Below are 60,948 nucleotides of genomic sequence, written 5' to 3' on the forward strand. Positions count from 1 at the left end.
CTTTGTGCTCTGTGAATGCTTAGTAACTTCTAGGGGCCATAATCTTTAGTGTGATTTATTTCAATATACAGAATAATTCTTTCCCTGTCAAGGGGTTTGTAGTTCTGATAGATAAAGGAGATCAATATCAGGCCCTTCATCTGCAGTCAGCTGCCTTTTTGCCTTCTAACAATATCTGAGAGTCAGAAGAAATATTTTCAGTGTTTTGAATCTGAGTGTGGTTGCAAACATTTCTATTAAATATCATGTGTGTTAGCCTGTAACCCTTGAGGATAGCTGAAGTTTTTCTCAGGAATTGAAATATATTCCAACCACATGTTTGCTTTACTAGAGAGCTAAAAAAAATCAGCTTTATGACATGATTTTATCTTCAATGGTCCAGTGAGTTTGAGAGGTGTGTTAATGCATAGCTATGTCATTAAACATCTTTCTTTTTTTTTTTTAATTTAAAGTTTTGGAAAGAACCAGTTTGTGCTCTTCGGATTTTATATATGGACTCTTGATCTTTTGAGAAGCTGAATCTTTTTTTCTTGAGAGTATTACTCTTCCTATATTCTATTTGGCAGGAAGAGAGGAAGGTGATCTTTTTCAAAGATCCACCCTCATTTCATTACCACTCTTGTTAACTTCTCTCTGTTAAACTTTGAGCTTTAAAATGCAAGTTTGATCTGAGTACCAGCAAAATAATCCCCTTTGCATTAGCCACTTTTATTCTATGGCTGATGGAACACCAATTACTTCTCTAAAGTGGTTTACTTTGGTTTCTTTGCCCTGGTGGAGTGTCCTAGAGTGTTCCTGCTGCAGAAGAGGGCAAATTATATATAGGGGAAGATATTTGTACATAGTCCATAGAAATTGTTCCTGTAGGTGTGAAAATGGTCAACTATAGTTAAGATAAAGGCAATGGATTATGCCTGTGCTGGAGTGGTTATGTGGGATCATGGCTGTGCTGGATTGTGACACTTGAGCAGAACAGCTGTCTGGGTAGTCACTCACAACCCAAATGTAAATGATGCTGCACGGAGCCTGGCCACAGAGGCTCCCACTGCCTCCCAGACAGGCACTGCCACCCTGGCAGAGAGCTCTGGTTCCCCAGTCAGGGTTACCTGATTCCCACGTCCTAAACAGTTTTCTTTAAAGTGACCACTCCATTTATGGGTGTCAGGGCAGCGGTAAATACCATTGAAAACCAGTGTCCTTTTTTGTCATGGTATAATTTTAACTTACTTAAAATGGTAAATATGTTCTATTTTCTTTGTTTCATTTCATTCACAACTTGTTCATAAATTCACTTCTGACTGCAGTGTTTGTCCCCACTTCTCCCTCTCCCAGATATTTGCCTCTTGTCAGATCTGTCAGCTTAGCTGCTCAAATGAGCCCTGACCTGCTCCAGCTAAAAGTGGATCTGAGGGAGCTTTAGCAATGCACCAGCTTTCCAAAGTAGTGATCACTTAGTGTTTATTGGATTAATAATTAACATGACCATGCTCTTGCAACTATGTATTTTTTATTGCCAATTCCATTTTGACAGTAGTTGAAGGTGATTTATATTTTGTCTTGGTAAACAAACAAGACCCTGTTTCCCAGTCTCATTTTGCCAATGCCTGACATTTCCTTTTAAGACTATTCATTCAAAAAAAAAAATAGCTTGAAACACTTATTAATATAGCTTAAAAAAAGGAATTAAAGCTTGCTTTAGTTTATAGCTTCTGTCACTTCTATAATGAAGCCTTAATTAATATCTCTGACTTACTTTGTTCCTAACTCCCAATAAATGAGGCTTTGAGTGGTGATGCTGATGGAATAGGCAATGAAAGGCTTCTACTATTTTTATTTTTTTTTAAACCTGCTTGGGTGTGGGGGCACTTGGGAGCACTTTTAGCTGCATCGCACCATGGCAATTGCATTACAATTATCGGTGTCATTTTTCCCTATTTTTTTATTGCTTGCAAACCACAATGATCCGCTTTTGTTTGCCTCAAATGGTGTTCTGTTTCCCACTGAGCTGCAAAACCAGTTTCCAGCTTTCACTTAACAACTTCTGCTTATGTTATTCATGGCTTAAATCGTAGTAATTACTCAAGTGTAAAATAAGTATGTATCCCTTGTGATAGTTTAATGTTTTTTCCACTGTGCAGTACTGTCTGCTGATTTATAATGGATAATTATAACCTATTTATATAACCATATTTAAGCACATATAACCATGTTTATGTAACCTTTATAACCATGTTCTGCACAGGATGAAATGGAACATACATTGGGGGTATATGCTTTATGATTATGCAGCCAGAGTAACAACAGAGAATGAGCATAAATGTGGGTGACTGGGAGCTTTTCACAGTAAGCAAATATCTATGGAGTGTTTGAAGCTGATTTCACTTAGTGAAACTCCCTAGAAAAAGTGAATGATATCACAAGTGAGTGTTGCCAAATCATGTAGGGTTTTCATGTCTTACACATGAAGGGAATTGTCTCCAGAGTTTTGCTTCCTGTTTCTGCTTGGGCTAAGTAAAGAAAGCAGTGACAGTCTTTCTGTAAGGATCAGGATGCAGAGGGCACAGATGACATGAGTAGGGTGACCCTGTTTAATGAGGGTAGCCCTGGACTGAGAGCTGCTGTTTGATACCTACTTGTAATGTAACAATTGCATCTAGTTTTTCCCTTTTCAAAGCTCAGTGCCTGCAGCCCTGCCCTCCAAAGGGAGCCATTGTGATCCTGAGCCATCAGCACAGTTCCCAACACCTCACCAAGACAGATTAAGAAACATCTTGTGTCATAGTTCATGTGTTCTGCTGATGGGGAGATTGTTGGGGCTAAAATCCTTGTTTTCATAAATTCCATGCTTGAAGACCAGGTAATTTTAAACCACTGTGGAATTCCTATGACTGAACCAGGGGAGTGGAGCCAAGCCATACCACCTGCAGCATCATCTTTAGATATTGGCTACTGTGACAACAAAATCTGTGGAGATGTGGATCTTGTGCTATGCTTCAGCAGCAACAGGCATTTTTACAGCCACTGAATGCTGTGTCTTTTGCTGGGAATCTTGTCTCTGTGGCAACCATCCACAACAAAACCCAGTAGCTTCTATTGGTTTTTCCAAGCCAGGCAGGCTAAAGTTCAGTTTGTTTTCAAACCAAACACAAGAGATGTGCAAGGCAGCACTGAGTAGCTGTAGCTCCAAAAGGAAATCTGCCAGATTCTGTGTGCATGTGGCATAGTACTAGCAATGTTCTATTAGGAAGAATAGGGCAAAATTATGAGGTTTTTCCTGTGTGTACATTAGGAGAGACACTGGTCTTTGCCCAGGTCCATTCTACTAGCTACCAAGGCGCAGAGTTTAGAAAGTGGCTTTCTTGTGCTCAAATGAAAAGATTTGAATATAAACAAAAGGATTGAATTAAAATAAATACGTGGAAACTTTTTCTTCCTGCTTAGTTAATACTAATGCTGCTATTCTTGGTGCTGATGTGTTCAGAGCTGCAAATTATTAACTAGGACAGATGAAGATTCTTTGGTGCATCCTGGGGTTAGCATAAATTTCCAGAATATTGGGATACACTGATAATTTATGTGGTAGGAGAAGAAAATACTGCTTTTGGCTTTTCTTGTGTTCCCCTAATGCACATCTGTAGCATAATGATGAGATGTTCTGTGTGTGCCTGTTTGTGCTGGTTGCTTACAAAGAACAGCAGCTTGAGGGGCTTATCAATATTAATATACCTCTGCAAGTCTGTAGTTTCTTTCATAAAATGAATACTTACAATGAGAGTCTTGGATACAAGCTTCAAGAGAAATATATTTAGATGCAGACAGAGAGAAAAGGACCATTTAAGGTCCAGTGCATGTTTGTGAATATATTATTTTATATATGTGTGTTTATATAGTGTATATATATCTATCTATATGCATGCATACTCACATATAAATGTGGATATACAAATTTGTTCTTTGCTGTCAAAGTGTTAAATTAAAGCTCCAGAATATGTTTCTTAAACAGCTGATGGAATTCTCCTATATAGAAATTCTCCTATATTTTCAGGAGAAATTTATAAATTATTCTCATGCATCACTATCAGCCAAAGATTTAATACACAGACTTCAATGGGAATAGTTGCAAAACACTTTGGTGGTATTGCAAATCTGCCACTCAGCTGGGCTGACTATATCATGGGGTTTCTTTGTGCTTAATTGTTTAGAAGGGATTTGTTTTAGTCTTCATCTCTGTCTTCACAGCTATATGCTCTCAGGAAAAAGTAGTGTGGGGTTTCTGTTTAACTCTGTTACTCACTGAACTTTGGGAAAAGTCTTCACAAATTTTCTTGAGCTCGGAGGTAGCCCAGCTTAGTTGGGAAGTTTCTTGAAAATATTAGCCAAGAATTCTTTCTGACACTTCTTTGGAAAGGATGCAGAGGCAGCACAGCCACTTCTGCAACTGATTGTCCTTGTGTTAGATGCAGCCATTTCAATCAATCATTATACTTTAGTAACCAAGTGCATTATTTGGACAGGTCTCTGCCAACAATTTGAAAGTAGTTTAGGATAAAGAGGTTACTCTACTGTTCAAAATTATAGGAAAAATTGTTTTAACTTGACCAAAGGGGCAAAAAATGTAAGTGTTTGATCCTTATTTGTCTTTTCAGATAGCTGTGAATGAAACAGACATTTTCACATAATGCCTCTGAAGAGATATCATTAGATCAGTTGTTTGATTCCAAAAGCAGAGATAATATTTATAAGAGGGAAGAAAAGAAACAAAGTCCTTGTTTATTACATTTTACAATAGTGGGGGAACAAAACCGTTAAAGTTTCAGCCATGAGCTAGTGACCAATTAAGAGATACTGCAGTTGTGCTAAAATGATGTGGTGCTGCTCATGTTTCTGGTCCATCACTAGGTCACTGCTTTGATGCATTCTTGTTCCCTAAAGAAAGGAGTTAATCTGGGATGAATTATGCCATAGTGTGTGTGCCCTTGTTGTTCATCTCTAAAATTATGGCCTATTAATTTGACTCTTAAAATAGAGAGGGAAGGTTTGGTGTAAGTAGCTTAACGATTGCTAGGAAAAGGATAACATCTGTGTCCCTGGTGTCTGTATGAATACTTGCCTCTGTTTCCAGTCAGATTTATAACCTTAAGGTCTAAATCAATAACTGCATTCACCTGATGGATGGCTCCAGCAGGGCACAGAGCCCTTGTGCTCAGGTGTAAGCAGTTTACAGACAGAGCAATGTGTAAAACCAGGAATAGATTGAGGGTACTTCACTCACTGGAGTTGTGAAGCTGATCCCAGAGCCTCCCAGAGAAACTGGACGGAGAGACTCCTCCACAGGGTATTTCCCAGTAGCTTGATGAGTCTGCCCTCAATATTGAGCTTTCCCTGGTGTTGCAACTGTGAGGAGCTGCACTGGCTGGGGAGCATCAGGTGTGTCTGAGTATGTGCCTATGGACTCATCCATTCCATCCAGAGCAAGATAATCTGCTTTGGTACTTCCAGAGGGAAGGATGTTAGAGTGAGTTCTCTATGGAGAGGAGGTGTATTCTTCATTCATAATGAAGTCAAATCCAGATGGGAGAGAGAATGTCATTCAAAATAGAAATTAATAAAATCATTTGGTGTTAGAAGCCTGAATTTATACAAACATGACCTTTTAGCCTGCTTTAAGTACAGCTTACAAACAGAACACATGTCTGAGAGGCTGCAAACAGTAGGAGTCATCTGGTTTGGTTTAAATGTGCATTCCTCCTGCTGTGATAATTAGGAAAAAGTTGAAAGAGAATTAAGCATGAGGGGTTTGTTTCTTAAACATTAACTTTTGGATGAAGCATAAATAATGAAGCAAAATATGTCCATAATTAATATTATGTCATTCCTACAATTCACTGAGTATTAGATCAAACTACAGGAGCACCAGAATATTAAGTAGTTTGTTCTCCTCTTTAAGGAGCTGATACCAGATTTCTGTTCACACTTCTTGGTTTTGAGGCCATAAAGCAGACCTATTTAAAAATGCACAAACAGTGAAGAATTCATCTTGATGCAGTATTGGGAGTTAATTAAGAATTATCTGCTGTTCACAAACAGCCAATTTTAGCATTATCTGGCAGAAATGCAGATTAGGTACTTGGTTTTCAAAGTAATGGTGAGGAATAGGTCTTCTCTGTTGGCATATTGAAATATTATGTGAGACTGTCCAGGCTTCATCTGGGAGAGGATCAAACTTTATGCTAAATGATAGATAAGTACATGCATTATAGAATGGTGAAAATGGATCTGAACTTTAATTCAGAAATAATAATCTGAATTCGTTATGAATTCATTCATAAATGCACTTTGCATGAGAAGGTTATAGATGCAGACTAAAATTGTATAAATATAACAAGACTGAAAATACTTTTTATGTTGTAGCCATTGCTGAATGCTTCTGTGTTACTCAGAAATTGGTGGTATATAAATGCTCATCACTGGAGAGGAACTTCAATTTACATAATTTAAATCAAATCAGGATCAAAGGGGTTTATTGTCTTATTAATGACACATATTCAACAATCAGTAAATTCAGAATCAAAATGTTTTCTATCAAATCTCTAAACACAGGTATGCTTTAAAAGTTTATTTATTAAAATGAGATATCAAAATTCCTTTGCACCTCATTAAACACCAGAACAATTTTCAGGGTTTGAAATAAAATTATTTAGAGTAAGAGTAGCTGTTAGAGGTAAATGGAGAGTTCTGTCTGCCTTGCCCACCCTCACAGGCAGCAGTGACCCTGCAGTCAGAAGGCAGGCAGCAGCCCTGTGGGTAGGATGTTCCTGCTGTCCTTCTGACCCTGTGCTCTGCTGCTCAGGGTGGAATGGGCCCTTCTGTAGCCTGATCTAACAAGGGGAGAGGGGCCACTGATCCTCAGTGCACAGGGAAAAGGTGATGGAGAGATGTAACAGGCAGTGTAAGCAGCAATGTTAATTATCCTTCTATTTTTAGATACAGAATTTGGGAATTGATAAATTAATTCTATGGGCAGGGGGGGAGATGTGACACTGCAATGTTTCAGTGACAATGCAGCTGAGAAGTTGCATTTTATATTAAGGTAATACAGTAAACAAATTTAAGTTCCTTAATGATTACATGGGACCCCATGCTGAGCAAAATGGAACGGTCTGGTCATTTATTACTGCAGTGGCTTGTGTTGTTCTCTGTAATGTTTAATATTTGGTGGGTTTGGATCATTAAAAGAGCATAATAACCTTGGATCCACATTTCCAGTTTAATTTCTAATAAGCAGGACACTCTCTTGGAGGGCCTCACAGCTTGAAATCTGTTGCAAATGAACAAACTTTAAAATTAGTTTCTCCATTTGCAACTTTGTAGATCATGGCTTGCAGTTCTGATGCCAAATCATACTAATGAATAGAAACTTTCTAACATGATGTCAAATTCTGTTTCATTTTTTATCTCGGGTAGGGTGAGATGGTTGCTTTTTCAATAGCAAACAGAATGTAAGATCAAAGAGAGCTCTATGACTCAAATGTTCCAAGTATTGATATTGTGCATTAACCCATCTATTTCCAAGTATTACTTAAAATAATCTTTGTATCTGTAAGAGTTACCAAACCAAAGGCAGAGTGAATTAAATGTCAGCTCACTCAGGTGGCTTCATGGAATATTAAGGCCTTCACAGCCCTGGTAAACACACACAACTTTCAGTGTGTTGTATTCTTCCTGATTTTAGTTGTATGATGACAGCACCTAGTGATGCTGGTCCTAGAGAAATTGATGCCTGAGGAAGCTCCTATTAAAGCACAACACCTGGAGTGCAGCATGTAAGGTGGAACCATGGAAGACAAAGGCTGGGATCGCCTAGGGCTTGCAGTAACGTGTTGAAACCCCCTTAGCAAGCCACTGGCAGCACTGGAGAATGTTGTAGAGGTGCTTCCTGCTGGAGTGCCATACGGACTTTTTAAATCATGGCTAGTGGTTATGTTGAGCTTCTTTTGGGGTGGGTAGGGTGGAACTGTTTAAAAAGTTGCTTCAGTCTCTCATTGCTAGAGGAAGGTGGAGAGTTTGCACCGTTTCAGCATGAACAGCTCTACACCCACAGAGCCCTGTGAGCTGGTGCTGCAAGGCTGCCCAGCTACACAGCTGAGAGCCAGGACATGTGGAATCAGAATTGACTTGCTTGGATGTTATAACTCTTTCTAGTCTTACTAATTGTCAGTGTAGTTACACTGACCTTGGTCTCAGAATATTTCTGATTAAGGGCAGAAATTGTGATTACATAATTGTAATTTCTTCAAATTCAGCTGCTTATTCTGTATTGTAAGTGTAGGATTGCATTAATCTTTATCCTGTACTTCTGATATTGATAGGTTAAAGATTAAGTAGGAAAACATGAAAATTATGGAGAACTGAATTTTCAGCTAGCTGTGAGGGACTTTGAGTAAAAGGACTTATAATTGATGATATTTAAAAGCCTTTTAATGTAATTCAGATTTGGAGGTCTCCATAAAAACACAGACTTCTGGCATCCTGTAAAGACGGTAACACCCACTTGGTATTTGAAAGCAAAGGAGCTCCCTTCTATCAGTGCTCTCTCTTCTATATGGGATTCCACCCTAGGAGCAAGTACTCTCCTCTTTGGATCTGCTGGGTTTGTATTTTGTGAGATGTAGTTGTTCTGAGCCGGTACTTCCAGCAGTTGTGGGACTCTTGAAGCACCTGCAGTGGCTCTGTCTAAAGCAACACTACATTAGTATTGCACTACTGAAGCCAGCACTGATCTGAATTTCTTCATTGTGTTGCATAATTTAAGTCTGATGTTTATATTCTTCACTGTCAATTTAAAATGTAGCATGTATTTTCTGGTGCTTTGTTATTTATTCTTTATGAAGCTTTTTTTTTTTTTAATTTAGTAGGGTAAATAGGGTAAATTCTCCCCCTACAGTATGAATGCCAAAAAGTCAAAATTTTTGAAGGGCTGAAAATAGAACAAGCAGAGTTGATGTGCTGAAGAGCTCACTGCAACAAATGTCATTGTTTTTCCTCATGAGTACAGTACCTTCCACTGTCCCTTTGGTCTCAATGCTACTTTTCTGTAAACATGATTCCAGCTGCAATGGAATTTCATTCTCTCTTAGAGTTCTTTGATACTTTATTTACAGTTGCCATCTGGCTCAACAGTCTTGTCAGATTAGGATGAGGAGATGCTGTCTGCACCCTGCTGTCTCCTTCTGTCTTCACTGGATCCTGGATCTCCTTAGGCTTTTCTTTCTCCCCTGAACTGACTTACTGCAAATTTGTTCCTTGGGTCCCTGTGTCCTAATCATATTCTTCCTAGCCAAATAGACTGAAGAGAACCTCATGCCATGTTTGCTGTCTTTTCCCACCAATTCAAAGAGAGTTGTTAATCATCTTGATAAGGCCAGCTTCATCTTCAAATCCTGGCAAAAAAAGAAGGATCATCCACCTTGCGTCTGATCCTGTAGCTGTAATGGCTGATAGCAGCCATTTTGAGTCACTGGTTCTTTGATGCCACAGTGAAATTCCCAGGAGTCTAGTGGTGTGCTTATGAGGTGTGAGAACCTCTTGGGGATGTTTTGAGTATGAAAGCATTCATTGTTTGTGGGGCATTACCATCCTGTGGTGCTGAAAACCAAAAATGTTAAACACTGATATTTACAGTTTCATTTTTAGTCTTTTTTCTGACATATTTTCAGAGAATTGGGGATGTATCAGAATAGATATGGTCATGAATCAGACAAGAAAATGTTGAGATTTTGTATTTTATATGTGGTCAAGTTGTTCTTGAAGTTCTGCACTTGCTGGACATTTTGCATTTGATTTTCTTTTAAAGGCAACAGATCAGTGTGAAGCTGAAGTGTAAAGTGTTTTACTTTTCCTCTTTCATCCTATATTGTTTTTTCTTATTTTTATTTTGTATTTTCTTATATTGTTCTTTTCTTTCCTCCATTGGGAAAGATTTAGGATTTTCCTACTAAATTTTACTTTCCCTTGGGAAAGTAACCAAGGGAAGATTTTGCAGTTGCTTGTAGTCAGATCAAGTTCTTTCTGTCTGTAAACAGAAAAGTCCTTGTACTCATGTTGTCTGTATAGTCTCAGTGAGAATCACGTAATATTTAAGTGACCTTGGAAGATGAAATGCCAGACCTTGCTCATGCATCAGATCTGAGCATAATTAAAGGATGAAAATGTATCATACTGTTTTATGAAGATATTTGAATGCTAAGTGAGGAAAGCTTCAGTCTTTTTTCTTTTTAATTACATTGTAGCACAAAGGTTAAGTCAGATGAATTACAAGACTCTGCTTATGCTTAATGCTTTGGTTACATATATCCTGGTTTATATGACTACTAAACAATTACAAGTTTTTATATATTTATATTTAATTTTATTTATGTACACATACACAAATATATCAATAGCATAAGACATTCTGAACATTCAGCCTCATGATTTGTGGAGAATCTGTTGCTTTTCTGTTGGCAGTTTTGTATTAAATGAGTGAATTGTTTATAAGTGACACAACCGAGTGCTGTAAAGAGATACATGATGTTACAGGAACTTGTTGAGCAATTTTCTTTCTGAACTTCTGTCTCAGAAGGAGTCTGGAACATCAGAGATTGCATATGTGAATATATTCCTGCGACCTCTCACCAGCAAATGGAGAACACCTTGCTTTTCTTTTCTGTATTTTCTTTTTAAATAGAGAGAAAAAGTTATTGGAAATCTGTATTACCAGTGAGTAGGAACATTCTACAGTGCCCATGAATGACTTCTGAAAATTTAACATGTACTTGGATATCTGCTTCAGATTGAGGGCCTGAGAAGGGAAAGATACTTAGCTAATTCAGTGTAAGAGTATTTTATTGCAAGTTTTACTTAAATATAAATCTTTAGGAAGTTGTACATTACTTATTAAGAATGAGATTAGTTTGGGTTTGTATGTAATTTTTGACTTTGATACAATCATCACACACAATACAGAGATCATTAAGAGTAAACTGTGAATTCTCCATTATTAGTGTGGGAGGCTGCTGTAGTTGCTTTAGCACTCAACAAGAGAAGGAGAGAGATTTTTGAAGGTACTCCATGACTGATTTAGAAAATGAGGAGAATCTTATGTACCTTCAGACACAGTGAGAGAAGTGCACTTCTTCCTGGTTTTCTTCATCAGACAAGAGTCTGTAAGGACCTGTTGAAGTGTCTTCTGTCACTTCTACATTTGTAGCAACTCTTTTCGATCCTTGCTGCCCAAGTTGTCCTTTATGCTGACCGTAAAAAGTAATTTTGTTGAAGTGCAGACACTTCTGTGGTGGAACCATAATGCAGGAGAGGAAATGAAGAAAAACATCATTTCCAATTAAGGCTACAGAGTGAATTTAGAAAGACTGAATGTAATTATGTAGATTGGAATCTGTCCAGTGTTCCAGGTCTAACAGCTCTATAATAAAATAAAAACCTTCTGTTTACAAATATTTTATTCTCATGAGTGCATCTTACACTCAGTTACAATCAGTTTCAGTATTACCCAAAAGAAATAAATGCAGCCTGATGCTGTGGGTGGGAGTAGCATTGTAAGGGCATTCTTTTCTTGATTTCTTCAGTGATTTTTACCTTCTGAACCATGAGATCTAATTTGTCAAATTTCATTTTTCCTGTGTTATCATAATTACCCCTACAGTAGATGAGACCTTACTCTGCTGATCTAAAACAGGTGTTCATTATAGGTAGGACAGGTCTGGCAGGATATTTTTTTTCTCCCTGTCTCTTGTAAGGGATATTAGGGAGGCAGGAATACCAACAGTTTGGTATTTGCCTTCTGTTGCAATTAATTGGACTTGATTAAAATCCATTTTTCATTCCTTGATGAGTTTCCCAAAAACTAATCCTGAAGGTCAATGTAGTTGTTTTACCTATAGAAATATTTCTGGTTAGTGTATAGGGATCTTTATCTGGAAAAGCAAGTGCAGTGCAGGAAATCAGAAATTAATTGGAGTCATCAGTATTTTCCAATGAGCTCAATCTGTTCTTGAAGGAGATTGTCTCTGGTGTTCTTGTGCACACAGCAGTGGGGCTGAGGGAGGAGTGGTTACTACAGTGAGTGTTGATAGCCATTAAATAAACAGGTAGATAATCCAGCTGGCACTTGTGATGGATGAAAACTCACTCCTAGTGCTTGAATTAACCCAGTCTGCAGTGCTGTGTCCTGACAGACCTTCCTTCCTTCAAGGAAACTTGCTCTCAGACTTGAAGAATATTATCCTAACAAGAGCAGAGTCTTTATTATTCTGCACTGTGAATAGTGTATTCAAGTAAGCAAGACATCAAAAGTTCATAGACCTTCAGTAGCAGAGAAACAACTAATTCTTTTAAGGTGATAGAAAAATTGGTTTACAACACTGCAAAAATGGAGTGCATTTCTAACCTGAGCAGGTAAAACCAAAATTTCTGCCTTAGAAGATCAGTGATGAATCTCCTTCAGGGGAAAAGAGAAAGAAGCAAAAAAAAAAAAAAAAAACCAAAACAAAAACAAAAAAAAAAAACCAAAAAAAAACAAAAAAAAACCAAAAAACCCAAAAAAACACCAAAAAGAGCCCCGCAGTAATGAAAGTGTTAATGGGCTGTTGGGCTGTGACATACAGAGGGTAAGGCTGTGTGGTTGGGTGACATTTATGGCCTTAAACACTATGACTTGGAGCCTTTCACTCTGGTACTGCTGGTATGGTCTTGAGTGGTGTTTTTAGCATACTTGATATGAATAATGTGTATTTTAAAAACCTAAAAAAAGAAAAGCTAAGTCTTCCTATTTCATTCTCTTACCTATCTTGAAAAGGGAAGTGCCAGCAAACTTATTTACAAATCCATACATTTCAGCTATAGCTTTATCTTAATTATGAGAAAATTGCAGCTTACTGAACAACTGCTGGAAAAAGGAGCTAGAGTCTGTTAAATACTTAAGTAACTGAGAAGAGCCCTTTCCTGAAAATTATTCCATAGCTATAAAAGGCAAGTTTTACTTTTCCGTAGTAAGAAGTAGTCATGCAAGAGATTGCTCTGATTTTATATACTGCAGGCACTTCAAAAAAGGTAGCATAGTAGAATAAAAAGTCTCAGTAACAGCTCTGTAGCAGTGGTCTGTGAAAAAGAAAGTCCCGAGTATGGAATGTGCTGTTGGAATGAGGCACTGAGATGCAGAGTTTGATACCCAGTTAACTCTTGAACCACTTGTGATGCTTGCTTTTGTAGTGCTGATACATCAGTCCTTAAAGAAAGCAGCAGTGGGAAAAAAGTGAGTGTGTGGTTTACAGCACATGCACACTTAGGAGTTTGCACCTCAGTGTATCTCCATAAAACAGCTGGCCTTCACCCTGCCCTCAGTGGTCTCAAAACAGACTTAATGATAGGATTCCATCATCCATGGATGAGTAGGAGCTTGATGGCATTGGCTTATCATGCTTCTTGTCTAGATATAGACAGCTGGATCTGAAACTTGGGAGCTGTGAGATGTTTTCCATGGTCAACAGGCAAACAAAGATCTGGGAGCAGAGCCTGCTACTGAGGTGTCTTTTTGATTATCCCTGATTTTGCTTTGTTAATTCAAACAAAAGGATGTTGTAATTTAAAGCATATAATTATTCTTAGTATTTTTTTCTCAGTCTTTTGAATATCTTTAATACATGTACTAAAACATCAGTGTCCCTAATATAGTCTACATTTAGGATCCAAAGAGGTCTTTCCTTCATTTGTGTGGAGTCTGGCTCTTCATGACCTGTCCACATTGCTGGTGTATGAAGGAGAACACCAGAAAACCCAATAGCAAACAGTGTGGTGCCAAGGCTCCAGCTGGCTGTTTTCCCTTGCTCCATTTATGTGTTTAGATCTGCAAGCCAGTAAATACAGCAGAAAGAAACAGCAGGCACAGATAGGCTCCTTATCTAGTTCTGCCCAAGAAAATGTCCTCATGTGAATCTGTCTGACAAAAACAAAAAACCCCACATATTATGAATAAGTATAATAATTTTATAAGTAGTTAACCTTCCAAAGCTTCCAGGGGTCATGGAATAACTATAGAATTAAGGTGGTGTTACATCATCACTAATTTGTGTTTCCCTAATGACAAAAATCAGTATCTGCAGATGGTAATTAGTTTATTATATCTGATAAATACTATATGAGCTTTAGATGAGTTGAGAATGGTGTAAAACCATGTAAATTAGGAGACCAATGTCTTTAGTTTTTCTCATGATTAGTTATAGCTGTGGTGGTTTTGTCTGTTTTTTATATACTATTAAATGTCCTCTTGAACATGGATTCAAAGATTATTTTCCTGAAGGCATGATAGGTACAGATAGGTTGGTGAAGGTACTACTTGGATCCCCCTTTCATTCATTCAGTAGGATATATTCAGCCTAATTAAGATTTCTGTAGGTCTGTGGAATTCAAATCCCACAGTTTCAGTAGGATGTCACTCCCCTGTGTGTTCTTTGCTATTACTCTCTCTTGCTCATGTTTTCTTCTTTAGAAATCAGTTCTAAATATGGTACCTACTCCTTGGTAGGGCCTTCCAGGAATGTGTCAGGACTATGAATTCTGCTTGAAAGAATGGCAGAAAGAGAAGTATTGGGGAAAGGGAAGAGACCACCCGGGATCTGCCACATGCCCAACAGGAGGGTGGCACCACAAGACTTTAGGCCAGTGTTTGGTATTTGCAGGGTCTCCACAGTACATGTGCCAGGAAATTAATGGTTCTTTCTGCCCATCAAACGTAAAAAACTGATCAGGTCACCATGTGCTCTCATGTTCTCCACAGACTGCTGCAGGGACAGACATTATGGGCCAACTTTTACCTTTTTTTTCCAGTGGTTGGAACCTTTGCACTTCCTCAGAATGACATTGTTGAGGAAGTTGCCTTTTTTCAGGAAGAGATGGATTCAACCTCCATTAGACTCAGTGGGAGTTGTCAGCATTAATGGCTTTAGAAAGTATAATCTCAAGCCCATAGTCAATTTAATAAACCTACTGCAGTTTAAATTCTGCCTTGTGCCCTTTAATCCTTTTACCATTCCTCATCTTGGAATTAACTTGCTTCTCCAAAGTGAGGCTGTCAGTTGAAAGTCACTGTACATTTTGTTTAAGCTGCTTGCAAAATTTTTAATTAGAATAGTTTAAGAACTGAATCCCTCCAAAGATTTTTCCTTGCCTTGCTTTTTTCATCTGTTATTTAGGATTATGCAATTTTCCAGGGAAATACCCTTTGGAAGACAGAATGAGGTTAGCAGTACAAGCTTCAGACTGGATTTAGAGAACATTTGCTAAAAAATAAATTTAAAAAAAAGTCTCCAGATAATACTACTTTTATACTTCTTGCAGTACTAATCAGGGAGTTGAAAGACAGTAATTATTTTGTCTTGAAAGTTCCTGTGATGATACTGTGATACTCAAAATATTATAAAATTACACTTTTTAATGGAAAAATGCACATGTATAGAGTTATAGCCAGTCAATATATAAGCTACAAAGTGAATTGGATGCATTTTTACAATTGTATTTACAGATTTACAGAGTAGTGTGTAATATTGGTTCTTCAAAGAAATGAACACACGTTCTAACTTATTTCCTCATGCCCAAAATAATAATGGTTATAAAGAAATTAAAAACCTCAATCACTACCTTCCTTTTTCTTTTCCTCAGGGCAGACTCTACCTCCAGGCTTTTCCTGTCAAGGCAATTTTAAGCTGACATTTCTCATATAACTATATTTCCCTTCTTTTCCAATTGCCTGGAAAGCTCCAGAACCAGAACTTTTCAGAAAATCTAAAGGAGTTAAGTCCTTTATGCTTTCACTGAGTTTTGGAATACATTCTGAATTATTTAAAGGACCCTGAGGATGGGAATTTGTGATAAAATTCAAACATCAGGGGCTCACAAACTGCTACATTTGAACTTGAAAAGACAAATTTGGAAAGGGAAGAGTTCAACACCTGGAGAATTTCACTTGTTATAAAATCCAGACACTGCTGTGCAGTACATGCTACAGGCATATATACATGAGGACTATGTCAGAAGTTTGTAGAACATATAAAGCTTGTTCAGGATCATGTAAACTGCTTTTTTAAACTAAAGAATTATATTAATAGATTTCTATTCAAAGAATAGAAATGTCTGTCTCAGAAATATTAATTTTATTTTTCTTACATGAGGAAAATGTAACAATTATAGATTTTCATGTGCCAGGTCACATAGGTACCATTTAACCAAGTCTGTAATTGCCAAAACAGGAAACTTGTTAGGACAGAAGTGAAGCAAACTGAAGGGCTGTTAGACAGAATAAGAGTGACTTTTTTGAAGACCTGTTAACTTCACTAATTAAATTCACTGTCTTGTTGATTTGAGATAATTACTGGAGTGGGAGGAGAGGGAGGGAGGTTTGGCTGGGGTCAAGGTTTCATAATAAGCTTGGCAGCTCCTGCAGGAAGATTGTGTCTCTTACCTGCTGGTATCTCTCAGTGTTAATGTTTGACATCCTGTGGTTATAAAAGATCTATAATAGCATCTTAATCCTGCTCCACAGCTCTTATGTAGTTGAATTTTCACCATTCTTTTCAGCAGGGGGCCCTGATGCTTTCTTGGAAGGCACAAGGCTAGGTGTAACTCAGATAAGTCACAAGAAATTTCCTGCAGTGATAAAATAAAGATAATTCCAAAAGCAGATTGGGTTGCACTGTAGTGTTTAGTCTGTCATTTAATTTGAAATGTATGTACTTCCCCAGCCTTTCTCCCAACTTCCTTCTTAAGTTCAGCACACCTTGGTAACTGCAGCTCCAGGCATGTCCTGTTACTGCTGCCTGTTTGGTTGTGCAGTCCTTTGTGAGAGCTGAGAGCTGACTGAGCCATTTCCAGTGAGTCAGCAAGGGGGTGCTGCACAGGTGTGGCACTCCAGCAAGGACTGCTGGCAGCTGGGAAGCATAAAAATGGAGAATGCAGCTGTAGGTACAGGCAGAGTTTAACACAGGGTTAAAAAGTAGCTGTTACTGTCCAAATTATATTTGTATGTCTATAACACCAACTTATTCTATGCTATAAACAGTTCATATTTTGTTTTAAAAATCCTATTCTGTATGTCTTAAGTGTCTTCTTGATGCTAATATTTCACATGCATAGGTCACAGACATTTTCAGGTTAATAACAGTGCACTTGTGCCATATTGTTCCACCCTCATGAGGTTTCTTTCACATGCAGTGAGGTATTCCATGTGGAAATGGTAAAATCCCATTTCTCTTTTAAGGAAACTTGTATTTTCATGCTGAGGTATTTCAAAATATCCCCACCCTGCATCCTTTCCCGTGAAATCAGCTGATGTCCCCAACATTTTCATAAACAAGTAAATTTCTGTTCATGCATACACTAGTTTAGCCGACAGTAATAAATTAGTCTCATAAAGTCAGCTATTTATAATGCAGTAGTATCTGGAAGTCAGTCAGTAATCGGTCTCTGCTAAATTTATTATACTATAGCTCTTCTCTGGGAGCAGGAGCACTCCTACTCACTTGCTCTGCCTGTAAACAATGTGCTGAGAGTTAGGAGAGCTTCATATGAAGTCAGACTCAACCCCTTTCTTTTGTGTGATGGTACAGACACTGTTTTTATCAGTGCACCTACTATACTTTATTAGGATAATCTCATCAGAAATTAAAAGTGTTTCCCCAGAGATAAAGTAGGAGGTTTGATAGCCCAGCAGCTGCCCTTTTAAATATAGGTGCCACTGGCTCACAGACAGGAAGTATGAGGAGCTAATAAACCACAGGAACCATTTGCAGGTTTTCTATGAATCTGTGTGTAATTACAAGTCATGTTAGGCCATATTAGTCCATCAATTGCAGTGAAGCCAAAGGAGGAAGAGCAGGTACACCAGGTTGGAACATGAATTACTATCATTAAAAAGAGCTTGTCTGTGCTCTCTGCAGGTCTGCAAAGAGGGACAGGATGAATTTCTTCCCCAAACACAAGCACTGAAAAGAACTGTTTACAGAGTGATAGTCAGTATTTCTCAGGCTTGTAGTGCTTTTAGTCCCTGAGCACAGCCTCCGGGAGGGACACCATCCTTGCTACTGGCTTGTTACCTCTGCAGAGTCAGAGGCCCCTCAGTCTGCCTTGCAACTTAGACAAGTTTTTCAGTAAAATAAAAAGAAATTATTTAATCAGTATTAGACATAATCATATGGGCAATATTTTAAAGAAATATTGCAAATAAAGTTCTAAAAGACCTCCTGATAATTTGAGGGATATTTTTCCCCAAAATGTTTTGCTGATTTTCATGGGGCACACCTGTCATCCTACTCACAAGCCCAATTGTAACTCTGCAGAAATCTGTGATCATTGAGGTTGTTGGTTGAATATTTTTGCAGATGCACTTTTTCAGGAGGTTGCATATCTGTTTCTGAAAGCTAATTTTGAGTCCTTACTGTGTCCCATTATCTTTCTTCTCTTCTTTTTCCTACTTGGACAAACTCATGGAAAATATTGAGATCTAGAAAGTGATCTAAGTAAGGTTTATATATGAAAGATGACAAATACTGGTTTTATGCAAAAAGTTCTGGCATTGTTTATCTTGGAGAAAACATTTTTCTGTTGCTGTTATTACTCTGTCTATTGTGCAGAGACATGATACCACTATTCTTTGGGTCTTGGAAGCTAGGGACAGGTTTTGAATTTGCAGAAGTTTCAAAATGAAGGTGTGTTTTGTATGTAATAGTGGGCTAAATCTCCTGTCATTTACACTGATATAGGATTACTGTTAAAATGGTAAAGCCAATGTATGAAGCCAATCTCAGAATTTGCACTGTGCCAGTTTTATTGCTCCAAGTACACAGGATATTTTCTTATGCGCCAGGAAAAGTGCATGAGAAAATAAATGGGCACAGATCCAGCCTCTCAGAACTGCTGGATGCTTCAGATGTCTGCAGTGCCATTCATTATGGGTTGGCTTCTCTTAGATGCAGGGAGCAATCCATTAAAGGGTTGCAAAGGGTAGTGAGCTTGCTCAGTGAAAGCTGTGCTGGCCGTAGGAGTTTTCACTTATGCCTCATTTGACCCACACAGATTGCTTGGAAATTTCAGCAAGAAGGTTGCTACCCCCATTCCATTGTCAGCTGGCATAATAAAAGTTCTGGCATATTACTGCAACTGAAACCTACTGGAAAACTAGGAATTTCAATATATTTTTAGCAACAGAAACCATACTGGTTTTGAGCTAACTGAAGCATGTCCCTCTGTGACTGCTCTGTCCCCAGTCAGTGTGGACCTGTCCCCTCTCAGCCCCCCCGGCACAAACAGCACAGGCTCTGCTCAGCTGCTGGTGCTCCAGGAGTCTCTGCTGCTCTCTGGGCTTTGGGGTGCAGCTGTGGTACTGATGGCATGTCACATCTCTCTGCTGATGGAAATATCAAACCTGCCTCCACTCACCCTCTGCCAGTCCTTCATATGCCCTTTTAATCTTTCACAGTTTACTTTTAAAAGTACAATGCTTTGGCTTCTTCTCCTTGTTTCTAATCTCTTCACTACAAGATCCTTTCAATTTTAAACAATATGTATAGTGTAAAAGTGTGAAGTATCATTATCATTAAAGCAATCTTACCACTTTGCTAACTGCTAACAGGAACATGAATGTTAACCTCAACTGCAGAGAAAGATGCAACAGATTAACTTCTATAGGTTTTAAAGTGCTCAGCAAAGAGAGAACTGCAACCACTGTCCTTATTGTTAACCTGGTTTCAGCTTAGTCCAGTTTAAGAGAGTTTCTGATGGTCTCAAGCAAAGACCAGTTGAGCTGTGTATTGTAACCTGTAATTCCCAAGTATTTTATGTTGTTACCTCATCAAAATCAATAAAATCTTGCTAGCTGATAGGTGAAGACAGCATATACTCACTGTATCCTTGTAGAGATCATAGTCTGAAGAACCAGGAGAACTTACTTTCCATGCTCCATGGAGCGATGGGGGAGGCTGCTTTGCCCTGCTGTGCCCAGCACTGCTCTGCTGCCATTTGGGAAGGCCCCCTCACTGCCCAGGCAATGGCACTTCAGGGCTGGCATGAGCTTCCCATTGAAGCATCTTCCTTCTGGCACAACTTGGCACTATAACATCAGATTTTCTGATGACAAGTCAGAAAACTTAAGTGTTAAACTTACACAGGATTTCTGAGTGTCAGTCCTGTAACATTTCTTCTGATCAAAGTAGTCTGCTGATTAGGTTTCATGTGGCCAGAATTCAGAAGAAGGACAAGGAGCAGTGAATGTGCTTCACTAGCACAAGCAATCTCAAACCAGAATTTTTATAGGAACAAAAGTTATTACTGAAATATTTCACAGCTCCATGTAATACATGTACACTGAGAGAAGATAATATTGTCTCAGGATGTTGTCCATATATCCTGCTCTGGAATGCAGATTTTTTTTAGCCTAAAATCAGTTTTATGTAAATATTTAATATTTGGCTTATTCATTCACATACCTACCATGAACCAGACTAATACATAAATGATAACTGTGAGGTTTGTTGGATTGAATGTGATCTTGATCCCAGAATTTCAGGCTCGGTAGAAAGATTTCTCTGCATTGTGTAGGCACTGAGGCATTGGGTGATATCCTTGTTTAGTGAAGAGGAAACCCTCTATAGATGTTATTCTAATGTACACAGTTTCCAGAGTAGCATTATATCATGTTAATTGTTAAATTCCTGCTGGGTTTTGGTTTTGTTGGGGATTTTTAAAGGTAAAAATAATTAGATAGCTCAAATTAGTTTAAGTTGTTATTCCTGTGTAGCATCATTACGTGACAAATCACTGCAGCTCTGAAAGCCCAGTGATTTACTTGTTATATCTTTGGACTGATGCTAATTTTCAGACTACTTCAGAATACTTTCATTTTTCTGTGAATATTGCAGTTTTGAATGTGTTCACTGGGACGTGAGAAATTGTTGTTTATTCTCTGTCTATGCCATCATCTGCAAATTGCTCAAATTGCTTAATAGCATAAATCAATGTTACATAAATGCTAAGGTTTTCTCTTAAGCAGCAGGAGCAATGTAATAACTAAAAAAAAAAAAACAGTAGAAGCTTTCATTTGTGGTCGTAGTGCTATTGAGATCCTGCTGGAGTACCAGGTTAATGTGGAGATTCTGTTCACAGCCTTTTAAGATTTACTGACTTTTTAAGATGAGGTTAGGCTAACAAACCAGGATTTTTGAAGTAAAACACACCCTGATACACTGAGGATTAAAACTGGCTGGCTGGTCCTGTTCATCTCTATGGCCACAAGACCCAGTGCTGTGTTGAGCATTGCCACCCAGAGGGTAATGGCATGGGATGTGCTTATGGGAAAGCTCCCAAAGCCCAGCAGCTCTCCACCTGGAGCACCCAGATGCCCAAGAGCAGGAGCACACAGCTCTGGTTTTAATCCCCACTCAGAGGCTTCTGAGGTGGAGTGTGAGTGATGGGGAGTTCAGGGACAGTGCCAGGAGCCTGCCTGCCGTGTGCTAAGCCCTGTTGGGCTCACTGAAGCCTGACAGTAAATGTGACCCAGATTGTCCTGCTCCTCAGCACTGGAGAAGGGTGGGGCACACTGGCAGAGTGAGCAGCACCAGGCTCACTTGAGTATCTGACATTGTGACCCTGGCAGCTCTTCCCCTGGGACAGCCTGGGGTCAGTAACAACTGCAGGCTTGAATGACTCATGGTGCCCTGGACCAAGGTGGTCTTCTCCAGCTGTTCCTTACTTAGGGAAGCATGAAGAGAATGAAGTCTTGGGTTCAGCAACCCTTGATCTTTCACTTCTGGCACATGCTCAGCAGGGTGTTGTAAAGAAAGGAAGCTGTTTCAGCACATGGGCAGGAGAACTCATCTCTTTGCAAGAAACTGCACTGACACATCCTTTTGCATCTGAGGGATATTCTGATGATTAGATATTTTTTCAATAGTAGCCAACAAACAAACTTTGCAGCTGGCAAAACCAACAATTTATTCAGCTGGTATGGATTTGTTTTCTCTCTCTTCTGTGTTAAACTTGAAAAAATAAATTAGTACTGGCATTGAGGCCAGTCCAAAATTTACAAGGTATATCAGTCCTCCTCATTAACTTGGATTGCTTACATAAGACTGAAGTAATATATGTTTGGTGTGGGACTGGTTGGCAGGAGGATATGAATTTATATTTCATTATCAAAGAACACTGTCATCCCAGATTGATATAAGCACAGACATCTTTCTTTCTTTTATGGCTATTCATGTTTTCTACCACTTGGGTTTTTTCCACGTTAGAAAAATGAAAAAGAATCAAAAGTCTCTTGATCTAAGTCTTTTATTTGTACTGGACTGAAAAGGCATTGAGTTGCTTATATGATAATCAATACCTGACAGATGTAACATCTTTTTCTAATGCCCTTTATGCAATGTTTCTTAATGTAAAAAATAGTAAAACAAAAGAAAGAAAATCTGGGGCTTTGGTTTACCTTCTTGTCTTGTTAAAGAAGGTGAAGAATTGAATTGTCACAGGTGAACTGAGACTACATCCTGCAGCTAGAGAATGTAAAGAGAATTTAAAGAAATCTTTAAAAAAAAGTCTTACATAGTATTATCAATTCCTATATAAAATAATTTCATATTTTAAATACTTTTTACATAATTTATCTGTATTTAAAACTGAGTTTTTAAAATTTTATGTTTGGAACCTTTTTGGCATTAACACCTAAATAATTTTTTTTATATTAAAAAATCTTTTAAATATTCAATATGTTTCCATATAAAAACAGAAGAAGTAATATACATTGTTCACACATAGTATTGTACATGACATCTGAGCTCTAGACTGAGCTTCTGAATTTGTCAGGCAAGTCATAGCTTAGTTGTGGTGAACCACTTGTTATTTTCTCTCTGGACTCTTTAAGATTATAACAGATCTTTACCATCAATATGTAGGCTTTAATATTATATACACATACTCTATACAGTATTTAATTTCCATCTCTATGCCCAGAATTGTAAATAAATATTTTTTTTCACAGCATTTAGATCAAAATATTGTTTAGCACATACACAAATATATTTAAGACACACACAAGTTGACAAGAACCATACCAATTTTGCTCAGCTCAGTTACAGGAAAATTTAACTTAGAGGTGCCAAGTAACATAATGGAGGAGTCACTCTTACATTTAAAATGTATCATTAACTTGTTAGCAAATGTTTACAGGTTGTGTCAACAGTAGGAAAATGAGGGTTCCCTTGTCCCCTTGGTGCATTTGCATTGACCCTGCCAGTGATAAAGGCAGTGTGGGCAGAATGCTGGTGTCTCACAGCCCCTTCAGCAGCACCCCCAGCTCTCTGACAGCTTTACCAACCCACTGGGACAGACTCTGGCAGGACTTCATGTAAGGCCAAACTCTCCAGTTTTTAAGGGTAGGCATGTCTGTCACTGAAAATGAAGTTTACTGTCAAATTGTAGCTTTCTTTCTCTATCCTCCTGTATTAAGAAAGATGATTTCCACAGATACTGTAAAAGGATTTGGGTGGCAAGAGGGGGACTCTCATGCTTCCTATACTACATGCATCAGGGACTGTGAGTGCAATAGTTGTGTTCCATTGTGCAAGGTAATCCTCAAAGGTCTTCATTTGTCTTTGAAAAGCTGTTCTCCAAGAGGACCTCGAAAATTTACAAAGACTAAATGGAACACTCTATATATCTATTTAGGGATACTTGCAGCAGGAAAAAATACCAATGCAAATCAACATTCTCATCAGGAAGCCTAGCCTAGAAAGATTACCCAGAAGAGGAGCACATGCCACACGATATGTGCAGTTATTCACAAATAAACAAAACTCACATTTCAGAGTTTGCACTCATAGTTTCCCATTGATATGCAATCTAAAAACTAGAAACTATTTGCAGGAATTATTACATGGCTTATTCTTAATAGTTGTTCCTGAAAACCTAACTTCTTCACAAGTAATTCTGACATATGGTTTCAGGATGAACTTACAAGAAGTTTGAATGTTTTGTTTGTGTCTTTAAAGTGTGAGATCTGGAATGCACCTTCAGGAAAACAAAATTCACAAACTCAGACATATCCTGCCTGCCTTTCGCTCCTCCTGCCCTATCTCAGGCACAAAGGTGCTTGTACAAGGTGTGCAATCAGGTGAAGAGTGGTACCTGGGGTGACTTTGGGCTTGCTTTCCATGAAATTTGCTTTCAAGGGAGCAGACTCTGAGAAGGAAATTGTTACTTAGGGAGGATAAGCATTATAGCAACTTTATTTTAATCCATCTTAAGAGATAAACTGAGGCCTTGAGTTTATTTCACAGTAAAACCATGGTACAACAACAGGCCTCTGTGTCTCTAAAGGCCTCAGCCAAAAAATTTGGATTCTGTAGGGTAGAGGGTGCAACCAATGCTAAACTTATCCTCACCCACATCTTTTACCACTTATAGCACTGGTTAGGAATACTGGTGTGCCAGTGAGAGACTAATTCTCAGCTCTTTTGTACACACAAAGTTTGAGCTCCTGGTATTCTCAGCTCAGCCCCTTCCATTAAGACATCAAAGTGACATCCAAACTAAGCATATATTGGCAAGATAATTTCAAATCCAAAAATAACAAAGTGCTGAACTACTAGTTTTGCTTTTGCAAAAGTCTGTCTAGACATAGGAAAAATTGTATTTAAGTTCTTACCTTTCCTTGGATGTATCTGCAGTGTGTATATATAAATAGATATTTATACAGTTAATAGTTTACATCAGAAGCAAGAAGCTTTATTACTCATTAGTACTCATCTGATGTCAGAGTGAGCAGAAAAGGTGCAGTTTTCTTGTAAAGACAATGTTATGGTGACTCAACAGAAGGAGTTATATGTTATATAAAAGGCTAAGCATACAACATATCAAACATTTCATTTTTAAATAAAAACCTTGATCTCAGGATTTAATGGCTTTTTTTGCTTTCGATTCTTCATTTATGCTTAAGCCTGTACAAGACATTGAGTTACTTTTTCCACACTGGAATCCAGTTAACACTAAAGAGACAAGCATTGGGGGTTGGTTTTTTTTAAACAAGTGGTGATGAAGGCATCTTAAATCAATCACTTTTCTTTTAGATAGTTAAAATGGCTATTAGTTGAAAGAATGCCTTTCTGGGGAAAAGGAAGAAGTAGTAAACTGTAACAATTACTGCAAAGCCTGTTTTAGAATTCAAGCCAAATTTCTAGGTCAAATCCAGAAAGATATGAAGGACAAGTTATGTGGTGTGTCCTCTCAGCTTTCAGGTTTCTGGGTCTCAGACAAATTCAAAATCCTGAAAGTCATATATGTTGTATGCAAAGTGCATGGAGGGAGTTACAGGGTGCAAGTGAGGGGCTGAAGAGCTACACAAGACATCTCTCCCTTTTCTCTGTTTGAGCAGCCATTTGGATTTCATCTGAAACGTGTTTATGATCACTCATTCAAATAGATAAGATGGACTCTGCTATCCTTTATAACAAATCCTGGAAGAAGTGGCATTTCTGACATTGCCTACCTCCTATTTTGGAACAGCCAGTTTGAACATGTGTACGAGGTGGTGGTTCAATACCCCATCCTTCTGAAGGGACTTGCAGCCACTTGGCATTTTCCACAAAAGAGTGCTCAGAGGAGCTACGTAGACACAGCCTAGAGAGAAACTCTTGGCTTCCCTTCTGAAATGGTGCCATTCTTCTAAAAGGAACTCAGGACCAGAGGGCAGGGGGGGCAAAAGAAAGCAGACAGTGAGAAGCATTATAGTCATTAAAAACAAGCAGTAAAAGACCCCACATTCTTATTTGCTACATACCAATCAGAGAAGCAGGTTTTAGTTAGGAGTTAAGCAAAATCTTTAGACACAGCCTCTACAAAGTTTGGCGCTGACATTAAAATACCAATTGTACAAATGATTGTGAATACTGAGAAGGCCATCAAACAGAGCCGATCCACTACAGAGGCTGCAAATTTCCATTCATTGCAAATGGCTTCCTCTTCATCCTGGTCTCTGAATCGGTTTGCAATGTACCTGACCTCTTCCAAAATCTTAGCCAAGTCTGGGTCCCCTTCAGAGGGGTGCCCACTGTGCAGCAGGTTTTCTTCATCTGTCGGTGAGCAGGTCATCCTCCCACAGATGACACCGGAATCAGTGGTGGGTGTGCAGTGAACCCCTTCCAGCCCCCTGAAGCCAATGTAGAGCATGTTGCCATTGCTGGACTGCTGGCCACTCACAGTGTTCATCTCCACGCTGGACAGGCTGCAGCGCCGCGCTTTGTGCTGGCAGGCGGGACGCACTTTATCTTCCCCCGGCCTTTTCATCCTCAGAAACCAAGCACACCAATTCAGAAGGATGATTCTTGTCTGAAAGAACGTTTTTGAGAATAAGCATCTCTTCACACAGCCACTGTCTCTGGTGCTGCTGGTATCCAGGCAGCTGGGGTGACTGCTCCCTGGTGTCTGCTTAGCCTGCACTGCGTTCTAGAAAATGCTGCTGGAGTTTTCCAGCTGGTTAATTTACCAGTCACTGGGGTTCTTTACTTATTCTAGCAGCGCTATTGATTGCCTCAGGCTGAATATCAGTACTGGGACTCCCCCCTCCTCAGCTGGGAATGTCCATAGTGTTGATTCTTCCTGACACTTGAACAGTGACATGGCAGACTTTTCCACCTTTACTAAAAGCTATGAGTTAGACAAAACCAAACCAAGCTCTTACTGAAGAAGAGTTAATTTTTAATAGTCTTAAAAATACTGCTTTGGATGATAGCCAATAAAGTTACAATTCTTTTTCTCTTATTTGTGCTCTAATATTCAGTTAATAGCTATTACTGTTTGGGTGGGGCTGCTGAAACAGATTTTGGACTGGACTGGACCACCAAGCTTTAAAATATTATGGCTCTGTTCTTGTATTGTGTTCACAACAGTTGGTTGCAGATTTTAGAAAAGAGATCTGGATATAACATGAAGAAAATATGGAAAAATTACTTTGATTTTAAAAAAAATACTTTGCAGATTTTATCTGTGTATGTCATTTTACTGTTTTCCACGTTGGCTTAATCCAACCTTACAGAAAATGCAGGAAAGCCAGAGACTGTTCCACTTCAAATGAAAGTTTCTGTAATTTATTTAAATCAGATTTTAAGAGCTCATTCCAGCATTTCTTTTTCAGAGTTCTAATGAAATATTATTGTATCATATATTATGCAAACTTTTTCCTGTAATTAATATTAGGTTTGATCCATTTATTCTGACAGTGGATTCTTACTCAGAGTAGATACATGCAAATATCCCAACCAGAGATAGATCTTGCCCTATTACTTTTTTAACACTATCAAGCTCTACCAAGAAGGATAAAATTCTGTTAAATGAGGACCTTATCCAAAATTCACCAGTGTCCAAATAATGTTTGTTGGACTTCAGCTTCTCAATAGTACAGCTCATCCTCAACCTCAAGTACTCTGTTTTCTGAGGATGTTTGGCTCAGTACTAAACATTGTCCCCTTTTGGTCATCAAACACACGTCTAAAGAGATCTACCTTTAATTCTCTTCACTGAAATTTATTTTAAAGTCACCACCCCAGGACAAGCCAGGGAATACCTCATTATCTCTTGTCCTCAGGGTGCTGCTGTATGCACATTTTTCCAGCTAGTAAGGATAATAATATTTCATTGTTCTAGAGAGAAAAAAGAAGAAAGGTCTTTCCATCTTCAGAAAGCCCTGCTGCTGCCATGAGCTGGGTGAAGTCAAAGGAGGGGACATTTAGGTGATGACAGCAGTGTGGAGTAATCTAATATCAGCACAACGTTCTCTGTAAAACCCACGCCCCCCACAGAAGGACATTATTTAAAGAGTCTTATGTGCTTTGAAAAAATACTTTAATTCTTTGGACTTTACAGATGTTCTTGACAAGAGACATAAATGTCACTTTAACAGCCATCTGTAACAGATGCTCTTAAGGCTATGCATGTTTCTGTTTGGGCAGCAGCTAAGGATGGAGCAGCTGCACAGCTGCGCCTCAAGGGTAGTGTATTTCATGCATTTCTCATCTCCATCAACACTCTATTCTTCTACCTGGCTCACTTCTAACATCTGGAGGTTATTTGAAAATCACCTTCATTTATATATTTAGGTTTTAAAAACATCCTGAGTTGCATGTAGCTGTTTTGAAGACATGAGAAGTTAGTGGAGGTATATTAATTCTCTCTCGCACACAAATGTTTTCTGAGAAACCAGCCACATGGAACATATCTGGATACCTCATTTCTGGTGAAACTTCTTCTCCAAACAAACTGTCTGGGAGGAATTTATATGTTTTTAACAGTAGGAGGTAATCATGGACCACTGGCTGGACATTTATGCAATGGATAGTGAAGGAAAATCAAACCTTACCCATTTAGGCATTTTTCCTCCATCTGGATCATGATGGTGGTATTGTAGAACAATAACAGTGACAACAACAGAAAGACCAACAATAATCATAGTGCTGGCAAAATACTGAGCTGCAAAATAAAGAAATCATTACAGGAACATACTTTGGCTGTATATAATATAGCTTTAATAAGGAGTGTTTATATATGCATTCATAGCATTTAGTTCTTTGTCCAGTTTAGTGCTGCTCTAGGTACTTTTGAAAGATTTTCTCAACACCAGAAATAATGGACATTATTTTGAGGGGATAGCCAGTGTTTAGCTGTTGTTTTTGTAAAACTGAGCACCTGCCTTTTTTAAGAAACCTTGACACAGGCCGCCTTCTAATTTTATTTCAGCATTATTGTATAAACTGACTGGCACTTGTTTTGAAAAGTTTCTCTTTTTGTTTGAACAGTTACAGTGGGAAGATTTAATTACATTTAGCTCATGTGTTCCAGTTTCCTAATCGGAATTAGGAATACAGAACACAATTGGGCCAATTGTGTCAAAACTGCAACAAATTCTTCCATGGAAAATTGATTCTCTTATTCTTTCCCCAAATATACATAGATTGTTTATTTCATTCAGAGCAGAGAGCACCCATCAGAGCTCTTACCAATTGGCAATATTTTTCTAATTCAGTTGCAGTCATCCATTTTACAGCTGGTGATTTGCCTTAAGGCTGGCCTTTGTGCAAAGTCACTGTACCTTGTTTGCTAAAAAAATCCAAGTGACTAAAAGCTTACCAATTAAGGGCACAGAGTCAGAGGTTGCTGGCATAATTTCAGCCACAAGCAGCATGAAGACAGTGAGAGACAATAAAACTGTTATACCTGAAAGATAAATATGAAGTATGAAATCATATCAGTAGCTGGTAATTACAACAGTAAGAGAAACAATGAATCTGAAGGAATGTTCTCTGCAAGATGCAATCCCACTGTACCCCTGCTCCAGCACGTTAGTGGTACTCCTGTCCATCCTTGTACTGCCTCATTTTCAGGGTAGCAGTGCTGCCAAACCTGTACCAATGCTTGCACACACATGGATATTTTTACATCCTTCTAATGGTTCAACTTTTATCATTATTTGCTAATTAGCTGAGGCAAATCAAAGCAATTCTTGCACTATATTAGCTTTAGAAACATGGTGTGAATCTGAGTAGTCTGTAGTAGTCTGGACTGTTGATTTTTGGAGTTTGACTTCTGTTGCTCAGTGATGAGCTCCCATCTTTCTAGAAAAAGACAACTCTTAACTGGACTTAAACAATAATGAGTCATTGTCAGGTGGGAAAGGATTAAGGAACAAAAAATTCATCTTAAAATATGGTGAAGGACAACTTAATTAAGGAGATTATTACCCCTCAGTTAAACCATATTCTGGAGGAATGTCAATTTTTCCACATTTAAACAGCAATGTTTACTTAGCAGAAGTCAGTTAATTTGAATTTTGTATGGGACAAAAGGTTTCTTTACATAGTTAAACTCCATCTTAAAGATCAAGAACTCAAGCTCAGATTTGTTTCACAAATCATTCCTTAAGTTAAAATTCACTAAAAAAAAAGTGAAATAAGAGCAATTAGAATCAATCTTTCTGAGAAGACACCATAGGTTCTTAATGCAATTCAATATTAAAAGGAAGTATTAAGAAGAATTCAGTGTTAAAGTGTTCAAATGTGTATTTGTGAACTTAGGCTTCACCTAATGAATGTGAGATTCAAACAAATAAATGTCAAAAAATGAAAGCCTACTTCTTAAGGAAGGTACTCAGGAATTGTTTATGCCTCTGCTGGTTCAGCATCAAACACTAAAAATAGCTCATGAGCCAGGACATACAAACTATTACTCCTGCCTAAGACTCTTTAAAAAGAAACTTTAAAAGGACAACTTCTTTTGTCTTAGTCATATTTACAATATCCTATTAATACTTCACCTAGTGAGATTTTTTCTCCTGAGTCTGCTGGAAGCAGGAAAACCAGCAAGGCAAGTGCAGATATCAGGACACAAGGAATGAGGAGATTGAGGCCATAATAGAGAGTCCTGCGTCTCATGGTAACTGTGAAGGTTACATCTGGGTAGGGCTCTTTGCAACATTCGTAAAAGCTCTCAGTCCTCTTCCCAGGAACTCCTGTGGAGGAGGAAAGAGGAAGAAAACCAGAGATTAATGTGAATAAACTGTGTATTATATAGTGTTTATTTTTGAAAAGGAGAAATTTAGTTTTCCAAGTTTTGCTACAGGTAAAACTACTTTAGCCTAATCCCTACTTTTTCTCAGCTGATTAAGGAAAATCAGATAAAAGATACTTACAGAACTCAAGCAGCAAATTTACCTCTTTTTTAATGTTGATTTGCATCTGAAATCTGTTCTCAAGAGTTTCAAATGTCACTGGCTAGGTCATTTATTAATTTAATTTCTGTCTTCATTTCCCAATGTTACTCCATCCATTTCAGCAGTGGAGACAAGGCTGCAAGTTCACAGTGTAACCAGGAATGGAGACCTTACCTACTAAATCCCATTCTCCATTTGAAATATAGCCAGATATATCTGCTTCTTGCATTTGTAAGTCCAAGGACCAGCCTCCATAAGTCCAGGATCCAAACTTCAGGTTACATTTCTGAACATCAAAGGGAAACCAGCGTACATCTATGTAGCATGAGCTCTTAAATATGCCTAGGTGAGATTTGAAACAAGAGCACAAAATTTAAATGCTTGTTCCACAGAATTTCATGTACATTTTGTAACCAGAACTTGTTCTACATTGTGCCTTCTTCTTTTAATTTATAAAGCATCTTTAATATCAGTCCTATCTTGGCATGTAAAGAGCAAAAATCAGTCATAGAGAAGGGAAAGAACTGTGCCATTAATGTATTGATGTTGTTTGCTGTTTTTTAAGGATACTCTTCCATTTTGGCACATAGTGGAAGAATATTCAGATAAGAAGTCAGATTTCTAGATACAGTATTTTAGGAAGAAATTAAGCAGAATATGTAATCTCTATCTATTTCTTTACTGACTAAAATAAGAAATCTTGAAACATAAGAAATTCTGAAATATTTATTTGCTGTTTTATTAGATTTATATGATATTGATTTACTGAGGAAAGTGAGCTTCTTCTTTTTCACTTGTTCAGTCAGACCCTGTCCTTCAGCATCTTTCAGAACTGAACTGAAAAATCCCCACCAAATGGAATATCTTAAGAGAGCATCTTAAATCAAGAAGCAAACCCCTGAAACCCTCTGGACATCTTAGGCAGAAAACCTAATTTGTCTGGAAAGCATTTGCTCTAGTGCTATGGTTTGCAAAATTCAGATGCTAGGAGGAGTTAATTTTAATGATTATGCTAATTGAGTTGGGGAAGAGAAACAGTGCTCCACTGCTGTACATCCAGACCAAAAATTGTTTTGATGAAGCATTCATTGAATCATTTCAAATAGAAATACATCCAAGATGTTACTAAGCATCTTACTGTAAAGTTAACATATTCATAAAAGAAACACCAAAATAATGTAATAAAAAATTATTGAGGCATTACCATTACTTTAATAAATATCTTTTTATAGTAAAGATTTTCAAACTTCTGAAATTGTGTATTGTAACAGAAGAATTTCCATAATTGTAATAAAACATGCATCTTGTATGAGAGTTTTCATGCAAAGGTGTTAACCATATAACCATAATGCCTGTAGGCTTACATCTATCAGATGATGCTAGCTAAACAAATAAAATGTAAGAGAATTTATGGCAAATTTGAAACCACACCATGCACAAGTAATCTACCAAAATTTATGACATGCAAAGAGCCTACCTGGTGGCAGGTATTGGCAATGTCCTGAAGAATTGACTAAAACATTAGTGTGAAAAGTAGCATCAAATCTTTCATCAGCACTAGAACAGGGGAAAAATAAAATGGGTTATTTGCTCTTCGACTGGCTGAAGAATGAATGTCTGAAACAAATCTCTTCTCATAAAAGGACTATGTCACCCCTTAAACTTGCCAGCTTTTTTCCTGCCATCAGTTTTCTGTGGCCTCAGACTAACTGGCCTGATCCTTCTGGGTTTGCTCCTGATTAAGAGCTGTAAGGCAAGGTCAGCCACCTCATTCTTGCCACCCACCTGCCCATTAGATTCATTATAGTGCCTTGGCTCTATTGATTTCCTTTTGGAAAGTAAGCACTTTTTAAAAACTTCTCAAGCAACTGTACAGGGAAATCTGTTCTCTTGGTGTCTATGTTAACAGCATCTAATGACTACTGAGGAAATGGATACTCCAGTGTCTGTATGTTCCCACTTCTTTGTATATGGGTGACCATTATTACAACATTTCATACATGAGATCCTTTAGTGCAGCTCCAGCCTTCATTATTTACCTCAGACCCCACAAATTTCATTCAGACAAGAAGAAAAAGCAACCCTATTTGATGTGTCAGTGTAGTGGTGTAGCCAGCACTGCCCTCTGTGCTGTCTCTAGACAGCAAGTCTCTAGAAAAATAATCATAATGTCATTTGGAGAGTGCTCCAAATGATGAATTTGCATCTACTGCCAAGGAATATCTCAATTCTGTCTGGCAGGAATTTACCGGGCGTTAATATTTTAAGGGCTTCTAGATGGGAAACACAATGAGGCACAGGCTACAATTGTTGTACTGCTGTAGTCTCCAAGCTGGGGGGGGTGGCACCTGGGGCAAGTGCAGAGCCAGCTGGGCAAGGCAGGGCAGGGGAGCTACACAAGCCTCAGGCTCTGGATGCTTGCAGCAATCTGGACTTCAAAACCTGTGTATCTCCAGATTGACTGGAACACTACAAGTCTCTAATGTCTCTTTGCCTATTAGTAGTATCTCATAATTTTCTAATCACCTTTAAGATATCATCAGAAAAACAGTAAAAATCTGAGATGGTCATAAAGTGAAATATTCATAACTCTAGGAGAAAATCAAGTATATTAAAAGGTGTTTTTTAGCAGGAAAACTCTAATTGAAATATTATTTTATTTGAAAAGAGGAATTTAATATTTGATCTATTCTGATTCAAATTTTGTGTCTCAGAAGCTAAAATAGAGCAACTGTTATTTTAAATGTTTTTAATATGCATTTTATTTCCTCCTTCTGTACTTGAATAACTTAGATTTTAAAAAATATCTAGGCTGGTTGGTGAAATTTGCAGACAAGAAAAAGCTAAATCCAAATAATTACTTGCCCATCTGAAGTTGCACTTTTTCCTGTGGTGAGCAGAAGGCTCAGAAGTATTGAAAATACTTGCAAGTATTTAATGTGAACTTAGAAGAGAAGCAGAAAGTCTCAGCATTGAGTATGTTTGATGCCTGATTTTAGCACACTGAGGGGCAAAGGCAGCTCAGGTCTGAGGCCACTTGAGCAGGGTAAGCCACTCCTTCAGCTTCACAGCTCATGGCCACATTCTCCCCGTTTGTATTGCAGCTCCTCTTCCAGCTGGAGCTCTAATTCTTCTCCTTCCACATCTTGACTGCCTGTTTTTGTGATATTTCTAAGGAACTGGTGCTGCAAAAATCTCTATTGATTGCATTGCCAGATTTGGTAGAGGATACTGGGGAGAGGGGCAGCAAGATCACACACACATTCACCCAGGTGTGCAGGCACATCTGTGCATGGGTCTCATTTCCTTAAAAACCAGACCTAAAGTCCTCCAACAAGGTTCTGTATTAGACAAATAATTGCTTTGACTTGAAATTAATAAGGGTTAGATGATGGCATTCAAATAAGTAGTCAAATTTAGGATGTAAAATTATCCGTGCCACACAAATCACTTGTTAAGTGGGAATTAATGACTCCTGGGCTGGGTTCTGTTCTCTTCCTCTGGAGTGGAGAGTAGTGAAACACCAGGGAGCTGATTCTAAGTCCTTGCTGCTGTTTCTGGTAATTGGCAAAAATAGAATTTTCACAAGAACACAAATGATCAAGGAACCTTGATTTCATTTCCACATGACTTTGCCTTTCACAGGCGCATTCTTAAAAGAATATCCAGTGGTAGTCAGATTCAAACATGAAATTATTTTTTTCTGAGAAAGGAGCATCTGTTTTTCCATGCTGTGCTTCTAATCATTTCTGAAATGCACTGCTTCTATTGGGAATGCACTAAGTAGCTTGAAGAGACTGGACTGAAATGGAATGTAATGATAGCAAATAATTTCTGTAACATTTCCTCTTCAGGGTATAACCACTTGTAAGCAGATATTGATTACAGGACATTGAGATTACAAAGCTGGACCTAGCAGATAGAATCTCACTGGGACCTAACCTCATGTTTATAAAACTGGAATGAGTTTTATAATTTATAAAATTATAAAATGAGACATACTTCTAGAATTTTTGTAATTCCATGAAATACTGAACAATATGTGGCCATTTGGAAGATAATCCCACCAGAAATGAACACTTTTAATAAGTGTAGTTAAAAGTGGAATATAGTCCACATGACACTAACACAGTCAATCCTGGAATTTGTACAAAGGCCTAGATTTTATTTTCTCAGATGAACTGGCCCTGCTCTACCCACAGTAGACTGGATGTAAAATTTAATACAGCTGCCACAGTTTCTCTGTACTAGGCTGTAGCAAGATGTGTAAGAACTCAAGGCATAGTGAAACATGCATTCATTAAAGTGGAAAGTGAATTTATAGTTCATTAATTTCTCTGTAACTGCAGATGCATGTCCCTAGTGAAGCATAGAAATTGAAAGCATCTATCTCAAAATGGCATGTCACTAGAAGGGAACATCATAATATTCCCAATGTAATTTCAAACAGGCATAAGAATTTATTTTAAATAGCTTTGCTCTCTGACTAAACTCTGCATAAGATTTTTGGATTAAATATGTGTTTGTAACAGAGAAACTGCAGAATAATTATTTCATGACTGAGTCATAGTTAACAATCTGAAGAGTTGAAAATCTGTATTAACAGAAAAATTGTGGTTTCAGTTTTCCAGGTTATTGTGACCCTTCTTATTCTATAACCCACCCCAGCTACAGTTAGCATGCATACATTAATATGACTAATTCCTAAACTATTACCCTTTCAGTTTGGATATACTTAAATACTAAAGCCTAAATCATCAGGCACATTGCCAAGTCTCTCCCAGGTATGTGATATAAATCAGGAAGAATATTGTCATAACTCATTTTTTTGGAAATCACTAAATTGCTGTTGTAGAGTACCAACTTCATGGTATACACAGCATGTTGTTCTTCAGGACAATGGAAATGAAAGTGTCATTTGTCAGATTCTCCCAAGAACACTGTCAGTTATGGAATCAGGGTAGCTAGAGATCCTTCAGTGTTAGCTGTACCTCTGGGACAGCAGTGCCACAATGCAGGCCTTAGAGAAGTGCCCAGGGCCTGGCAAAGGCTGCCCCTGGTGCTGTTATTCCATTATTGCACTGCAACAGCCCCTGGGACTGCAGCTCTGAACATAAAGGTGCTCCCCGAAAGGCAAATGGGGGAAAAATGCAGCTGCCATTGGAGCAGCCATTCTCTAGGGCTTGTTACAACAAAGAGCACTCCTGAAGTGGGAAGGGGGAGCAGGTAGATAAGCACAAGCAGAGTGTGTTCTTAAGAGACACAGGGCAGAGAAACAAAGGAAGGAATGCCATCAGGAAGACAAAAGGTTCATCTCATCTGCACAGGCAGCTAAACAATGTACCCTGACTACCACAGCAGAGCCAGTGCTCCATGGGCAGAGCAGATTAAGTTCTTTCCAGCACCTGGGCAACAGCACGCAAGCCCACAACAACTGCAGCAAAAGGCAACTTGTTATAGAACAGGCAGCTCTCAGTGTTTTATTTTTTGAACTAAATAAATTCCACAATGGGAACTACCATGGAACAGTACAGCCAAAGAATCTCTCAATGTCAGCTAAAGGTTCTGCAGTGGATTGATGGCAATCTGTCTGTCCCTGAAATAGGCCCAATTCTGAACAGTTTGACAAGGAGAGCAGTAAATATGTCAGCTATTTTTGTAGCAGGAGGAAAGAATAACACCAAAACTGGACATGGAAAAATGTAAAGATCCTTCCTGGCAATTACCTCTCCTGTCTATAGTGAAACCCAAACTAAACCCTGACAAGCAAACATCAAATTTGAATTCCCCTGTAACTATTTAGACCAAAAAATTTCAGAGAAAATTATCATTATCCATACCATTAAACACCATCTCATAAAAGCTACTCAATTAGAATGGTGGTAGGGACAATATTGTTATTCCCAAAGTGTTTGCAAATATGTCCTTCTCTTCTGTGAACAGGAGACTGGTAATTTTCCAGTATTCCAAACACCTAGAAAGTTTTGGAGAATTATTTTAAAATCTAGGCATTTTGATGAGATGATTGTCATTTACCTTGCCCTTATCATTGTTTTTGGCCAGGGTGCTAGAAAACTTCATGTAGACTCCCTTTCCCAGCAAAGGCTGGAGCAGTTGAGCTTTCAAGGGAAATTTTGCAAGTCTATAATTCTATGATCTTCCCTCCATCCCCACACACACACAAAGAAAATTGTATCTACCTGTTATAGAGGAGAATATCAGGCTTCCAAATCAGTCCATCAGGAAAACGAACATTCTTCACTCCTGGGTATTCAGACACATTCCACTGCAGATAATGATCTGTCCAGTACTAAGCCATACACACAAAAAGTAAGTTAGGTCATCTCATCCACTGCTTTACTCTAGTTCTTTAGGGACTGGGTGGGCTGAAATAATAGGTGTTCTCTTGTTTAGCTTCAGGGACTGAAATGTTTGGAAAGAGTGAATTAAGCCACCTAGAGCACAATGGAACTCATAAACCCCTCATTTTCAATTCACACTGCAGTGCACATTACAGCCTAGAAGACATTTGGAGTGCTTGAGTTTTGTTGTTCATACTGTGTCAGGTTCCAGTTTGGGATTGAACTGTTTTTATAATTTATACAGTAACTTCCATTATCTTTATCTTCATAGAGACCTTTGTTTGCTGTGGCTGGAAATTCTCAGGTTGTAGTACCTTGCTCATAGGCATGGGGTAGAGCAGCCAGCATTCACTGCTGACAGAAGATGACTGTGATGGCACAAGGGTAATGCCAGCAGGATGTCTTGGCAGCTCCTGGGCCTGGCTTTGCCCAAACTCTGAGGCAGATGCTCCATAGCACAGGTTTCCTCCCTGGCTGGCACTTCCTGCACTGGAGGCAGCTGCCCTGGGGCTGCCTGTGCTCCTTCCAGCCCAGGCCTGGCTGCTGGCACAGGCAGGCTGGCACAGTTGCACCAGCAGGGCTTTGATCTGAGCTCAGCACTGCTAAATCCCACACTCTGACATTGAAACATATGGTGGAGCACAGCCATAAACAGGAGCAGAGCCCCAGCCTGCAGCCAGCTGAGCACTGTGGCAGCCCCAGCAAGCCTCCTGCACTCCAGGAGTATTTTCCTGCTGTATTTTTCTGAAATTGAGGTTGTGCATCACCCCTTCCTATGCAAATGGCTTGTTATGATACGAGGGTGGTTTCTCTTGAGCATCAAGGGTATAAGGAATAGTGTTCAATTCATTTTACAAAATTTACCAAATTTTCTCCGTCTATGCTTCATTATGTGCTTCTTTGTATCTCCATTATTATGTTTATATTAACTTCACTTGGCTGTAGGTGTCATGTAACTTACAGTGAGGGCTTGTCCAGATTTACCAAGCTGTTGCAATGCCAAATATTAATTTCTTAAATGTAAACTTTTAAATGGGTGAGTAAATGTACAACACTCCTTGTGTCTAGTGGTCCTTGTCAAAATGTTTGATAGACATTAAGGTCAGGAAAAATTGCCAGTGGGTATTGTGGAGGTAAATGTTATTGGTCATTCTCATGGGGTATTCACATCAAACTGGTCTATGGAATTCCTTGCATTACTGTCACAGGCAAGTTTTGATTTGATACTCCAAGTTACCAGTTAGCCTCATGCTGCAGGTATTCAAATGCATTCTTGTACCTTTACAACAGCATAAATGACCATTTTGATGCATTCAGCACAACTAATAGCATTCATCATGCAGCTTTTGTGAGGTGTTTACTACATTTATTCTTGGCCTGTGCTTCTATATTTATCTCATTCATTTTTTACAATGAATTTGTAGCAAAATCAGACAAAATATCTGAGTCATACACTGTTTTTTCATTTAGCTTTACAGATAATAATTTTTAATGGAAATCTTCAATTACTTGGCTCTGTTCATAGTTCTTGGTTTCAGAGTTCCCTAGTTAAGATACCTGTGTTGCTCACAGCCATCTATGCACAGCTTCTGTGAGCTGACCAACTGCTTCTCATATTTTTTCAGAAGTTTTACATGCATTTTCCCAGTAAACAGTTTTACATGAACTTCTTGGTTGACGAATGTCACTGTAATGTTTTTACCACTTCATCTTTGTGTAACGTAGAAGTCCTGAGACACCAGGATAATCTGTTTTTTCCAAAGACCGGCAATGTAAGCAAATCAGCTGTGTGGGTTTAAGGCACTGAAAGCTGTGGCTCAGTGGCTTTGGGTGACTCATCCTCAGGAGCTGCCAGAGCAGGTCACACTCGTGGTGGCAGGGCCAGGTCTGGCAGGCTGCATTCACTGCCAGCTGAAGTGGATATCAGCATATCCAATCATTTCCTAGCCCAGCTTACGTTAGGAGTTCCCATGGCCACGGCTCTGTAGCACAGGGTGATGCTGAGTGACGTAAATCCAAGAGCAGCAGAAAACTTAATAGCCAAGGCTGCATTAGAGATCATGTTAAACAGATTTATGGTTGCTCTGTCAGCCCTGTGTACAAAGTGCTCACCCATCCAGCAGGGCATGATCTGCTTCATTTTGCTTTAACTGTAGAGCTCCTGTTAAAGGAGCTGAAGCACCTTTAATTTGGATTAAAATAGCAAAGAGCTCAGGGTGCTTTGGTTAGTACCAATCTGTGTGATTAAGCAAGGCTCCTGCTATAACTTAGATCAAGTTTTAGATTTTTGATGCTGAACAGTATTGTCATGGAGATAATGGTCAGATGAAATAGTCTGCCTGTATAAATACTAGATTTATATTCCCCTTTCTCTCAAGTTATTTTTTGCATTTAAGTATTTTGGAGATAATTACACAAAATATGTTTAAGGTACATTGTATCATAAAATTCATTTAAGATACGTTGCTGATTATATACACATGTATATCAAGGAATGCAATGGAGAGGGACTCAGGGAAAAATTATTTTAGATGATTCTAAGAGAATGACACGTGTTTGTCTTAAGCTTTGCTTTGACTCTCTCTAGAACACCATTAATAGACAGTTAATATGCAAACACTTATATTTTTATGTCTACTCAAGCCATGAGGAGTGGCTACATTTTTTGTAGTAACGAAGTGATCTGTTCATTGCAGTCTTAAGGTGCTTCATATCCAGTATGTGCGAAGGTGAATAAATCAAAAGAAATACAGAATGTATAATATAATAAAAAATTTCCTAAGGGGAAAAAAAAACAAACTCAAAAAGGATAAGGATGCTGTGAGATCAAAGAGAAGGAAAATAAATTACAGCCTCTTGAGTACGAAGTGTTGTATCATTTACTGGTAAGAAATCATAGGAACTATGGTCTTTGTAGCTAAAAGCCAAAAACATATTATACTGACAGTTTTAATCTTGCTGTACAACAGGCCTCTATAAAAGCATGAGCTGAGTGCTTCTTCCATGGAGATTTTCTTTGTAAATATGTGGAATAGCCATGCTATTCTTACAGATCATCAGAATAGTCTTTCCTTTGTTTCCCAAGGCCTACCCCAGAGCAAGTGAGGTGCTCAATTTAAAATGTTACAATAAAATTAAAAATAATGCCTTTAAACAGAATGAGCTGGTTAAAGAAACTGAAAGGTATAAAGTTTCTGCAAATCTATGTGATTGTTTGTAATAATAAAAATCTTCTGTAACTTCTGTGACTTCCTTTACCTAACGCAGTGCTCAGCTGGTTTCTGTAGTACTGATGGGAATTCAACTAATAGCAAATTCTCATCCATGCTGCTGTAGGTGGAGAAAACTCCACATCACCATCTTTGCAGAGCTTAAGACAAGCTTATGGTAGAAATGTTTGTGGATGCATTAGGACTCCACAGGAGTCAGCATGCTAAGAAGCACCTTGTTAATTCTGAGTCATAATGTAACCTTTCAGAGAAAACAATTTCAAAATACTCTCACAAAGTTCTTGAATTATCTATTATCTCTTCCATTCATTAAAAAGTGAGTAAAGATTGACTTCTGCCCAACAATACTGGCCATGAGTTAATAAGGACAAAGTTCTCTGCTGTGGTATCTAGTAGTAGCAAAGAAAATCTGACATGGAATTAGGAGTCAACTCATATTTTCTCTACAGACCTGAAAGTTTTCTAAAATTCAAACCCCTCACCAGATTAAAACTGAAGGGAAAAAACAAACATACTTTGTTTCAAAACTTACCATTTGTAGCCAAATATTTGTTGTTAATACTTGATTCTTTTCATCCTGGAGGGAAGGAGGAGAGGAAGAAGAAAAAAACAAACCCCAGTTTAGTATTATTTAGATAAAATAATACCATTAAATACATTTGATGATTTTTAAATAACCAGTTGTGCCAAAGTACCTTTCAAAGCAATGGGAATCATTGCCACTCGCTTACTGGAGTGGAAGTTTTCACAGGAACTTTTAAATTTCAGTTTAATATTACTGCTATCAGTCAAACTGTCTCCTGGGGGTATCCTTCTGCCAGACTCTTCCCTGGGGCTGCTTCTTTAATAAAGAGTCTCCAAAGGCAAGGCAGATGACAGCAGAGGCTGCCTGTGCCACCTTTCTTAGCAGCAGCCCTATCACTAATTAACCTTACCCAGCAGACAGAGGCAGGCAGTAGGAAAACCAGGAGCAAAGTGTGGCTAAGCTCAGCTGAGGGGTGTTGGGGCCATTCTGAGGAGCTGCTGAACAGGCAAGGGGCACCACTGGGGTCAGTGGAACTGTACAAAAAGTGCTGCATCAGCTTTACCAGAAAACTTGTCAGGGCAGGATATTATTATTCTTTGAAGGCCTTTCCCTTGCACTCCTGTGACTGATGTAAGTTCAGGTGGCACAGCAGGCATCTGAATGTTAATGCTGAAGTTGTAGACTTTAATTCTTCACTGCTCAGACACAGGAAATTATCAGTGACCTTTTTCTGTGGAGATACCATATCAGCATCCACCTGGGTTGTGTGAAGCTAATGGAATACACTGTATATGCAGTTAGTATTCCACTTTTTCCACTCTGAGCACACAATCCCTGTCCCAACACCAAAGCTCCATTTACAGTCTGAGAAGATGTCACAGGAAATTCAGTCACCTGTACAGCCTCAACTGCCAGAGTTGTTCATATGTCTAGACCTCTGAACTTACATCTGTCACTCTTGAACTTAAATGTCATTCCTAAATAACAAAAAATGGCCAAAAATGTTTAATCACATACAATTAAAAAAACCCTTTTAATAACACACTTTACTAAAGGTAAATTTTCCCCTTCTGTTCTTGTTTTGTGAACTATTAACCAAAAAGAACTCCTGAGAAACCTTTCATTGCAACCATTTTAGATCCGCACATTAGTAGGAAGTTACACAGCATGTAAAATCAAATACCCTGCAAGGGACAATGGCATTTTTAAAGCAAGAGAAACCTTTTGAGGAGCAGCATCAGTAAATGTATGAAAGTGTTACTAGGCTGTGTGTAATCACAACTAAATGTCCAACATACAAATAGAAAGATTTTAAATAAAGATGCCAATGTGCATGAATAAAGTCTACTATCATGCACACTCCTACCTTGCTTTAAAAAAAAGTAGCATAAAAATATAAATAATCACAGACCACAGCTAGTCATTCAGCACTTTTCCTCTCTATTTTCTGCTTCATCACCTCCATGAACCTTTTTCAAAACTATCTCTAGTGGGCAACTCATTTAAATGGCATCCTGGGGAAAGAGGTCTCCAACCATTTGCTTTCAGAAATCCATTATTAAGCTCCACTGAATCTGCATGGTGAAGGCATTGCTGAAGATGTCAGCCAGGCAAAGCAGTAATTAACTTGCACTAGTAGCTGTTATTCTCTAGCCCTACAAACATTAATTTGGAGCCTCTCTCAGCCTGCTTATAGTATTAGAGCACTACAAAACTAGTTTGTACGGGATCTTTAATTCTTGAATGAAGAAACAATCTTTAAGAGATCATTCATCTCACCAGAACTAAAGTCTATTGGGAAGGGTTGCCAGCTCAGGGCATGTAAAATCTCCATGTTTCTATTCATCATAGGCAATTTTATGTGAGATAGAAATATTGCCAATAATAACTTGTCCTCCAAAGTTCAGTAACATTTTCTGAAAGCTCTATGTGCTGTCCCAGGTGAACATGAGACATTCCTATAATGCCATGCCCCGGTTCAGCACCTGAGCAAAACTGAGAGCACCACTGCTGGGTGGTTTCTCTGTACACCTATAACTGCCTACTCAGAGGTGCAGAGCAATTCAGAATCCATTATGTTGCAGGAAGCCTGTTTCAGGACTATTAGCAGAATGGCATGGTTAAATCCTGAGTTAAATTCCCAGTGTGATCTCTTTCTACACATGAATGGCCCTAGCTTTAAATTAGTGATGTTTCAAAAAGTCCTTTTCAGCAGCCAGAAAGGGATTGTACTGAAGCTGGGGTGTTGCTGGTGCTGTGAGGATCTGCTGGGAGGGCCTGAGCCCACAGCACAGACATGGTAACTATTTTAGGAGTGGCAGGAAGGAGCTCTACCATCAGTGCACATCACAGAGCCAGGCCAGAGAGCTGCCACTGAGCACTCACATAGCAGAGCTGAGGGGCACAGCAGTGTCAAAGCAGCTGTGCTGCTGGCAGCATGATTCAGCTGCCTGCCACTGCCAGGCACAGGGCAGAGCCATCACAGGTTGGCATGCAGGACACTCTGCAGGCGTATTCTAAAAGCCAGGAGTTATTCTGAAGTGTGAACTTTCACTCAAACTCAAAGAGCCTATTCTGAGAGCACTGACTCAAATGTGACTTGTACTGTAGAGACAAGCCCTGAGTGAAGATAACCCTTGCTGTTTTCATGGTATTTCTTTCTGTTATTTGAAGCATTTAGAGTCTGAAAGAGGGTTACATATGAGCTAAGTAATTTCCACTTGGATCACTATATTTAAGGTTCCATCAGTGTTTGAATCATAAATCGTTGCTCCTCAGATATAAAAACTTTACTGCCTGCTGAGGCTTGGTTTATAGCAGTGTTTTGAGTTTTTAATACTGTTTGTTGGAGCAAACAACTTCCAATCTTTTAGTCATTGTTGGATTGACTCATCCATCACTAGAGGAAAGGTTCTGATTTTGGAGGGTTTGTCATTCACTGTGGCCCCAAGTGAAGCTGATAAAAGATGGGGCAGGAGACATCCTGCAGGGTTTCTCCCTGCTTAGGAAGAGTTTTTTGGACATTGTTTTAAATGCTTCACAGCAAACTACATTAGCACTCTTCAACAGAGCTGTGCAGTACCTCCCTGTAAAATGATGGGTGGGCTTGAAAGGCTTCAAAGAACTTCACCAGTTTTGTCACTTCATTTTGTAAACACTTACAGAACACTTCATGTGTTTTGACACAAAAACAAGGAAGCACCTGTTACAAACCCTTTCTGCTATAAAGGAGGAAAGAAAAATGGCTTCACATGTTGGAGAATCATCCCAAGAGAGAAAGAGATCAGGCACTGTATCAGGTTGTTGGGATTGGTGTGGTTTTTCCTCGATACCAGCTGCTTTAGGTTACTTGCTGTTCAGGCAGTAGCCAAGTAGCCCTGCTACTGGAGATTTAGCTTTCCTTGGCACAGTGGGAGGTGGGTGGAGGCTGCTTTGGCCATCTCCATCCATACATAACTGCAGAGAGGACAGATGGTGAATTGCTACTGGACTGCTTGTCACGTTCTTTTGTGGCAGTGCAGGTAATGAAAGGAAAGTAGCTGACATCAGGAGACTTGACTAGTTCTTGATTCATTTTTGAAGGTAGAGGTAATAATTTCTGCAAGTCTTTGAAGGAAATTGCACTGTCTCCATTCTTCCAGTTCCCACTCCTGGTTTTGTCTGTTTTTTCAATTTCTACAATCCATTGGACTGATCACCTTTGGAAACACAGTTACCAGTGTCTCAAATTATCCTTCCCTTACCCTGTGTTCCTCAGAGTATATAAAAGCAGAGAGAAACTCGATAATGCTTTGTGAAAGGTGTTAGCCTGGACATTATAAGCTCTGTAATGATATCTATAGACTTTCAAATGGATTTCAGCACATGTAGCATCCACACTAGAAAAGTTACACGGCAACTGCAAGGGGGAAAAGAACTAAAATAAAGCTGCCTGCCTAGAGAGTGGCATGCAATGATGTGCAGCCCCTAGCAAGAAACACACACTTCCCAGGGACTCACCTAAGGTGATATTCTAACTAAAATCTATGAGCTGTAATTTCAGCCCTTCACATTTAGATTCTTTATTTTTATGTGGTTGAATCTCACCTACATTATAGAAAAAGTTATGGCTCTTTGAACTGGGCTTCAATTACTTTCAACCTTAATAAAGACTTTGGAAGAACATTTTAAGACATCACTTGTTACAGCATAATACTATGTTCCTGATTAGTACCCTCTAGCAAAACTGAAACTAATAACTGTGGTCTGAAGTTAACAACACTCTGGCAGCCAGTGAGAAACATGCAAGACACTTTCTTTACTTTATGCGATTCTCACTTTTGTGTGCTTGAATGTCATCCTACTGAAACCAGCAGGTTAGGCAGTTCATTAGCTCTTATTGTCTCAGCACTTGCTCATTAAACATTCTCAACATCTTCTGATCCACAGTGTCAAATTACCTGTGCCCACTGACATTCCCCCCTGCCTCATTTAAAGTCCTGTTATGTTCAATTTTTGTCCCACACAGCTTGGGGTTTCCTTCCTGCTCCTTTTTAGGGTCATGCACTGAGCTCACTAAAGTGTATCAGCTGAAAAAGCCTGAATTCCTACAGGCTTAGTACTGAGAGGATAAGCTGGAGGGTGAGCTAAGCACTCATAAACTGGCCAGGTGACAAAAGATTGGTGCTATGTCCATACTTCAAGCAGCCATAGTGGCAGGATGAACCCAAGATCCTCAGAAGTCATGGAGAGTAGTGAGATGGCTGCACTCCCCTCCCTGCCCTGGTGCTGGAGCACAGCAGCTCCCTGTGTGACCAACCTGCAGGAGAGGCCAGAGCAGGGTCTGCTCCACTCATCTGCAGCCCTGAGAGCACCACAGTGACCTCTCAGTCTTCCCACAGTAAGTCATTGTGGGGGTCTATTGAAAATATCCCCTCCCTGTGCCAAGGTTAAAGCTGTATTTTTCTATTAAAGGTGGCTCAGGGCTTCTTAGTCATGCAGACAGAATTGAATTTTCCTATCTCAGGGTGAGGATAAAAATCAGTTACTTTAAAAAGCCATCCTGGTGCTTCTGCAGGAACACTGAAATGAATACTGCAGCTGCTGGCCAAGGACTACCCCTGATCACCTATAGGTGTGGGCTGGAGCTGCAGCCAGTGTTGATCTTGAAGAATGTAGTAGAGGGAATTAAGAAGTTTGGGGAGGTTTGTATAGGAATAAAAGGCCAAACAAAGTTGTTAATATGAAAAAGTGAAAGTTGTCAAAGTGAAAAAGGTTGTTCAAGCAAAAGAAAGATGAAGAAAAAGTCAGTGTACATGATTTGTGACATAAAAGATTGGAATTCCTGATGCCTCTTTCCCACCCAACTTCCTTTTCACCATGAAAGGAATAGGCCGTTGCAATTACCCTTCACTGCAGTGGTAAGCAATAGACCTTTTTATACAGTAAAATGGTTTTTACTCAGCTTACAGCACATATTCCCAATTAAGCACAAAATGCTGTGTAAACAGTTAATACCACTGCATAAATAATATTAATAATATTCCATGATCCAGCATGTGAGATTCAGCATCAGGAACAGACAAAAGAATGTTTCTGATTTCTTAAAAATAGGTGAACAAGACAGAAAAATATTCAATATTCAGATTTTGGCTCCTTCAGACCTTTAGGGGTAATTGCAGCTGTGCTCAGGATTTAGTTAAGTATTTCCTGCAGCATTAAGGTTTTATAGTGAAATCTCCAAAACCCAGCCTGAAAATATCTTCATTGCTTGGTGTGCTTCTTGATATTTGATTTAATTTTTTCTACCTTTTTTTAATCAAAGAATTAAACTATAAAGTCCAACCAAAATGGGAGTAGTTAATTAAAATGAAATTTGAAAATTTCTATTCCACTGAGCTCTTAGGTTTATTACATTTGTGATGGATGGCATATGAATGGCTTTTCATGCAGTCTGCATGCTGGAGGTCTTTGAAATAAAGAATGGCTCAGGAGAATTGCTCCTGGCTGGAAAAAGTGGAGTTTTGTTGATAGAGATAACAGACTGACACAGATTGCTGCCATTATCCATTTTGATTTTTTAGGAAAGGTGACTTTGGACTGTAAATTTAATGAGGAATGAGGCAATAAATGGCTATTCTGGGGCTGAGATACTTAATTGTTATATATGGGAAACAGGTAGAGTTTCCCTCTGTGAACACCTCGTCCTCCCATTAATTTGTGATAGAGTGAATAAATTTATTAAAGTGCCCTAATCTTCAGCATTTTCCTGGTTTGGGCTGGTTTCACTTATTCAATTGTTCTTATTTCAACCTATGTGTTTTACCTTTTCTTTCTGATTGTCCTCCCCACCAGGGGAGGGGCCTGAGTGAGCAACTGCATGCACTGTTTTAATTTCTAGTTGGAGTTAAACCATGGCAGGCATATTCTGAACTCAGCCTGCATGTTCCATAACCCTGCAGGGCAGAGTGGCAGTACCAGATGCAGTGACAGCTTCTCTGTTTCCTGTGTGAATCCTGTGAGTGCTGTGGCAAGGACCAAGGCTAGAAAGTACAGCAGGAAAAGAGAATGCAGTGGAACACTGGGAAAAAGCTGAAAGCAGAGTGTTAGGGCTAATGACTGTTGTGTGTAGGCTCAATTTTATGAACAAATTTAAAATATTTCTAGGAGAGGGCCATTTTTATTCCAGTGACGTTTTCTGCATGGGATGGGTGGGATTAAGGTCTGACTCTGCACTCTAATTCTATTTCTCTTTTGTTTTGGAACTGTGTCCTACATTCAGTAATTCTGCCTGGCCATATTTACTAGAACTATTTCTTCTATAAATCAAGGAGTGAGCCTCACTTACTAGAAATAATTCTTGATAACCGAACATTCCAGCTCAAGTTACCTCTCCTTAGCAGAGTGCTCTTTTGGTGTTGTTAGTTCAATTTTGTGCAGCTTCTCACCTATAAAATTTGTCCTGTCTTCATAAATATTTCCTTAACTAGCCTGTAATGTTTAAAGTTCAATATATGGAAGCTTTATTTCAAAGCAATGCCTGCTTATACCATTTTCCTTTGAAATGCACTCCTCCAGGCTGGCCTAGGTATATACATGTAATGCCATTTTTAAAATTACTTTATAGAATATGCTGCTTAGTGTTTGTTGAGCATTTTCCTGTCTTGATAGTTTGTAAACATATCTCATCCAGAACACCTGAAATTGTTCTGATTATTTATTCTCTTGCGGGGTTTTTTTAACCAAATTGTTTAAAATGTGGATATATTAATAGAAAATCAACAAATGGATTTTTTAAAAATTACATTGTAAATCTTCCCTCTATCCTACAAGCACATTATTTTCAGCAAATTAAACAAAAGGAAAAATGTGTCTCTCTGGCAAAGAAGGGCCAGGCTGGGCAGAGCAGTGTGAGGTCAGTGTGAATGGAAATTGGTGCTGGAGGCAGGGGGTGCAGAGGTTGTGCTTGAGCCACAGGGGGCTCCAGGTTCTGTGGGATGGAAACTGCAGAAACTGTGGGATGGAAACTCTGCAAGTCACTCAGCCACACTCCTGAGGAAAAGCATCCAGCAGCTGGGAAGTAGGGAATGGGAGAGGAGAAAAGGAAAGCTCCAGGTGTGAGGGGTGGACAGGTGCCCCAGTTCACAGTTCTGGTCTGTACTTAACACTTGAGCCACTACATATTTAATACAAGGTTTACTATGAGCTTACACATAGTTACAGTTCAGGCTTTAGGTACTGTAGAGTTTGACCTCTGTAGAAGTCTGAAAAAATTTGGGATTTTCAGACATGTTCTGTATGGATATTGAAGCCTGGAGTTCCTCTCTCTCTCATGCACTGTTCAGGTGTGCATGAAGTGAAACAAAGCAGTGGGGAAGTAAACCTGAATGCAACAGACAAGTATGCTTCTGCTTAGAGCTGGATTCCTGAGAAAGTTGAAAAGTTTCTGAAGTTAAAATGCTAAAATATTGTTAGAGCATTCTGTGCTGCTGGGATAGGAGTAGATGTTCATTTTTGGCATTCTGAATATCTCTTTTTCTATTTTTTTAAAATCTAGAAAAATACAATTTGAATTTTACGTGGGTTAAGGTTGAGTTTGGACTATGAGATAAGGAGTGTGATTACTTTGCTTAACCTAATTCAGGTGAACTCTGAGGGAGGTTGTTTGTTTTGCCTTTTTTTTTTTTTTTTAACTTGCACTGTTTGTGTCTGGAAAAGGCCAGCATTTTCTCCACACCAACTTGTCTTTTATACTTCTGTAGAAAGCATTTGCTTTCTCCCCAATTTCTTGATATTGCTTTAAAAGAAAGGCAGTTTGCTCAGACCACACACAGGTCTCCCCAGATAGATGCAAATCCATCACAGCAAAAAGCTGCTGCAGAAAGAGCACAAAAGAGCGACCTTAACTCAGAGCATCTGTGTGAGGAGCCTTCTCAGGATGGAGGAAGGTCTTTGTGTTCTGTGAGGTCTCAGAGCTGTGCTGCCATTGGCTGCACCAGGGCTTTGTCCTGGCAGAAGCTGGAGAAGTGGCTTTCACCGAGTTCCAGGAAAAAGAAGTTGAGATTATAAATATGTGTGAGAGGCTCATGATGTACCATTTTTGTTACCATGGGGATGTAATTGTAACAGCAGTCTGTCTTTTTTTTTCAGTACATCATTGTTAGCAAGAGATTGTATTTAGATATGAACACATTCATCTTTGCAAAGACAAGCGGAGATAAGGCATATGAAATGAGCAGAGTACAGCATGACTAATCACATACATCAGCACATCTTGCATGAAAAAATATATTTTGAAGAGCAAGTTACATTTTTCAGGTTACCTTATGAATTTCTGTGATTAATTGTAGGTGTTTCACTCAGTTCAATTTTTGAATATAGCATAGAGCTTAAAGTGCAGTTAAATTTCTCACAAACATGCAAAGTAATAACTGTCTTCTGTTGCTTTATTTACAAATAATTCTTGATTCTAGTGTATTTTGTAGCAGACTCCTGTTGAGAGGACTGAACCCTGAATTAGTGTTAAATACTGGCTCTAGGTGCTGATTACCATTGCCAGTCTCACAGAGATAGGCAGCCCAGCTCTGAACACATGCTGGAACCTGGGAACTACCAACAGTACCACAAGATAAGATCAAAGAATGGAGCCCATAGCCCCTCTCATTACAGGGTGTTAAAACCAGAGGGAATCAAAGCCTTTGAACTTGATTTATCTTCCTAGAGGTTAGCTGCAAAACACTGAAATTGAAAGGTCAGGTTGTTACACTTCAGTGTACCAGCAGACTGAAGTGGAAGGAAAGTGGGTGTGTTATTTCTTCAAGGAGAGAAGTTACGGGGGAACAGGGAGCTGAACCCAGAGCTGTCTCTCCCTCTCCCTCTCCCCTGTGAGTGATCAGAGCACACAGCTCCAGCACCAGCCTGGTGCTGGCATTCATCTATTCTAGTTTTGTGACTAACAGCATCAAAAATTTCCACACCTGACCAGAGCATATTTTCCATGATTTAGCAGCAGCTGAAACCTTTGAGGAACCCAGAGGCATCTTACACAGCCGCAAGGAATGGCTCTGTGCACTACAAATGGACTTAGGTAAAGCCAGCTTCAGAGGGTCAGATAGCAAAATGCTATTACTCATCCCAGACAGTGTCTCTAACTATACTACATCCTACCTCCAGCTTCAGTGTAGGAAAATTAAGCAAGGAGGAGTTGCTCCAAAATTTCTGTGATATGTAACATTACCCATTATCTTGGATGTCTTGGGCTCTCTGGTCAATCTAGGATTGAGCACAGGCATCACCATAGAAATTAAAAAACTTTCTGGGGAAGGGCAGAGTACAACATGCATTGTTTATCCTTCTGAATGTCTCTGGAACTCCTGACACAGAAGTATTGCTAAGACACTTCAATAACTCAAGAAGATGACTCATATTACACAGGTTCCAGTTATTCCTCACCCATCCTGTGATGGACACATTTGAGAGTCCTCTTAAGGGTCTTCCTTTCCTGCTTTCCATGAAAATCCATACTGTCCCCACTTCTCTGGTATGCCTGTGGAGAATCACTTACAGAGGCACTAACTGAGCTTAGCTGAGAGGAACACTTTGATGGAAATCAGCCATAGCTCTGTTTCTTCACAAATGCAACAAGCGTCATGACTGAAATGTCAGAACACCTACATGGTCCTTCAGGCTGCTTTTCCCATAGCACAAAAGAGCAAATTCTCCTCTGTGAAAAGATTTCTGTCTGTGGGGACAGAGATGGAGTGAGCACTCCAAAATCCATTAAAATGCTCATCTGAATTTCTTGAGCTCTGTCAGCGCTCATTACTTTTTCTGTTCTCATTGTTGCATTTAGTAGTTTTGGAGATGGTGGGTAAGAGGCCTCATTTCTTCCTTCCTGCCTTCCTCTCAAAACCTAAACCTGTGTAGTTACTGAGAGTAATTAAGGGGATGCTGAGCACAGAAATGTGCAAACACTTCTGACTGAACACAGAAAACAAGCCAACAAAAGTGGAAAGTAGCAGTGCTGTGTGATTAAACATGTGCCTGGGTCCCCCAGGTCTGCACAGGGTTATTGATCATCTTCCCTTCAGGGGAGTTTTTTCCGAGGTGCACACAGGGAATGAGGAGACAGGATTATAAACCATGCAAATGTGGCTTCTCATCACTACCAGAAGATTTGGGAGAGATGAACTGGATGAATATCATATTCTTATCTTGCTGCCAGTGAGCAGCACATGGCTTCATGCCACGCTCTTAGTGCTTCACAGTTAGCTGTTGTTGAAGCCAGGGTTACCAGCCTTTCCTTTTTACAAATCAAATTCTAGTTGCAGTAACAGGCATGAAAATGCAAGCACAAGTGAAGGTTGAATCTGAATAGACATGTCTTCCAGGCTGCTTCTGGTTATTCTTGGAAAATAAATCTTTTAATTTTGAATAAATTAAAAATAAATTGGTTAACACATTAAAGTAAATTATTTAAGTAATTAAAATTCTAAGTGAATTTTAAAAGATTTATTTTTCTACATAAGTCCTTGTACAAATAGGGTCCCTGCTGCCTACCCATTGTGAGATCTTTCTTTCTTCCTTCCTTTCTTTTCTTTCTTTTCCATTTTTGTAACTCACATATATATTTAGACTGGGAACAGTTGGATTATTTAGTGGTCTATTTAGGCTACTGAATATGGTGAAGAGTTCAGGACAAACTGAAGACTTCACATCTGTATCATCCAAATTTGAAGTAATTAACATTTGAAGTAATTAACATTTGAATGTATTTATGTTAATATGCTGCTCAGAGATACAGAATTGTTTGCTTCCAGTCCATTGACAATACTTTGTTCAGCTGCTGTCAGCAATATTAGATTTGTAAATGACTGGAAACTTTTGATAGGGTGTGCTTTGCTGAGAGAAAAGCAGGCACTGTATCCACAGGACACTGAGAATGCAGCCCTGAGCAGACAGGACAGGAACAGAAATACCACACTGCTTTAGCAGCATTTCCTGCCTTCCCTTGCCATCATCCCCAAAATTGCTGCAGCACATTCCTGCCAACTTACAGACCCACACAGATCACACCACAGCACTGGGGCTGGGGCCGTGATGGTTACTTGGGAGTTGCTTTTCCCCACATAATTCACCCAGCCCACAGCATCCTCCCACAGCACTTCCAGAAGCCTTCCCAGAAAAGAAATGTGTTCTGCAGGGGCAGCCACCTGCATTTGAACTCCCTTCTCGTGCATGGTGACACTGCAGTCACAGGCAAACCAAACCCAGGAGCAACCAAGGCAGCTCCCCTCGTTCTGTGCACAGCAGAAGAGGCTTTCCCAAGGGGCAGCAGGTTTGTGGAGCAGGGAACTGCTCTGTGGGAGCAGACACCAAGCCCATGGCTCTCCCAGGAAAGCAGCAGCAGGGAAAGCACCCAGCAGCTCCAGGGCTGGGAGTGCTCAGCTAGCACTGGTACTGCTGGGAGCCAGATCCTCCACTAGCCAAGGATTAACTAGCACTGGTAGTGCAGGGAGCCAGATTCTCCGCTAGCCAAAGGCAAGAACTTTTCTGAAGAAATATGGGTCTTTCCATCTTTCCAAGCAAATTACCACACATCATTAACAAGCTGATCCATATTGGTCAAAACAAAGCATGTGAACTTGTGTATCAAATAGTGACATCCTCTATCATCTCACACTTGAACATGACAGTCTTTTTGAAAAAAGGAACAACTTTTTTATTACAAGGGTTATATTAACAACCAATATTACAAGGAGTATATTCATTTCAGTCCCAAACTTCTATAAATTCAGAGCTTTGTATAAGACCAAGTATTATCCAGATCTGACTCCCAGGAATTACATCTTGCACTGTAATTTTGTTTCATTAGCTGATTACTGAGGACTACTAATAATTACTAGATGATGTGACTTTGCGGGTTCTGTTGTTTTAGTAAGAAGCCCTGTGCAAAATGTGAAGGCTTTATGTGGTGGTCCCTGTGATCTGCAGCAGTGTCACAGAGGAATCTGTTTCCTAGCACCTCAGCCATGCTTTTCACAGGAAGGTTACAAGCCCTTTTCATCACAACTGACAAAGAAGTAGATGTTTAGTCACTTTTTAAGTTAATGGGGTGTCCATACCAATGCAGTTAGAGAACAAAATATGAGGTACTGAGTTTTTATTATTCAAACTGATTATGTCACAAAGAATAAGGTCTGAGAAACTGCTTCACTTTACTCAGAAAGAAAACCCTTACAAACAGAAAAACCCCAGCTGATTCATATTACAGAAAAGTTCCAAACATCTCTCCTGTGGAACCAGAAAGCAGAATTTAAGTTCTGATTTTCACATACAATGGATATCTCCAATGTCCTCAAGCGAACTATTATCAGGAGGGCTTTTTATAGCCTTTAGTCAGTCCTTTTTTCCTTCCTGCAAACTGCCTTTAATTAGTGTACATTCATTGCTTCCCATTCCATCCTACACATCCTCCTGTGTTTAAAATATCTTTCCAGACCTAAACCCTGTTTGAGAAGACTAAGTAAAATGCTGACAGAAGAGTTAAAAAATCCAGGAGATCTTTAGAAGCACAGGAAAGATGGACAAATATCACAGAAATAAGGTTGCAGCTTCTCTTAGTATATTAACATCTCACCACACTAGGGTAAGGAGAGGTGTTGTCTGCTTGTTAAAGTAGAGCAATTATAAGAATATTTTAGACTCTTGTCTGATCTGTTCTTCAGATTTCATGGAAAAATAGAATACTCTGTTTTCTGTTATAATCCAGTAACTTTCATGCTATTAAACTAACTAAAAATATCAGAAGGCACATCCCAGCACCTTTCCAGTTTTCTAAACTCTCAGGAATAAATTATGGTGGAATGGGAATGGCTGCAAGATGAAAGTGCAAACAGTTTCTCTCTGTTTTTCTAATGAATGTTAAAATTAAAAGAATAATGCAGATCTGATGAGCTTCTGCCACAGCTATTGTTTGCAAAGAGGCTGCTGAGGTCTGATAAACAGCTTAAGAACTCCATTAGCACCATTTTTCAATGAGCCTCTTGATTTGGTAGTTTTTATTAGTTTTCCAGATTTAAAATTGGGGGTTTTTTCCCTTTTTTGGCGGACAAGATGTTTGATTTATAGTCTATTTCTTTACAGAAGCTGTTATGCTTCTTTGAATGACAGCATAATTTTCTTTTCAAAATTTCCAGATATTTGACATTACTGTCTTGCCCAGTGGATCTGGGCTATTGGATTGCAAACACTGAATTGCAGATCCTTATGCAGAGGCTTTGCAAAGCCTTGTATGTAAGTCATTGTAGTCAGCTGGATCGCTTCACTGGGTAACACAAAACAAGGACAAAAGTCCTTGAATATATAAAACTAAGTCATGCAAGTAACCAAGGGCAATGTAGGATAAGCAAACTTTGACTAAGTTCAGATAAATGTAAGAAAGTTTGCATGCTTTCATTTATCTTTTGGTCTGCAGAAGTGAGTTGAACAGCCTAAAGGAGCAGGATTTCCCTTGAGATTCTGCTGCTGCTTACTACACACAAACAATTATTCAGTGCTTTTCTTTCCCCTAACTAGAAATTTTTTAAAAAAGGAACAGGAGAAACTGGAAAATAAGCAAAAACTGTTGTGTAGTAAATTAGTAAATTAGCCAGCAAGTGTCTTCAAGAACCATGAAAGATTCCTAAGTAGTGTTATGCAACATAAGTGAGAATTTGAATATTCATGTTGATAAGTAGCTTAATTCAACTTTCTTAAATAAATTATTAAATGTTTATTCTAAAAAAATTAACTAATTTACGATCAGAGTAGATCAAAATGGCCACACTCATACCCACCAAAATGTTTGTCACCATGAGTCTTGTTGAAGAATCACAAACTAAGGTGGTATTGATCCAGAATTCACCCAAGTTTTGTAACTTGAATCACAGATAGAGTTCACTTGTATTTTTTGAAACATATGACTTGTTAAGTGAAGAACCACCACAGGCGGTTTTGTGAGCAGTTTAAGCTAATCTAAGCCCAAAATACAGGTCATGTAGAGAAGTGACCCCTCAAAAAAGGATAAGGTAACTCTCACTCAGAGAGGCAGTGGTGCAAGCCAAACCTGTGGGAGCATGAGCCCAGAACTCAGATTTCTTCAGTGGCAAAGGCTGAGATCAGCTCATGAATGACACTCCCAAATTGCTCCCCCCTGTTCCATATGGAAAGCTGGTAAAAATTCTAGATTCCAGCCAGAAAGCTGAAAACCTTATATATTGAGAGTGAACCATTGACAGCCACTCAAAGAAATAGTTCTGACATGTGGGGTTACCAAAATTTCATTCTCTAGCTTTCTGCTATGTTATTCAGAAATATACACACCTTGCTGCAAATGGCCAAGATATCTGGAATACCTCAACAAAAGTATCTTTTATTATTATTTTCCTGAATAAAAGATGTCTCATTTTTTCTAGAATTGTTTTGTACTGTTCCCAAGTTGAAAAATATGAAGTTATGCTTAGATGTTAGGAAAAATCTACCATGATGGTAGTGGAATACTGACTGCCCAGGAATGTTGTGGAGACTCCTGGACAGGAGCCAGGAAGACTCTCAAAGTGGTCAGCACTTGACCTGGCACAGTCCTGAGTAACATGATCCATTTAAGACATCTTTGCAGTAGAGGAGTGGACAAGATGACCTCTAGAGGCCCTGTCCAAACTAAAATAAGATTGTGATTTTTGTACTCATTTAGGTAGCAGTAAAAATTGTTTGAACTATCACTGTATACCTCAGTGTATTCCAGTTCTTCATGCTTGTGTCTCAGAGCAGTCATTTGCAGTATAAATGTGTGGCCACTTAATTTCTAAGGTTTCATCTTCTGACTTTTGGGGATGAAATACCCTCTGATACTTTCTCTCAATTGTATTAACTTACAGTTGATACAGATATATCTATTGTAAAAATGCTAGGCTAGGCACAAACCTCACACTCTCATGCTCACTGCATTTGTTTTTCTGTGCCATTCATTTACTGTTCTGTATGAGATGTAGCACAGTAGGAAAAGCACTGCTGCTGTGTCTATTCCTAGTGTTCCCTCCAAACCAATAGGCAGTGGCTGAATGTTCTCTGATACTACTATTGAGATGGGGATGTTACAAGAGAAAACAACACTGTTAGAAGGTATTTACCTCCATACAGTGTTTCAAAATGTGGTGACTGTAATTTTTTTCTCTGTGGAAATTATATCATATCAGTATACTTCAATAATCTGTTTTTTGAAACTGTATACACTGGAAATTTTCCTAAGCCTAAGTTATGTTAAGATTCCATGCCAGCACTGAAAAAAGTACCAGAAAAACAGAAGCCAAAGACCAGTTTTATGTGCAGATTGAGGGATTTCCATGAGGTGAGAAGTAGAGAAAAATAAATAGCTTATCTACATCCTATTTTTTATTTTTACTGCCATTGTGCTGAAGCTATGACCATCCATTAGCCCCTCTTCCTCTCCTTCCTCTAAGGTATGCTGTAGGCTTTGTCTCTTTAAGATTTTTCCTTTTGAAGTCCACTTTTTCAAACCTCTTACTTTCCATTTTGCATTCCATCCTCTTCCATCTAAATTCCACCTCTCTTCTGAATTCTTTTGCTGTATCTCAGGCCTACCATGTACTCCCACTTCTTCTCTAAACACTCCCTTATTTTCCTAGTTCTCATCTTCAGTAGTACATCCACAAACTGCATATTTCTGATGCTGCCCCTGCTTTTCCTCCCCATTTAGAAACATTTTGTATAATTTACTATGCCAGCTTGCATTCTCATTAGACAATTAATTAATTCTATTTTCTAGTGAACTCCAGTAAGGTGGGGCAATTGGCACTTACAGATCCCTCATTATGTACTGCTGATACTAGCATGCATATTAATGCACAATACCATCAAAAGAAACACATATCTAAAACCATGGGGTAGAAAATGTCTAGTTTTAATAGGACAGCTTAAAACTAGAAATACAAGGTAGGAAACATCAATTGTATTTAGAAAATATTTCATATACCATCTCCCTTTTCGTGTCAGCAAAGTCAGAGTGGAATGGAAGAGACTTCACCTAAGGAATAGCAGCAACCAGGATTCAGCCTGGCTCAATCTGTTCTGGCAGGGATTTGATGGATTGGCTCTGGAGAGGTCTAACTCCCAATTACACTCAGTGGCTATCAGCTGAGAAGCCATTAAAGTGAATATATAAACTACAGGAAAGTGTGATGGTGACATGTTTTGTTTCTAGCTTGTTAAACCAGTAATTGTTATTGCAAGTAGCTGTCATTCCCACCAGCATTTGCTTCTTGTTGACAATGAATAAAACTCATTTGTTTTATAGCATGAAGCTTAATTTATTTCATGGTTGATTTCTTTCTTTGGTTGTCAATCCCAGATCTCAGAAAAAGAAATGCAGTGAGTTTTATGGCAAGCAGAATGAGCTGTAACTAAACAGCCAGTTAAAATACCTAAGGTTTCTGACTGACTGTGAAGGGTGGTTCTTGAGAGGGACATAGGATCAAAAGCTCCCTTTTGAATCATATTAGCCAAGACTGCCAGTCATTGACTACACCCAGATTGGCTAGTGATCTGTGGATATTTTCCTTTCATTTTGTATGGGTTTTAATTAAATTTGACAACTCCAGAACAAATTAACTCTCTGTCTTGAACTTTAGGCATCTGATAGGAAGAGATTGGAATTTTGAGGTTAAGTACATTTTTAAGACTTTAACTTCCTTATTAATTGTCATAGCTAGTTGAATTCAGTAAAGATAAATACTGTAAACCTGCTTATATGCTGAGTTGCATCTCTGTGCCACTGTGACAGAGTGAAGCTTAAATTAGTCATATTTGAACCCAAAAAGATCCTGCAGTGCATTGTACAAGTACAGCACAAGGAATACCTACTGATATACCAGTCAAGTGTGGTTGTAAAATACAGTAGCTATTTAAGCATATAGAATGTAGCACTCTTGTCTACATACCAAAGGAAATAACACAACTTGGATTTTGGTGGGATTTCCTCTCCCCTCCATCCTCCAAAATAGGCAGCTCTTAAGTGACCACCAGAAATTAAGAACTTTGGTTTTGCAAGTCCCTCCCAGACTATACTGCAAGTTGGTTCTAAGGACAGTTAAAGATTGAAAGGCAAATTGTGCATTCTGAGCTCCCCTTGAAATATTTTCCACTGCTAAAAATGTTGGGAATTTCTGAGAGGAGATCTAAGAAATAGGTAAATGATACTTCTAAGTTTAGTTCTTTAAAGATGCAGACAAAATTTGGCATTGTGTCTTGAATTAGCTGTGCTTTCCAATTTCTTGTAATTCCTTTGCTATCTCAAATGTCCCTTCCAGGAAGGGAAAATCCACCCTTTAAAACAGTTTCCTAGAAGGTTACAGACTTACCACATCCATGATCTGCATGAGGCTGAGAGTGAAATAGACAGTGAGTGGCTGGGAATCATTTGCAACTGGTCGCTCCAAAGGATTGTAATTTTTCAGCAGCTCCTTGTAAAGCTTCCTTTGGAACTCTCCTTGCAGAGATTCTTTGGACACAGGAATAAAAAGATAAATAATAAGGAGTCTACATCAGAAAAAGCTCAGGCATGCTTTTTTACTCCTATCAGATATTATGTATCTATTATTACACCTGCTGCATTCCCAGAAAAAAATGCCACTGTGTTTAAAATAGTTCATTAGCTACTACAACAAAATCCTAATCACAAATGTTCATCCTAGCCTATAAGGGGAAATTACCTCTTTGATCATTTCTTGACTGGCCAGGAGTGATACATTCTAAATGCTAAGGGTGCTTTCTCAATGTATACACCCTTCGGTCCAGCAGCAAGAAATGATGAAGAGCAAATACAGGAGCTGTGGTTTGACACCTGTCCTGGCATAGCTATAACCAGAAAAGCAGAACAGAATTACGGCAGAAGGCATCAGCAAGACAATGGGGAAAAAAATGGCCACAGGTTAGACTGAACACTGCTCTGGGGCTGCTTCAGACAGAGAACTCTTTGGGGCAAATACACTCCACTTTGTTCTCTGCTCATGCAGTTAGAAATGAAGTGGGGTAGGGTGTTCCTGGCAGAGATGATAGACACCACATTAATATACATGCTAATATTTGGGGATTTCTGTCCTTTTCCACTTCAAATCCAGGGAGGATGCTTATTCTGCCGTCTTTCTGTTGGGAGAAGGAGCAGGTCTACATGAATGGAGCAGAGTAGTCCAGGGACAGAGGCAGTTTTCGAATGAAGGAGAATGTACGACAGGGTACGAACAGGTTTCTGGACGTGAGACCTCCCTGTCCCACTCCAGACCGCCCTCCCTCTTCCCGGTTTTCTCGTCCTTAACTCGCCCCACAAAAAGCCGCAGCCCTTGCCCTGGGACATGCACCATTTAAGTCCCTTGACAGAGTTCGGTTCCCCATCCCCACCGTCCTTCTCCCGTGTCCCTTCCCGGCAGGTGCCAGCTCTGGCCAGCCCTCAGCGCGGCCCGGGACGGGGACGAGCCCCCGCGGCTGTCAGAGGGCAGAAGGGGCCGGCCGGGGCCGGAGAGGCGCCGTGCCGGGAGCGCCCGGGGCTGCCCCGACCCACCCGCCCCGCCGCGGCTCCCGGCGCTGCCCGCGGGAGAATGAGGCGCCCACTCACCGCGCACGAGCCCCGCCGCCGCCAGCAGCCACACCGCCAGCTCCTGGAGGCCCATCCCGGGAGAGCCGGCGCTGCGAGCGACCGACACGCCGACAGCAGCGGCGGCTTCTCCCGCCGCCGAGCCCCGCCAGCCCCCGGCCGCGGATCCGGGCCGCTGGGAGCCGCCGGCGCCCCGGGCACCTCTGGCAGCTCGGCCCCTTCCTGCGCCCGCACCGGAGCTCGCCCTACGGCGCCGCCGGCCCGGGCGGAGCGGAGGGATGCTGACGGCCCGCCTCCCCGACCTGCCTCTCGCCTGATGGATTTCCCTCCCTTCCCTAATCCTGGAGCGTCTCCGGGCCGGAGGAGAGGGAGCGGAGCCGCTCTCAGGCTGCTGCAGCAGCCGGAGCGATGCGGCGCGGCTGGGCGAGGGGGCCCCGGCATTATAGAGCCGAGAGCGGGGGCGGCCCCCTCCTCTGGCGGGCAGCCGCGCCCGCCCGCGCCCCCTGCCCTCCCCGAGCCCGCAGCGGCACCGCGGGGAGCCCCGGCTGCTCGGGGACGGGAGAGCAGGGGAGGGGAGCCGGCCCGACCGCCCCGGGGAGCGCACAGCGCCTGCACTGCCCCAAAAGCCAAAGGGCATCAGCCACCGCCGAGCCCCCCGCCGCTCCCCGCTCCTCCTCGGCACAGGTCATCCTCCTTCTCCGTCGGCGGCGGTTGCTGCTGTTCTGAGAGAGGCGAATTAGTTCAAAGGGCAGCGGAGTGGCCCGAGCAGGGTAACCCCTCCCGGGGCCGAGGAGGGCAGCGCTAGGGAAAGGCAGCCGGGGCATGGACCAGGGCAGGGCCAGTCCTTGCTGGCCTCAGCAGCTTGGCTTAGGTCACATCTAGGTATGAGGAGCAATGGCCACAATGATGTTGCACAC

General features: G+C 39.7%; 1 protein-coding gene across 1 annotated transcript; it reads right to left on the reverse strand.

Annotated features, from left to right (window-relative positions):
- Positions 1-22,357: 22,357 nt before the first annotated feature.
- On the reverse strand, positions 22,358-60,158 carry CHRFAM7A (CHRNA7 (exons 5-10) and FAM7A (exons A-E) fusion). Its single transcript, XM_058033497.1, has 10 exons — positions 60,053-60,158; positions 58,803-58,942; positions 40,915-40,959; positions 36,991-37,100; positions 32,268-32,347; positions 30,965-31,132; positions 30,395-30,589; positions 29,212-29,298; positions 28,445-28,554; positions 22,358-26,418 (listed from the first exon to the last, which is right to left on the reverse strand). The coding sequence occupies exons 1-10, from the start codon at positions 60,105-60,107 to the stop codon at positions 25,900-25,902; spliced, it is 1,509 nt and encodes a 502-aa protein (XP_057889480.1). The 5' UTR covers positions 60,108-60,158; the 3' UTR covers positions 22,358-25,899.
- Positions 60,159-60,948: the final 790 nt, after the last annotated feature.

This window comes from Melospiza georgiana, chromosome 13, assembly GCF_028018845.1.
Source record: "Melospiza georgiana isolate bMelGeo1 chromosome 13, bMelGeo1.pri, whole genome shotgun sequence".
NCBI lineage: Eukaryota > Metazoa > Chordata > Aves > Passeriformes > Passerellidae > Melospiza > Melospiza georgiana.

What these genes read in the sequence shown, in the direction of transcription:
- CHRFAM7A (XM_058033497.1), bottom strand. Translation starts at nt 60,107, where the DNA reads ATGGGCCTCCAGGAGCTGGCGGTGTGGCTGCTGGCGGCGGCGGGGCTC. An exon ending in TCATGCAGATCATGGATGTG is followed by an intron (nt 40,960 to 58,802) that starts GTAAGTCTGTAA and finishes CCTTCCCTCCAG; the next exon opens with GATGAAAAGAATCAAGTATT. An exon ending in TGACTCTGTGCCCTTAATTG is followed by an intron (nt 28,555 to 29,211) that starts GTAAGCTTTTAG and finishes TTTATTTTGCAG; the next exon opens with CTCAGTATTTTGCCAGCACT.